The sequence below is a fragment of the Strigops habroptila genome, chromosome 3 (genome assembly GCF_004027225.2).
Source record: "Strigops habroptila isolate Jane chromosome 3, bStrHab1.2.pri, whole genome shotgun sequence".
In the NCBI taxonomy this organism is placed as follows: domain Eukaryota; kingdom Metazoa; phylum Chordata; class Aves; order Psittaciformes; family Psittacidae; genus Strigops; species Strigops habroptila.
In genome coordinates this window covers 68,133,981-68,206,069 of record NC_044279.2, presented here as the reverse complement: position 1 = coordinate 68,206,069, position 72,089 = coordinate 68,133,981, and the positions used below count along the sequence as shown (strand labels likewise).

Sequence of the window (72,089 nt, the reverse complement as noted above, 5' to 3'; positions counted from 1 at the left end):
AAGCCCAAACATAAGAGAGCACAGTGTATTTCAAAACTGTTTAAAGGCAGCCTGCGTGGTGTCAGCTTCTTCTCTGTTGAGGCTCCAGAGTAATCTTAGCAAAGGTCTCTGTTTCATGCCAGAAATGTTAAGAAGCTTGTCCTGATGGCTCAGCTCTATAGGAGAGCAATCTTTGTTAGTGTAGCTCCCAGTGTTGTGCAGCTGCTTCCTGCTAGTCTGGCTATAAATGTCAGAGCACATAAAGACCTGAGAACAAAACAGCAGCAGACAGGTTTTCTCTCATCTGACTTTTCAATAAAGGCATTATTACATTTTAATATTTCCATTCATACTACCTGCACTCTCAGTAGACAGTGTACAATTTTACCCCAAAACACATCCTCTCTGTCATGTTTTCTACCACAGTAAACTGAAGGATGCACAATATGCTTTACATTTTATACCTGAACTAGGATTTTCTATTGTCTTCCACAACTCAGTCTAAGAACTTTCAAAGGTTCATCCAAACAAGATGATTTTATTTTTCTTTGCCTTCCACCTTTATCTCCCTTCACCATTTCTCTCCTTTCTAAATCAAAAATATAAATAAACCAAATGCTTTCACAGTCAAAAGAGTCTGAATGTTAAATAAGTTCCTTGGAGTTTAGCTGCCTTCTTTCTGAAGGGCTTCTGATGGTTAAATAAGCTTTGGTTTGATTCCTTTCACGATTCCTTTCAGTACATAAAGATAAAATTATGCTGAAAATTATTTTACTTTCTTTTCAATTTTGTAGGTTTTTCAAAGATAATCAGCCAGACTGATTAATTCACATATTTCCCCCAGCTGGTTGGAAGAACACCTAGTAGGTATCATTTCATTTATATTTCCCCTATTTCCCCATATATTCTGCACTTCCATGTTAGAATCTTTGTTCTTATCTGTGGACTCAACATAAAATTAAATGGTTTAGACCCAGATAAGGACAATGAACAATGTGTCAGAAACACAGAAGATTGCAAATATGTCGGAAGAAGAGTTGACTATTTTTATTTTTTTTTTTTTGCATACTGTAGGAAATTGTACAGAATAAAAGACTACAGTGAAGACTTTTAGTTGACAGGCTTGGTTTGTTTGGTTTGGCTTGGTTTTTTTCCTCTGTTGTTTTCTATTCCCATCTAACCAGTCAGAGGTTAGTATACAAAACAGAAGCTGGTAGTGATTTTCCAAATTGTGAATGGCTAAGCTCATCCCATTGAAAAGGAAAAAACAAACTGCATATTACAAAGTTCTTTTCTCTGGAACATTTTGTTCAGGCAGCTTTTACCAACAAACAGCTAGACTTACCAAGCTACTAGTCAAAGCATTCATATACTCACAACCCCTAACAAGAAGTCCTATGAGTGTTTGGAGGCCAGGCATGGTCAAGGAGGAGGCAAGGTCACTGTGTTGTGGAAGAGGCTGACCCTCAGTATTGCTATTTTGGTGTATTATTACTCCCTGTTTTCTTCTTTTAGGGTTTTATGCACCAAGTCTCCATGTTGGCGTTTTTCCTCATGGATCCTCAAGCTGCTATGCGTTTACAGTTTTAGCTTCTTTATCTTGCAAGACTCTGTGCATTTGCTCACATCTCTTTCTCAAAATAAGACAATTTGTTCTGCCACTTCTCCCCAGGTTTTGGAGATAAGCCTCATGCCACAGAGAGCTCCGTCCCTCTGCAGAAAAATACAGGAAGATTACAGTTAACAATACAGTTAACGATGTATTGGTATTGTCTACCTTTATATACATCTAAACAGAGGTGAGCACAGTGGTTGATTCCACTTTGAGCTATGGTTTCAAGGCATCCAGACAGTTCATATGTGGTTAAAATTACCAGCCAGCTTGACTCCTGCTTCCTCATTGGATTCAATTTTGTCTGTACCTTTGGAGCACATGAGTTTTCCATTCAAACAGTAGGAGTACAAGTGATAACTGTATGCACATTCTCATTTTCCTTTTGTTGGCTCAGGGGTTTAGCTTTCTGCCCTACAGGGAATTTTGGATAACTCATTGTCTAGAAAGCTCTCAGCAGGATCAAGGCCTTGCATGAAAAACTATGTTTGCCACAATGAATGCTTTAAAACAAAGCACAAACCCACCAGACAGTAGGTGGTAGTTCAGGATAATATCTGATGTCAAAACATTTCCACAGAAAAAGAAACTGGACCACAATTCCTCTGTTCTGTGGACATCATTAGGTTTTTTTGTTTCACAATGGTTGGTTCTCTTCATCTCTTTTTAATTATATTGAAACTGTTGATGTGAATTAAAAGGCAAAAAAAAAACCAAACCCAACACCCTACAAAAAAACCTCAAACAGCAAAACTAAAAAAATTAGGAGTAAGGAATGCTGTGTGGAAGAAAACATCCCAGTGTCTTCTAAACAGATAAAAGGCTTTGAAGGTGCTGAATAGAGCAAAAAGGACCCCTATGTCATAAACTATGTTGGCCAACGATTTGGAACAGAGAGCATGCTTAATCCTGTGAGAGTGCAATACCTTGTATGATGTACAAGTGCCTCACAGACAGAAATTATTATCACCATTTATAATATAAAAGACCATATCTGTGTAACAGGGTTCATTGTTAGATAATACTTTATCTGGACTGAAAAATTGAATTGTACAACATTAGCAGCACAATAGTTCCCTTGACAATAGAGCTACACAGCTGTTAAACTGAAACCAGTCTCTGCAAGGACATTTAGAGCCCTCCAAAATGCAACGCATCTTGTGCTCCTGCATTAAACCATGGCACTTGCAAACCTGCTGGTCTGTAGAATTCACTGTTTATTATCTGTGTAAGTGAGAAATTAATTTTTGTCATTCAAATTGTTGCTTTTCCTACAAGCAGTTCCACTAGAAATCCACTTTGCTTCAAAAATCCTGGGCTTTTTGAGTAATACAGCTGCTAGAGGATTCATAAACACTCTTAGGGGGATGATGAACTAATATTGGATTTACCTATTAAAGACAAGAGCGTCTGAGAAGCCACTATCTGTGATCACTTCAGACTCTCCTGAGAGCACCTTGAGGAAGCTTTGTTAAGCTGTGCCGACTCTTTCTCACTCTAAGCCCATAAGCCATATTCTATTGGCTGAAGCTTTTCCAATTTGTGAATGTCTTTGGCTGTATTAAAAGGAATTTGAGAAGAGCTTATGGAGAATTAGAAATCCTTATTCAGAACCCAGTAGCTTAGCTGCTGGTTATTATTCTGTGCTGCTGGTTTTTCTTATGTTGATTTTGATTATTTTCATTTCAGAAAAATCATCTTAAAAACACACTGTGAGCTAGAATAATATATGGAACTGTTTGGAGGCTTCTCGCTCAATAAATATAATTTCTATCCAGCCCATCTATTCTGCTAGAATTTCTTTTAAAAATATTAACTTTTTTTTTTCTTTTTCCCCAGAAAGAAAGAAAATTAGATAAAGGTGAATATCATTTTGTACTGAAGAGAAGCCTTATTTTCCTCTACCAGATTTAAGAATTCTTGCTACTTAGTATTTTCTGAGATTGAAAATCTACGATGACACCACTATTGGTATTCTAAGTATGGCTAAATTTTATTTAGGAACTGGAGGATGACAACTATCGAGCCTCTAATACGCCAGTAAGTTCATCTGAGATCGCTCTTTAGTCCATAACCCTCTTCTTTTCACCACACTGGGTGCTAGGATTTGCACCTCTCCAAAGATAGATGTATCTGGGATATTTATTCAGTGAGCTATTTTAAAACAAATGTTATGCAAAAGAAGTTATTAAAATAAAATTCTATACCAGAGACATATTTTAAAATAACCTAATTTTCCAATACTATGTCCCAAATTCCTTCTGGTTAAATTAATGCATGGAATTCATCGGCCGTGTGACTTTAAATTCCTCCTCTATAGCCAATGTGAAGAGAGAGGTACCTGCAAAACATTGCTACAATCCACTGAGGCCCTAAAGTTCTGCACAGCTTTGAAGGGAACTTTTACTGAGCAGAATCTCTGCTTCAATGTCTAAAATTACATGAGGCTAAACCAATCCTTTGTCCTTTCTAACACCATGCAAACAGATTTTCTAGTTTCAAGGTCACTGAAAATTGGCTAAGGAGAGGTGAGCTTAGCTTCACCAAAACCGTAGCCAGTGCAGCACAGACATAGCAGAAAGAGTTGTCAGAGTAGTGCTACTGGTACCCAGCTGCCAGTTGAACTTTGAACCTCTGACTATTAGCCTTTCAGACCAACAATCCAGCAATTTTCCATTTACCTTATACTCCATCCATCCAAAACATATCTGTTCAATTTATTGACATGGAATACCATGCTGAGAATTTTGCTGGAGTCAAGGTAAACATCTTCTGCTCTGTTTCCTCATTCATAGAACAAATTATCTCCTCATGGAAAACAAATCAAGTTTACCAGTTGTGCTTACTATTGCTAAATCTGTCCTGCCTGTTCCCAGCCACATTCTTGCCCTTCACATGCCTGCAAATTGTTTCCACCAGGATTTACTCCAATGTCTTCCCAAAACCTGAGGTTAGATTCACCAGCCTGTTCCCTAGATTCTCCTTCTTGCTTTTCCTCTTGCATGTTTTCCTCCCTCCGATTGAGGAGAGATACCTCATTCAACTACACCCTTTTTCTTTCCAGCCCCTTAGAGTTGAATAAGACTCACTCTTCATTCAGCAGACCTGTAACTTATGGTGAGAAAAATGTTTATTCATGTGGACCTGTGTTCATAGCAGTGGGTCTGTGGCGTCCTGGTGACAGAGAAGGCTAAAGTGATAAATAACAGAGGGCTGATTTGTGATTTGGCCTCAGCTTGTGTGTAATAATTCTAGTGAACCCTATTGCAGGTACCAAGATACACTAAGATCCACCCTTTCTCACATGCTTATGAGAAAACTACCTTAAATTTCCATAGGTGTCTTTATACAAAATTAATTCAATGGTACCCTCTGAGTTTCAAACCATTAGGCATTTCAGTGAGCACAGTTGGTCCTATTAAAGATGTTTACACACACAGGTGATAGTTTCATTCTGTGAAATATCTTGTTACATAAGAGATCAATTAAGTAGACTGTGTCTGCTGGAAACTCAATTAGGACTAATCAGTTTTATCCTACTAATCTCAGAAAGGAATTTACTTGTACTGCCAATGGGAGGACCTGGACATACCATTTAATTCTCTTATTAAGAAGAGGTTGAATCTTCCTATTTCCTTAGGAATACCTGGCATATTCTGTTTTGTCACATCCCAGCTGGTAGTTTGCAAGATAAACAGTCATTCAGTTAGGGATTCAAAGATTAATTCCTTTTCATGTAAACCCTCCTACTTTCTAGCAACTTGCTCTGCAGCAAAGGAAACAACAACAATGCAAGGTATCTTCAGATGTGTGAAGATATCACTTCTAAAAGTGATAGTTCAGATCATCTTTCAAAACTTCCAAAACTAGGCTTTTATTAGCTGCCCTTCCATGCCATATTTGACAGTCTTCATCCAGTTAGTTCAGACAGCTCTTTGAGAAGCAGATGTTCTCTTGTAGTTCCTATGAAGAATATTTGATGCTCAAACAGGAGCTTTAGCAGTTTTCTGATTCTCAGGCTGCTTCTATGGAAATTGCTGCTGCACTAGCTGCAGCTGCTCATGATTCCCTCCTGTGTGCTGAACCTGCCAGAGTAGCAGCTACTGCTTCTTTTCCACCTGTATGCAGAGGATAGCCCATCAGGTAGCTACTATGTCTTCCCTTTCTGCTGTGGGCAGTCTGGTGTCCAAATGTGGCATCAATAGCTGGTCCGAGTCCTCCCAAAACCTCCATCAGGCAGAACTCCTTGTCCTCAGTATTTAGTGAGTGAAAAAATGCCTTTCATCTCTGTGAGCAAGGAGTAAAATGGTGCAGAGAATACCAAGCTTTATCAAGAAAGTATCCCAATACAACGTCCCCTTTCTTCTTATAAAGGATCTCATCCCCTGTAGGTCACTGTGGTGTGATGGGGAAGAAGGTCTCCTGTGTTTGTATTCCAGCCCACCTGCGCAGATGGGTTCCTGAAGATAGTCTCTCAGGTGCAGTCAATGTTTATATAGCTTCCAGCTGATTAGTGGGATTCTTTAAAATGTAACAGGTGAAATGAGAGCACAGGAGCAAAAGTAAAGCCAAAAGAAAACAAATAAAAGAAAACATCTTTAAGAGTTATAAAAATGGCAGTATAATTTGTATTAATCACTTTCTAAGTAATGACAAAGCACATGAAAAAGCCCTACACTGTTACTGTAAAGAAATTTCTCTGAAGGAAAGTACAGGTGTTTTCTATCTAATGTCAGTGCAAGTTATTGAAAATACATTGATGCTTCATTTACATTTTGAGACCATAAAATGTCAGAATCCTCTTTGTCTATATGATTCACCTTTGTAAAGAAGGGAAGGAAGAGAGAAATGTTACATATCTGGCATTTTTACAGCTCAAATTATACTTTTCTGGAATGAAAAATCCAAACTACAAATTATATTCGACCAGATATTAATTCCTCTGACTTAGTGAGACCATGCAGCAAAAAGGAAGACCTCTCACAAATCAGGTCTATGTAAAATGTCCTAGTCAAAACAATAGTCTATCATTCCTCTTGTAAAAGGCACTTGTGCAAAAAATTTGACACAATTACATGCCTTCATTATGAGAAATAAATGATGTCTCCACCTACCTACTCCTCCAGAACTACAGAGTGGATCCTCTAGTGGCAGTGTGCAACCAGACAAATGAGGTGAAAGAAAATTCACACTTGCAATGTAATGTGTGATGATATGAGGAGATTGAAGAACCCATTCCTAAGTGCTGTTCCTCCTGAAAAAGCTGCTGCATCATCAACTGGGACAGGAATTTTTTTTGGAAAAAACACAGCAGCATATTCATGAAGACTTGGCAGCCGGAAATACTGCCTCTGTGCTTTAATAATATGAGTTTTGCTTGCTTTGGGGCTACATTTTGGGGGGTATTATTATTACTCTTACTATTATTATTACATTTTTTAGCTGTTATAACTTGCCCATAAAGATCTGCTTTGTTTATAAACAAAGGTGAAAAAGTTTGTCTGGCATCCCAAGTGTCCTGAATCCTAAAATCAAATTTAACTTTAGATATAATGTAAATCATACAGTTCATGGTGTCAAGACAGTTTTCTTCCACTAAGGAAGTCCTTCAAAGAAAAAAAGATGGCAATGGAGAAAATAATTCACAAAAGTTCAGAAATTTAAGCCTGGATTCACCCTGCTTAAGTAGGTTAATTGAAGTATCTAAATTTAGAGCTTAAGTTCTCTGTGATCCTTGTAAAATCAGTGGAATGATAGAGACATTTCCAGAGAATCCATTAGGTCTGGACTGATACTGAAAACTGTTGAGAGAACTTAACATTATTAAGTTCCCAACATAAGTTTCTCAGGTAAATGTAATTAAGGCAGAGGAATTTGGCCTAATTATAATTATACTTGTAGGAGTAAAACTGTAAGGAATTGATATACATTGCCTCTCACACAAATGAGTTCATATAACAGAAAGAATTTATGGGGTGCTGTATACAACATCGTACATTTGTCACCTCTAGAATAAAATACACTGGGCTGTATATCATCAGCTGGGAAGACAAACTGTAATGTACAGTTCTGTCTAAATCCCTATTCTGGAAAGGACTGCAAGGTATTTGCAGTGGAGAGAACTTTAGTATTAAATATCCATAGAAAACAGCCATTTACAATTTAAATGAATGAAGAACAATTTCTTAAGAGTATGAAGATATAAGTTGTCTTGTCATATAGATCAACTGTTTTAAATATGAAGAATAGATACGTAAATAGCTCGTTCTCCAGACATCATCTGTATAGTACGTATGTAGCTTTCTTCTTTGCAACTGCTAAACTGCTTTGGAAAAAGTGAAATTAAAAAAACCCCAGCACTAATTTGCTTTCCTAATAATAGTTGCTCACAAGAATGATACATCCATAGTTATGTTAAATTACTCCAAATGAAAATGCAACTTTTGCTATTAGAAACATAAGAGAGATGAAAAAGAAGCAGTCTATGGTATAGTAGCAGGCATACTGTGGGAAAGTATGACAGATTCCATGTCTCAGTGTCACTGTTAGGATCACTCACACATGTAAATATGATAAATTTGGCCTGAATTTCTTTTGAATTATAAAGTGAAAAAATGTTAATAGTGTCTGATTTGCTGAAACCTGGCTGTCTCGTATTTCAAGCTCAGAGTAGCTGAAAAATGCATGGAAATGTCCCTGATGCAATTCTAATGGAGTTATTTCTAGAGCTGCTTCGAATTAGACTGATATTGTTATTGCTGTCTCTTCCCATTCTAGAAACATGCAAATTAATCCAAAACTATTGTGTCCTATGCAAATTTACATGTCCTGTTAAGTCACAGTTTAAATAAAGAGTTTCAGTGATGCTTATGAGATTCTATGTGTTGTTCTAATTGTAACAGCCCCTAAAAGAATCCGGGTTCATACAAACATCTGGATTCAAAGAGTAAATTATGTAAATATCCTGGACACTACATTAGCCCTGATTATTCCTTCAGATGAAAATACAAATATATTAAAACTTTGCCCAAATTTGAAAGAGCTCCATTTACTGATCGCTGTAAGAGCAGAGTTTAGCCCTCCGTTCATGTCTTTAGCTGTGCAGTAGTATCATCCAGTCATATCAGTGCTCTGTTTCAGAAACACAAGGGAAAGGAAGTCCTTTGCTCCAAAGAACTTAGAATGTATTTGTGTGATGTAATATGTGGATGGCATAGCAGCTAGGAAGAAAAAAAAAAAGTGATTATAATAATGGGGTTTTTATGTAGTTCACATTATTTTTATATGATATACTGTCTCTGCTGGTGAGCTATGACATAGCTGTAAGCTTTTCTGGATTTAAACATATAAATTTCATTAAAGTCCTCATTCACAAATATGAGGTAAGAGGAGAAGTAGCTTATGTTTCCATGTCAGCCTGCCACACTTGCTGAGGCTGCCATGGGGCATAAGAGCAGAATGTATTTATGGGGATAGTGATGAAGCTTTTAGCTTTGATTGTTAAACAGCCAGGACTTCATTACTGATTGTAGTCCTTCATTTAGGGACAGACCATGCAAAGACCATGAAATAGAACACCAGCAGAAAACTCTGCAAGGAGAAGTATATCCCTGAAGCTAAGGTTTTATCACCATATAACAACAGAAATAGTTCCACATAAAGAATTATATTAGTATATATCTTCAGCCAGTTCCTCACATAGATTCTGTCCATCCTTGGACTGTTCCACAAGGGAAAAAGTGAGCATGTGTGACAAGCAAACAGGTCAGAGATCTGGGTTAAGAACAGAGCCAAGAACCTCTCCCAGTGTACTTCCTGCAACCAACTATCTCCCATTTAAATTATAATTAATTAAACACAATTGTGTTTTCTAATGTTCATGAAGATAATAAAATCCCTTAGTTTTGGTTGCTGCTTTTATAGCACCACAGAATCACTGCCTTGGAAACAAAAGCAGCTTTAGGCTTAAACATCAACATTCAGAAGTAAGATTCAGGTCAAAATCTGATCCCTGTGTAGTTTAGGAAAGAAGAATGTCCCCGGTGGAGGGACGATTATTTTGAAACCAGGCAAAGGTTTCAAAAGCACAGTGCAAGTTTGTGAGCTATGCAGTTGTGGAGAGCAATCAGAGAGAAAGTGCTGCATCCTTCATGTTTCTCCTGCCTCTCTCAGTTCTGCTGGCCTTTAAGATCAGGGCTACATGTTCTTGCTGTGCTTTGGGATTCACCATCGTCCACTATGTGGGTTTAACATCTTTAGTTTAATCTAGTTGGTATCAGTAGTACCAGAGAAAAGATTATGGGCACTACATTTTGTATGATTTATGAAAAATACTTCTCTCATGCAATTATTATTTATTCTTTGGAATGTTAGCATTCACTTTTACCATTAGAGGGCTGTATTGTTTGTTACTTTTTCATCCGTTGCCTATTGTATACTTTTTTGTTTATGACAAAAGCTGCCTGTAATAACATAAACATGACAAAGGCAAGTCTCTTGCCTTTCACCCAACAAGTGCTATGTATCTTGTTTGCTATCAATATCAGGACTACAGTATTACAGGCAAAATTACAGTCAAAGCAGTAAGTATTCCATAGAATTCCTTGGTTAACTTTAGAGGTTATTTCTGCTACCGATGATGACTCAAGAGGTGGTTGGCTTACTATCTCAAGGGGAAACAAATAGAGCAGACTCTTAAAGTGCAATCCGAGAGGGAAGTCTCAGGGAGAAACTGTGTCCTCACTGAAGGCAGGGAGGAAATATGCCACTGAATTGGGATCAGGATTTCTTTTGTTTCTAGGCTAATTCATTAAAAGTCAAGGAAAACTCCTACCACTAACTGAGGAGGATAAGTCGAAACTACATTAACCACATCTATCTGTAACTTCCCAACTGAAGGTGTATTACAGCTTCCTCTGACACATTTGGGGTACTGACCTTCAGTGTCAGATACATCCATGGTTTGAATAGGGAGAGGGAGGAAAGAGGGGGATTGCAACAGCTCATACTTTCTATCAATTAAGAACAAATCATACTTTCTGCTTAGGAGCTTTTCAGTCCAAAGAGGCCTGCAATGAATTAATGAAGAAAGATGGATTTTTTTTATAAATTAGATTTTTTTAAATGCAAACCAGAAGTGGTCTGGCTAAGTAATTCCATCATTTTTTTTATGGTAGTGACTGTACTGTATTTTCTGACCATTAGGAAGTACAAATGCTTAAACATTGTGAACGAGTTATCACTGTCTGATAGCAGAAAACTTTTTGCACAGTGGAGTTAGCAGAATTGCTCATTAGTTAGAAACTTCATAAATACATATACAAATTAGGATGAAGCAGATGGCACTTTCCAAAGTTATCCAACTCTGTACAACACCTGGTAGTATCAAAAGACAAAATTATTTGATATTTGCCATTATAGCGAGCTCACTAGGCTTTGTTAACTGACTTATCTCATGCATCCAGATTAGAAAATGTCAAACCATTGACTGACTGTTCTTCTGAGCAGTCAGCATCAAAACAGCACTCCACTGCATTGCTGGGCTCAAGGGGACATTTTCAAAGACACAAATGACACACAGACACTGACTTCCATTATCGGGACTAGAAATGGTTTCAGAGGTTAGGGACATTAGGGGCTCTGACACTATATATCAGGAGAAAATTCTATCAAAATACCTTGTTAACCAGGGTACACACATGAAAGATTATCATAACTTTTCATGAATAAAGTTATGTTCTCAATTCAGCAAATCTTTTAAAGATGTGATTATGTCCCTTGATGTTCAATAAGGCATTTTAGGAGAACACACTAGCCACCTAGGGACACACAAATGTTGGAAAAACTAGCAACTCAAACCTTGAAATTCCACATCAAAATAAAAAATAAAATTAAATAAAATTAAATTAAATTAAAATTAAATATAAAATAAAATAATAAATTTTAAACCCAGTTGCTTAAAACACCAGCATGTTTTGTATAACCAGTAGGACAGATTGGTTCTTAAATGTGCTGTTCTGCTGGTTTTACATTCTACTTAGGGTTTCTAACACATCTCTGAACCTGACATTTGGACAGAAAAAGTAACTGTGTCTAGAAATGACGTAGTAGGCATATGGATCTTCACTGAAGGCTTTGAGAAAATGGCAGAAGAAAGGACACCAAGCTGTCTATTATCCTGTCTGCTTCCTAATATTGGACTATGCAATAAGAAAAAACAGCTTTGAGAAAAAGAGGCACAAGTTTAATTTGCCTTCCTGATGTGTAAACCACAACATGACTACCATAAGCCATGGTATTTATTTTTATGCACAGCAGCTACACAAAGTCATTGGGGACGACAACAGCAACAGCAAGGAAATAATCAATGAATGACCCTTTTATTTTTTGCCTAAAGACAAATTTATGTTTTAGTTTGTTTTTGACTGGAAGCATATCAACATATGGATTAACTCCTTCTTGTCATTAATGACAGGAATGTTAATGTGTCCTTTTAACACTTGTTGTGTCACTGTATTACAGACTGTTCTAGAGAAATTGTTCATGAATTGCTGATGGAAAAATTCTGCCAAAATGCACACAATTTAATGTTGATTAGTTTGTTGTGACAAAACCCCCAATACTAACATTTCTAAGCTAGTAGGAAGAAGACAGACAAGATTGTTTTTTCTGAAAAATCATGAACACCCTCATTGTCAGGAAAATTGAAAAAAAAAAAAAACAAACACAAAAAAACCCCTAAACAAAAAGCCCCCACAAACAGCTGAGTAAAATATTGGTAAAATTCTTCTATTCTTTTCTTTTATTTGTTTGCATTATCCTACTGCCTTTGTCTCTGAATTTTAGTCACAGTTCAATATCCCAGTGTGTCAAGTGCTGTAGGTAGTGGTGCTGTGGACATAGAAAACTTTTTTCTGCTCAGAGAGACAAGAATTAAGCAATTAAACTGTATGACAAAACAGATGGACAGAGACAGATGGGGGGAGTAAAGGAAAATAATGAGGCAACATTCGTAGGTGTGTTTGGCTTCTGATCTCGGTACACCAAAAGCCCACCAATCCCCACTTTTGTAAGTACCAGAGCAAAGAAGAATGGTGGCTTAAGCAGAGGTATGGAGGGGAATAACAGAGTTCTATGGAAGATTGTAGGTGTCACTCAATGCCTGAATGCATGAAGTTCAGAATTTAACATGAGTGTGATGAAATTTGGCCACAAAGACCACCTGGAGGAGGGAAATGACAACTGAAGAGCTTGGAAAGTTAAAAAAGTACTTTCTTTGATGCAACTTAGAAAGGAAGAGCAATTGCAGAGTGTGAAAGTCAAAGTGATGGATTGGGAAAATGACCTTAGCAGCAGCCTTCTGCATGCACAGTGGCAGAACAAAACTGCCTTTGACAGGAACAGACAACATGATGCAACAACAACTGAATTGTGAGATGGCAAGGCTTTAAGAATTTAAATGGACAAGAAAACTGTATCTTTGCCATGCTCTTCAAACTCCCACCACCACTGAAAAAGAATCTGCCACATTTAAAAATAGGTTTTATATGTCAATGTTAAAAAGCACTCTAAATTAAAGATTAAGCCTAGATTACAAACCTAAAAGATAGATGACTTGCATCTGCAATAATGCAGAAAAGGGATGTCTCAGAGGTAAAAGACAAAGATGCATTTGTGAGAAAAAACATGCCAGGAAGCACTTCTCTGTAGTGAAAGCAGTAAAAAAGGAAGATAAAAAGACAGGCTACGCAGTGAGGTCATTGGAACAGGTACAGGAGTTAGGGAAAAGGAATTCAATAAACATCTGTTTTTAACAGGTAAATTTAATAGCTTAAGAAGAGGAACACAAAAGCAATGCAAAGGCACTCTGCTCAGGTTCCTCTTGGAAAGCTGAGAAGACTATTTGTGGAACAAGTAAAATACTGGCCGAGATGGGGGCACTCTTGAAGATAGTGACAAGGTGATTGATGGTAGGGGTGAGAAACTGCACTAAATGGGAGAAGAGTTGCTAACTGGGAAACAAAGACAGAAAACATGTAGTAAATGTTTTGTAGCATGTCTTCTATAATGCTCTGAGCGTAGAAAGAAAACACAGAGGAAAAGGCAATGGGGACAAATCAGGGCTTGAGTCTAGCATAGACTACAATAGGGCAGAAAAAAAAAATAAAAGATTTAACTATGAAAGAAAACAAAATCCTGACAATTGTGTTAACAGAGGAAGGAGAATAGAAGGAAAATCAAGAAGATGACCAACCTATACAAGACTAAACTTTAAAGAGTGAGAGGAAAGATGAATGATGGCAGGAGATCGGTAGGTACCTACATGACCTTAGATGAGCTGCTTGCTGAAGAAGATTTTTAGTTAAAAGTACCTAAAAAAAGAAATATACACAGTGATCGCCAGTACTAAATGTTGACATGAGGTCACTGAACAGAAGATAGACACCTTCTAAACTACAGTCCTTATGAGCAAGACTCTTTCTGACAGGACAGTAGGCAAATATTACACAGTACATTTTGGCCTACAGGACAAGAGGGGGATTCAGTATGATATGAAAGCCACAAGTCCAGAACTGCTGCAAAGGTCAAAAGTTAAGTTGAGAAAAACAATGAAAAATTCATCAGGAGGCCAGTATTAAGGGAAACGTGCACTGGGGAATGGAATAAAAGATACTTTAGAAAAATGGAATGCTGTTCTGTTCTATTGCAGTCCACATATAACACACAGGAAAGGAATATTTTAAGATTAGATATCCAAGACTAATCTAGGCTGCACTAGCAAGTGTTTGTCATCTTATTATTTCTGGATCTCACAGTCATTGCTCAGGATTTTATATTTGGAATGAAATGTGACTCAGAATGAATTATGGCATCTGAGGTAGGTATAAAAGTGACTCAGAAGGGAGAAGGGAGGGAAAACAGTGGTGCTTCGGGTGAGAATGTGTCTCCCCATGTGTAATGGCAGACTTCCACCTGTTGTATGTGGATGAGGTAGCAATCTGCATTTTCAAGAGTGAGCTCTATATCTTGGCAACCCCCCCCAAATTTTGCCACTATTCTTCACTTCCTGGATGTTTTCAGAACCAATAGTTATCCGTGGTTGTTTCAAATTCTTCTAATGTTTTCCATTGTTACTTGCCTGCACTCAGGGTCACCTGCCATTATTGTCTCATATCGCTTCCTCTTTTTTAGTCCTGCATAACTTATTTCACATAATTTTCTTGAAGCATCATATGGAATTTGTGTAGAGGTCACAAATACTGGAAGTGAGAAGAAAACAGACATGAAAGTAGGGTTAAAAGATCTCAGACTGACTGAAAATACTTCACAAACAGACATTTTCTTACAAGATTCTTTAGACCACAGTCATAATGCCTAAATCAGTATTTTCCGAGCATTTCCAAAGACAATGAGCAAGAGAAGCTGATGAAATAATTTCTTCAGATGTTTGCTTAAAATTCCAGTGGCATCTGTTTCTCTGAGCTAGTATTACAGCACTTGAAAAATCTCATTCTCAATACCAATAGCAATTCTGCAGCTACAGTTCACAACCTGTCACCTAGGAAGATCTGTTACCTTGCACAGTTAAATGTTCAAACTTTAAGCTGGTTTTCTAGACTCCTTCCATAATTTCTCGAAATAGAAAGCTATCTTCCACCCCCTTCTGTGGCATAGAAATTGTACCCAGGGACTTCCAGAACACTAATCTATTCTTACGTGTTTAGCTTGGTTAAAAGAATATCAAAAAGCTTTGCTCTGGGACTTCTGCCATGTGTAGATAATGCAAGAATAGTGAGCAATATACCACAAAGAGAGTAAAGATAGGTTTGGGTTTATTTTTCATTGTAATAACCGAAGGCATTTTATGAAAGCATGCAATCACTATTAACTACATTTTAGATGTATCTCAATGAAACAAATAATAATTTAAAATAACCTGAAAATTTTGTGTTGCATTCTTCTTAGTGTTTTTTTTTTGTTTTTTTTTTTTAAGTACAGAGATTGATCTGAAAGTCACTGTATAAACACTCACAGAAGTTCTTACAAAAGAACTTTGGTTTGGTCTTTCTGTCAGTTCTGTAGGAAGTATTTTGGTCTCTCATTTCTTATCATGAAATATATGTGACAATAGTTCTCATCTCTCAGAGTTACTGTATGAAGAAATTAATGAGTATTTATGAGTCATTTGTATTCTAAAATCCTAAGGACTTCAGAAAAGTAAATACATTTTCATGTAGGTAATGGAATATTTTCAGTGTAACCAGCTGTGCAAAAATTGGAAAAAATAGATGAAAGAGGAATTTGGATATCTTTCAATTCAAATCTCCATGCCCCAGTGTCCTGGGTTCATCTGTAGCAGCTATTTTTCTCCTTCGTTGTAGCTGGTACAGAACTGTGTTTTTGACTTTCAGCCTGGGAACAATGCTGATAACACACCGATGTTTTCAGTTGTTGCTAAGTAATGTTTACTCCAATCAAGGACTTTTCAGTCTCTCATGCTCTGTCAGGGAGGAGGGGCACAAGAAGCCAGGAGGAAGCACAGACAGGACACCTGACCCAAACTAGCCAAAGGGGTGTTCCATACCACAGCATGTCATGCCCAGTATATAAACTGGGGGCAGTTATCCGGAAGGCCCAGATCGCTGCTTGGGTCGATCTGGGTACCCGTCGATGGATGGTGAGCACCTGTATTCTCTCCCCTTGTTATTTCCCATATCACTATTATCATTGGTGGTAGTAGTATTAGTTTTGTTTCATACCTTAGTTACTGGACTGTTCTTATCTCAATGCGTGGGAGTTACATTCTTTTGATTCTCCTCCCTATCTGTCGTAGTTTAAGCCCAGCCAGTAACTCAGAACCATGCAGCTGCTCGCTCACTCCCCTCCTTCTTCCTCCTCCCGCTCCCGGAGGGATGGGGAGGAGAATCAAAAGAATGTAACTCCCATGGGTTGAGATAAGAACAGTCCAGTAACTAAGGTATAAACCAAAAAACCACTACTACTACCACCACCAATAATAATAATAATGATAAGGGAAATAACAAGGGGAGAGGATACAATTGCTCACCACCCGCCGACCGATACCCAGCCTGACCCGAGCAGCAATCTGGGCCTTTTGGGTAACTCCCCCCAGTTTATATACTGGGCATGATGTGCCATGGTATGGAATACCCTCTTGGCTAGTTTGGGCCAGGTGTCCTGTCTCTGCTTCTTCCCGGCTTCCTGTCCTCCCTGGCAGAGCATGAGACTGAGAAAGTCCTTGGTCAGAGTAAACATTACTTAGCAACAACTAAAAACATCGGTGTGTTATCAGCGTTGTTCCCAGGCTGAAAGTCAAAACCACAGCACTGCACCAGTTACTAAGATGGAGGAAAGATGACTGCTACAGCTGAACCCAGGACACCATCCCTCCAGGTGTGGGGGAATGAAGAAGGTGGGGAGTGAGCCAGCGGCTGCACAGTTTGGAATTACCTGCTGGGCTTAAACCATGACACCCAGAAAATAAAAGTTAATTAATAAATGATTAGTTTATAATAAAAACTAGCTTATAATAAAAGATGTGTTCCCCCTAGGCTTGTGAACTTTAACTGAAGTTTTGCTTTACATACAAATGGTATAGAGAATCCCTCTCAATTTACTGTCTAGTAGTGACTGATAACAACTGAATCAACTCAGATTTGTGTCTGAAGGGACCTTTAAAGCAGTATTGGAAGCATAATATGGCCATTTGGTACTGCCATTTGTTACTGCTTTCTTCAGTAACGTTTCCCCTCTTAAACAAACAAGAAACACTCCATCACTAGAAGGAGAAAGAAATATCAATGTGTACTGATCTAGCAATCACAAGTCAGAAAACATAGAATATGAACAACAGTGAGGATCCTAAGTCACCCAACATTCTGCAAGTTTTACCTGCGGGACTAGAGTTTAAAAACTGTAAATGCAAAGATAGATAGGTTTTTGCAGTCTGTAGTCACACGCCTGCCTGATTTTCCAAAGGAACTGGAACCCAGCAGCTGCTGATGAGATGCATGCCTACAAAAGCAATGTTTGTGCATTTGTTATGCAGACATCCCCTGTCCCAGAGCCAACTTCTTGGCTATATTGGGAAAGACTTTGAAGCCCACAGTAGTGGTAGACATCCAGAAAATTGTTAGTCAGATTAATACTTAAACATAATCTTCACAGGTTCCAATGTGTGTTGTGCAGCAGCACAGACAGGGAAAATGCTCAGTGCTGAAGGAAAATTCATAGCCTGGAGTGACTCTAACTATAGACCCGCTGTGCCAGACTGTGCAGTCCCCATGGCTGGAGCCACAAATCCTGGGGAGGAAGAAAAGTGGAGATGTGACTAGGGAATAACTGCAAAAAAATGTTAGAAGAAAGGAAGTTTTGGGGAAGTAAACCCTAAAGAATGAAAATGTGATATTAGTACATATTAAATACCTAATTAGGTTCTCTTCAAGAACGTAGGTAACTATAGCTCAAAGAGAAAGAGCATAAGGCCTTCGTCAAGTGTCAGAGGGAATTTATTAACTGAAGGAGACTTTGCCGAAATGTTACATGTCTAGACTCAGATTCCCAAGGAAAACAGGAGAGACAGATACTGTAAAAAAATATATTTTTCATTCTTTAAAAAAAAAAAATAAAGAAAATCAAATTAATACAAAGATCTTGGAGGACGGAGGAAAAAAAGGTATATTATAAAACTCCTCTGAAATTTGAGACTGAAGAGCACAAATCCATGACATTAACTAGGGAAAAACCTAGTTAGTTTTTTCCTAGTTAGCCTAGTAAGGGAGAGAATGGAGAAAACAGTCAGTACCAGAACACTCTGTTATATATGCAAACCTGATGTTTAATACACAGATTTAAGCAATAATAAAGCGTTTTAAGAGAAAGATTATAAATAGGATTTTTACGATGCAAGGTAATCTTTTGCCGCTTAGCACTAACTTAATTTATAGTTAAGTAAAGATTTTCATAAGTATCTAACAAACGATTGACCTACATAGATACAGATTTCGAGGTTCAAGCCATACTTTGAAAATAGCAAATTTATAACTAGTAAGGATATTCTTATTTACAGCGTGGAAGAAAAAGCTTCTCATTTAAATTCTAAAGTTTCATTTATAGTCTGTGCAAGCTTTGTAAATGGCCTTTTAAATACTTTCAATTAAAAACTCAACAGCAAAACATTTTTATTTTTTTTTTAACGTAACAATTGTTTTAAAATTCAGACAGTTCTAATTAGAGATGTAGTATAGTCTTCTATGTATTATATGAAACCTAAATTAAAGGTTAAATTTACACTTGTGGATCAAGCAAGCTGGATAGATTGGCTGGTAGACCTTTGCAAAGTGGTAGTAGACAAAGTGTTAACAGGAAAGTTCTTTTTTACTTGCAGAAGAGACAGAGGGCAACCACTTATGATCTTTTGAGAGCATTTATATATTTATTTCAATGTCTTAGAACACAGCAACTATTCAAGGAATGCAAAAGGTCAATTCCATATTGATTATGTTGTATGATGGGGACAATCTAAATGTAATGCTTTCTGGTGTGCTATGTTGAAAGCATTGGTTCTGGGAAGATAAATGCCCACTGTACTCATTTCATGCTGCTTTCCTGTTTTCTGCTTCAAGCAGTTTCTGGCTGCAGATGTGACATAGATCTCTATCTATTACTAACTTGAAAATCCAATCTAAAGCTCTGAGAACCTGGAGGCAGTGCTCACTAGATTGGTATTAAAATCCATATGAGGAATTACAAAATCCTTTAAAGAACGTTTCATTTGCCAGTGACCTTTTCAGCATTGGAACCAGTTATTTGTTTGGCAATGATTTTTGCTAGAATAATCTTCAATACTTGCATGTAGCCTTTATTTAGCAAGAACCTTGGGTGTTTTTTCTACACTCCTGTCATACTATGCTATGCTATACCAGGTTGATGGCTTTAATACAACCAATATGGCTAAGACATATTGGATATATTGTTAGTCAACTATGGAAAATTGTCTGTAGGGGAAGCTAATGATACAGTAGCAGCAGTGTGCACTGGCAGTAAAATTATTTACTTATGAAACACTTCCAGAAGCAATCTATTGGGCAGCAGCTTCAAACCCTTAAAACTACAGAATTTCATTGATAATAAACCTGGCTAAAAATAGATCCAACACATGATGTCTGGGTGAGTATGTGAAACATTGGCTTGTGCCAAGATGTTTTCAATGCTTTGCATGTGGTTCTACAGGTTTTTTTCTGCTAGCCATGTCAAGTAAGCAGTCAGAGGAAGTTAAGCCTGCCCTAGGCTGAGCAGAAATACTGAGATATGTGACATCTTAATCTCATCCTCCATTGCTGGTTCCTTACCTCTGTCACCAAAAGAGTAAAAAGCTTATTAAAATAATTGCTGGCCTTTTTTTACCTGAGGTGTTACAACAACAGCAAAGAATACTCTCTACCTTCTGAAATTGTCTAAAGGTCTCTGGCTGTGGGACTGTCCTTGCCAGAGCTGTCAGAATGAATCAAAACTCCAACTACACTCAGAGTTCAGATCAAGACCTTTCTTTTTACAGGAACCTTTCAGTGATAACAGAAGATAAAGCAGAAAGAGGGAAAAATGGATGCTAGCTATAGCTTAACTTTTTTTTCTTTTCAGCCTTGAGATCTTTACAACTGAAATTAGTGACACACTGTAGTGCATTTACATAGTGAGAAAGACCCAGTGATGGAGTTTTTCAGAGGTTGTTATGAAGATCAGCAGATATTTTGCAGTTATACTAACAAAGCTAGTCTCTCCAAATATATAATAATTATTGCTATGCATGTTTCTACTAGTCAAAAAAGAGAACTTGTCTAGTCATTCTGTCAGCCATGCTATGAGAACCTTTGAAAAAGGGACACGGACACCCAATATCGACACCTGTGAATAAATCTGTAAAAACACATTCCATGTGTGGAAGTGCAATATATTTTGCTAAGGTCTTTTTCTAGGTAATTTTTTCAAGATGTTGTCCTCAGCAGAGTGTTAGGGGATGAAATTATTTTTTATGGCTGTTTTTGCTCTAATATGAAGCTGGAGATTGAAATGGAAGCTCCTCAGCCTTACAGTCAAAGGAATACTTAATACAATGCTTTCAGTTTCAAAAAGGCTTTGCTGACATTATCTTACTAATATTTTCAGTACTTTTTCTTGGAAAGCCAAAGAAGAAAAATCTACTTGGGAAGATGACGTGTACTGTGAAGGAGGACAAGAGGTGAACCAGGAGAAGGCACTTTTGAAATACTGTTTGAGCGGCTCCCAGCCTAGTCTTCTCCATCAGCCTTTCATTTAGATGAAAATCAATTAAATTGGTAACACCTACTCTATAGGTAGTGTGTATAGCTTTAAGTCAATTGATTTCACTAGGGCTGTAATTGCAACGTACATGTTGCAATCAAATCTCTATTGCTCAAGTATTTGCCAAGTCCCTCACCATAGACTTCACCTCAGTTCTAACAAAAAATAATGTACTTGCAGTGTTTAAATAAGAACCAATAAACTATGAAGATGAGCTTAAAAATTGATACTGTTACTAGACTGTAAAATTCCATTATCAGAACTGAATTTAATTTTTCTGAATTAATTTTGTAATATTCAATATTTTTTTAAGATTTTTGGATTTTGCCTGTATATTGCAACCCATGTTTTGTTCTCACTTGAGTATTTGATTGGGATTCACTTTGGAAAAATCACTTTTTCCCTATCAAGGGATAAATCTGTATTAGTGTATCATTTCCATGTCAAAATTTTACTGTCTAATTCCAATGGTTTAAAATAGACGGCAAAGTGTAACTGGTTTCTGTAAAAATGCCTAAATATACCTGAAGAAAGTATACCAGTCAGGTGAAATAATGTCTTGACAGATGGCAGCTGTTACTGGTGGGTGCTGGGATGTCATTTGCACAAGCCCCATACTTGGAAGCTCTTTCTGTGGAAAAACCACAGCCAGTGTCCATTACCTCTGGCAGTAAGTACATTTTTAGGATTTTTTTTTGAGAAGGGTCACGGAAAGGATTATATACCTTGTCATCTTCTCTATTTTAAGAGGAAAAGTCAAGATTAAGCCCCTTCTAATACTTTCCTCAATGTCTTAAACCCTGCTGGCTATTTCTGATAGGATTTATTTTGCATAGAGGGAATAGGTGGTTTGTATTAGTAGGGACTACAAAAAAATCATGTAACTTGACACATTTCAATAGCAGGACGAGACAGAAAGGCAGTTTCTGAAGCATGACAACTACTGGATGCCCTGGATTGAGTGTACCCTGCCATCTTCTCTTTTCCAATCTCTTTCCTCCCACAAGCAGAGAAGTTCTTCCAACTCCGCTAGTCTCCTGTTCTGCGTATCTTAAAACCTGACAAGGACCACTAACTGGGGCAAAAACTCTTCCAATTTTTCACACCATCCAGTTTAAGGAAGGAGCTGTCTCTCCAGTATCTAGACAAACACAGCAGGGAGGACCACAGTGAGAGGGAATTGCCAGGGCCTGGGCAATGCCAGGAGGAGGTACCTGGTGGAATAGGAGGCCATGGCATTATTGCAGCCCCAAACCCTCAGAGGGCAAGCCAGTGAAAGATTGCTAAATACTGTGCTTGGTATTAGACAGTTTACTGGGATAAAGATGTCTTGTTCTTTTCGTGTAGCAATACCACGAATTTGTATTATTATTTGTATCATTTGAAAATGATACTGCAAACAGGAGATTGAAGGTTCAGAATAATGTCAGAACAGGATTTGATCTTTTTTTTTATTATATTTTACATTAAATAATCAAGGTGGTGAAGGCTGGTAAGAAAAAAAACCAAACAAGCTAGCAACAATATTTTAGCAGTGCAGTAACTGAACTGGAAAATACATGAAGTAGTAAAGCTCATTTTCTTAGCAGAAGAACAAAAAGCAGGAAAAATTAAAGGAAGTGAATCCCTTCTCATACAAAAAAATTCCATTTGACTGTAACTGATCTATATTTCCATGTGGCAATAAAACCTCTGCTGTAACAATAGCCTGAATAAAAGAGAACATTGGAGACAAGTAAGTCATTTAGAAAATTAGTCCTCACCCATTCTAAAGTGTTTTGCATTCTGTTTGAATCATTATGTGCAATGTCATATATTACTGCATACTGCTTCACAAGCTAAAAAACATTTATTTCCATGTTTATGAAATGTTATTTTAATTTATTCTGCTGCTTTTTTACCAGCTTTTAATTTTCTTGTGCCTGCAACATTTCTTGTTCTTACTGATCTCTTTCTGCTATCTATTTCACTCAGTATTCTTTCCATCCAGTTAAACAGAGCAATAAGATTTACCAGGAAACAGAAGTGAAGTAGTCTTGGGGTTATAATTCCATGTATCTCTAACTGGAACTACAGGGGACAAGACAAAATGTTTTCGGTCAGTATCTGATGATTTCCTTAGTTGGTCTCATTCAGTTCTGACTTCAGGACTTGATCGCGAAATAAGGTAGGTCAACATATCTGGAAACCAGGTTGTCTTAATACCTGCTGTGTACCAGCATAGTACACAGAGATGGAAAAAACCTGTTAGCACCACTTATTCACCTCAGACTTGAACAATGTATTCTACCTGCAACCGTAATATCTGTTTTCTCCCTTTTTATAGTTCAGTGGCTTCACAGCTGTTTTCTCATCAGTCTTTACTGTAGTCATTCAATCAGTCATTTTCATCTACATTTTCTTCTGACAATTTCCAATGCGAGTCTATGAATCTCCAGGTGCAGGTTTGTCCTAACATTTAAATCAGTAAACTGGAGATTTGGTGAAAGATGTATCAGAAGAAAAGGTGATAAGACTATCCCACTAGGCTAAACAAATCTGATACTCTGTGAATTATATTAGACTTATTTTAAGTTCAATAATTACCTTCAATTCTCAAATAACACGTAATCAGAACTGTACTGAATTAATCTCCAAGACACTGTGTTGATTCTATTTATGCAAATATACCTTCTTCATTCAATTCTTTCATACATTTAGATAAAAAGCTTATGATAAATTAATCTCTGTTTAAATGATAGCATTTCTTACTGCCGGCCCTGTAAGCCTGATCTGGGGTGAGAAAGGCAAGTGAGTTCTTACCAAGACAGGCATGGCCACTCTCAGAAGACAAGACTGTGATTCGAACTCACTTCATGTTGCTGCTTATACCATGGTCAAGTACTGCTCACTCCCTTGGGGGTAGTATGGCTCAGCAGGACTAAGCACAAGTAAATAATTCTTTTAGGCTTTTAGGAATTAAGAGCATAGTCACTATGTTCTGTCACAAATTCCTCTCTTTCTGGTTGCTTTGCTAAGGTGCCCTCACTTCAAAGAACCATTTGTCCAACACCATGTATATGCATTGCTTCCGTGTGTCTTTGGCACGTGTGCTCAAACGTGGGCTCTGGCTGCAACACCAAGCTGTTCATGACATCTTTTCAATGCAGCTTGTAGAAGGTAGAATTTCTGAGTTAACCTGCCTCTTTGTAGGCACAAATATTCATACTACGGCAACTCTTTGGCTTGCTCTGGACTAAAGCCAAATTGAGCTGATACGTATTATGGCCAAAACAAGATTTTCAGCTTGAATGAAAGTTTAGACTTACAAGTCAGCTATTACTACAGATGAAGGCAGGAGTGGTAAATTCATACCACTTACACAGACAGACAAGTTTCATAAGCAACTGCATTTACTTCATGGTGAGCAGCTTAGAAAAATTGTTTGAGACATCTGACTTGTGTAACATGGTGGTTTAAATTCTGACACATTTAAACACATAATGCAACTGTGTAGAAACTTTAGAGGGAACATGTGCAAATATTGATAAGCCAATTTAGTGAAATTTGTTTTGAAACACAGGTTCTCCTAGTAATCAGTGCTTTCATTTTCTCTTGTTCAAGATTAAATGTTTTGATGCAGAAAAATCCTGAGCATGATACAATTGGTTCCTGTTCTTGACCAAAACTTTATGCAGTTTTATTAGCAACATATCCCCTTAGAAAGGCAGATATCATCAAAGGCATCTCAAGTAACGCTGGTAACTCTCTCTGCAGCCTTACAGTTACTTCTGCTATTAGGTAAACTTTGCTCAGGTTGATCTGATCTGTTTTTCAGTGTTAAGTACTTCACAATCAGTTTCTGAGAGATGTTCTTGGAATCAAAGAAGAAACATGAGATGCAACTGCAGCAGACATTTGGGACAAACAGAGTCTGGGATTTCTTGTATATATTTTGTGGTTTATATACATGTATTTTATATATATAAGTGAATATATATGTATTTAAAATCATAGTCTGACACCATGTGGTGGAAAACAGTGGGCTAATCAATCATGCAGTACACGAAAGACAGACTAATTCATGATTTTGAAACTCATTACTAATACATGCCTTGGTCAAGCTGCTGTAAGGTTTTGTGGGCTTTACTGTTCCTGCTTGTGCTATATGAGATTCCCCTGGACTGTGCTGCTAAACTTCCAAGGTCAGATTCCCATTACAGAGCAAAGTGACACCATAGTCACAATTCTTGAGCATTTGCCACTTCATCAGACCACTAGATGGTCTGGACAGGACAACTATTACATTCTGTATTAATTACCATTTCTAAATGTCAGTCTTTTTTAGAGTGTGATGATCCATAAGCTATTAAACAGGGGAGAGAAATCAGAAAGAAACAATCATAGAATCAGGGAATAGTTCGGATTGGAAGGGACCTTAAAGATCACTTAGTTGCAAACCAGCTGTCAAGGCCAGGGACACCTTCCACTAGATCAGGTTGCCCAGTGCCCCATCCAACCTGGCCTTGAACACTGCTGGGGAGGGGGCAGCCACAGCTCCTCTGGGCAACCTATTCCAGTGTCTCATGACCTTCTCAGTAGAGAATTTCTTCCTAATATCTAATGTAAACATACCCTCTTACATTTTTGAGCTGTTCCGTCCCCCGCCTCCTGTCCCTACATGTCCTTGTAAAAAGCCCCAAGCAAACATTTGTGAAACAGGATATGGCTGATTTGTTTCAGCCATGTAAAAGTTAAATGGCAATGCCAGCTCAGAAAATAGTGGAATGGTGTTTAAATGATGAGGTGCTTTTTCAAGAGGAAGAGGTAAGGATAAGCATAGAGATTATTCTTTTCCTTTTTTTTTTTCTTTTTTTGGCATGAACTCTTTCTTCTCATGTGCCTTTGAGTTTCTTAAGGTTTTATCACATTAAAATAGGTCCTACTGTTCGTAACTACAATAGTAAATTTGCAAATTTGTTTACTGACTGAATGTAAACAACAACAGGAGAACTTTGAGGAGATTTACTGACAAGTTATCGGTTATGGTAATGTTTATAAAGGTGAGGAATTTGTTAACTAGACTGTTGGTAGAAAACAGCATTTTAAAGAGATGATCCAACCAAACAGTGAACAAGACCAAAGCTGTATTAAACAGGGCTTAAGAAGAAGTCTGCAAACATGGCTAGGTTTTCATAGTTTCGAAGTTGGAGTTATTTTTTTATTCATATACTTACTAACACTGACTTTTCAGTGTTATAGCTCAAGAGGGGAAAAACATCAAACTATTCAGAAGTATTGTCCTTACAGTAAAAACTAAATGTCAAGATCTGGCTGTGATCAAAGTAAATGAATTTCTATTGTATTCTTGTTCTTCATGCCTTGCTAAGTGAATTTAGTGCTTATAAAATGTAACAGATTGACTGCCCTGTGAACAGAGGTTTTCTATTGATCTTCTGAGCAAATGTGACAGCGTGAGATGACAGATGTTGTCTCTCTAATGTACCACTTTTCTGACCAGAGGGAGCACCTTGAGGGATTGAACAAAAGTTCAGTTGCAGTCCCTAGTTTATCTGTCCAGGCACTCAGGTTGCTGACCTGCCCCAGGACCTGAACCACTTAACCGAAATGGAAAATATATGCATATGGATATATTTGTATGTGTATGTATATAGGCTAATTATTTAATGCCTAGGTATTCATTTTCCCTCAGACCCACTTTTAAGAGTGAAGAATGATGCAACTATAAAATAACCACCATAACAAAATAAACACCACGTTTTCAGGTTAAAATGAATCTGTGAAGACTCTAAGTTACCATAAAAGTAACTTGTAGATAAAAATTCTAACGTGAACGTGCGGAGAGTAAACATGGTTGAATTTACAACAGATTTCCCTGATTTGTTTCAATTTTATTGTACATATATTTTCTTAGCGAATGTTGTAGAGTTTGTGTTTTACCTTTGTATTAAAGCTGCAAAAAGATCACCTTTTTTTCAGTTGTAAATGGAAGATAAGTTCTCAGCAGTAACTTGTCATTCTCCTTGAAGCTTGTTAGGGCCCTTCACCATTCAAACTACTAAGAATGAGACAATCTTTATAAGTATTATTTTCTTTACTCCACTGAAAGCTACCAAAGCAAAACCCAGGATCATTTGTCAAAGCAAGAATTAATCTCACTTCTCACATCACCTATGGGGGGGGTAAGTCACTTAGGCTGAGAAATGCACTCAAAAAGAAAGATGTTTCACTAGGGAATTGATAGCATTTCTCAATTTTAGAAAAAAAAATCAGTTTACCAGTGTTGTGACCAAAACATCTTTGTGTGTTGTACAAAGAGAGCCAAAATTGAGTTTGTAATGAAGCTTCATTGAAAATGTTGCATCTTCTAAATTAATTTTCTTGATCAATAATCTTAAAACATCAAGATGAGGAAAAGTGCTCAGTTTATGCACATTGCTGCAAGGACACTCACAAATTAGTCTTCTGCAAACTGCTGTTCCTTGAAAGCCTGTCCTACTCTTACCAGGCACCTCTGTTCCTATCACTGCATCCTTCCCAAGGAGTCCTGCAATTGCAGAATGAAATTACAGGCTAAAACAATATTGACATTAGTTGTTATGCACAAGGTTCATTTTACTAAATACTTGTGAGCTGTTTCTCCCCTTCCTTTAGCAGAAAGTTACTTTTAAAAGAGAAAGAGTGACTTTCACCAAACCATAGTATACACAGGACAGCTTGATGCTGAATGTCAATATAGCATGAGAGTAATTAATAAACAAAAATGTAAGACCCTTGTAGTATGACAAAAGACATAGATCTGTATTGTTTTTCTCCTTGATTTAGCATTTACCTGCAAGCTATTGTTACATCAAAGTAAAAATCCCTAGGACCTGATTAGCTGTGATGAATTAACATTAGACACTAATGGTTTCTACCTGTCTGGATGGCTTCAAAAACGCCAATCCCTGAGCTTATCAGAAGTGCTGCCTGCAAGGTTCTGGCCTTCCTGGTATTTTCATGGTGCTAATTGCTGTCATTAGCAAGTTGCTTCCTCACCAGAGACCCTTGTAAAGGACAAGGTTGTAGGATTGGTTTTTGGGTGATAAGTGTGCCATCTGCTTTCCTTTTACAACCGCTAGTCAGATAGATTCATCAGTGCTTCTTTAAAAGTGCTGGAGGGGGAAAAAAAAAGGGTTCTTTACCAGATGTTACCCAATATTTTGTGATAGATGAAAAGCCAGATAAAGTGATGATGATTAGAAAACTGTTGCATTCTCACTATTCTTATGGATACATTTCAAAAGAAGTCTTCAGTATTAACTACAGGCACCAAAAAGAGGCTCTCAGGCTAATTGTGTCAGCCTCATGTTACAGCAAGGACAGATGTGTGCATTTGTCAGCCATTTCAGCTTGAGGTGGTTAGGAGTCTGCTTACCTGTGTGGTGTCGCTGTGCTGGGAAGGGCTTAGCAGAGTGTCTGAACACATCAGAGGAATAGCTGTGACTCAGCTGTGCTTCTCCTTTCAGTCTCATTTCCTTTATGCTGTCGTAATTTCTTTTCTCTGCACTTCCCCAGCTACTCTGAGCCACAGGGACAATGATTTCAGAGAGTTTCCCGGTTCTCATTATCTCCCTTCTCGGGTGGCTGCAGGGGAGAGTGACAGATAAACAGACATTCATCATCTTGGCTGTGGTCTGAGTGTGGATGAGGAGGGGAAAGGAGGGGAAAATGTTGCTTCTAAGCACTCTCAAGTAGCCCAGAGTATTGTTTGAGTTAGCACCAGTCAAACAGAACCTCAAATCACAAAGCAGACAGTTTAAATCTGAAATTCTGCACAGGACTCAGGGTTATCTGGAACAAAATGTCAGGCCACTGTGAAATCTGTGACTCCCTGCAGGTACCAAAACCCCAGTGTGGGGATTGAGTTTCACTCCTGTAAGAAAGTAATGTTAACCTCTTTGCACACAAAATCTTCAGGAGGATAAGGGAAGGACGGTGTGAACCTCTTCTCAGTTTTGTGGCGAAGTGCTCTGCTTATCGCGAGAGACTGTCCATGGCAGTTCAAGTCAGTCTTTTAAAAGGAGGCGCTGAACCTTAAGAACACCAAGGGGAAAGTTCAGGGTTGTAAGTGTATTAGTTGAATATTAGCGACAAAATTGAGGTGAAGAGGAGAAAAAAATCATTAGTGGGAGGGTTTTCTCACCCTTAACTTCCAATCTTTGCTGAGCAGTGAGGCAAGTAAAGAGTATTGTCTATAAAAGTGTAAATTAGGCAGCAAGTATGGATTCAGACTCAAGTTTCACAACTGTTGAATTGTCATTTAACTGAATATATGTAGAGTGAAATTTCCCATGTTATGAAGTTCACATCTGAGGTGCGCAGGTTAGATCTGAATTCAGATTTTTCTGACTTTGAAAGCTGCTTCAAGTGCCCAGCTCAGTCATAGACCTGAGGGCTCCCCCCGCCATGCCCATGGCCCAGGACCCCATTTCAGCTCCCAGGCCTATCAGCCCCTGCTCCATTGATGCCACAGCAGAGACAGTCTCAAGCTTCTCACACCCCTGTCCTACCTGGCCACGACCCCCAAGGTATCCTTTTCTCTACAGTCCTACCCAACCATCTCATAGCCATGTCTGACAGACGGTGCCTCCTGTACATGGTGCAGGGTAACACATGCATATTCCTGGTAATAAACCTGATCGCTTCTTACCAAGTATGGTGGAAAACAGTTTTCCTTCATGCAGTTTTCTGTTAGAGCAGAATGTTGTAAGGACATGAAAACACTCACTAATTTGAGAGATCTGAATTGATGTAGCGCCGTTGAAATTCTATAATATTGAGTGTGTCTTTGTGGAGACTACACTGGGTATAAGTCACATAAATATATGTGGATATGGCAAGAAGAGTAATTATTCTTTCTTGTTTAAAAAAAAAAACCAACACAAAGGAAAAAAAGGGTCTTTCTGATGTGTTATAAATGGTAGTATGACTCCTTCCCACAGAAAGTTCACACCTTTTGGAAGTGTTGTGTGTAATCTTTAACTCTGTATTAAAGGTGAATTAGTAAGGAACTAATTATTATTAGATGGTTGCCCTAGCAACACAAAAAGGGTTACCATAGTAGCCTCCTCTATGCAAATTAAAACATAGCCAGTCTAAAGCTTCGTAGAACTGGGTATTTTAAAATCAAAGAAGAAAACAAACTTTTTTCTTCATGTAATGAGCCTCTAAAATACATAAATACAATACGTAAAATCTAAGCTAGCTCAGACCCTTAGATTCCTGGCGTTGTCTTATTCCAGCTGTAATAAATCTTGTTTGCTTTTACGTTTCACTGAAAGTTTGAGGAAGGAAATTAAAAAAGGTAAAACTGCATGGTATCCATGTAATTCATAGAATCAACTAGGTTAGAAAAGACCTTTAAGATCATCAAGTCCAACCGTTACCCCAGGACTGCCAAGCCCACCACTAAATCATGTCACTAATGGCCTCATCTGCATGGTTTTTGAACACTTCCAGGGATGGTGATTCCACCACTTCCCTGGGCAGCCATTCTGTTACATTTGCTCTATGACAGATATAGGAGGATTCAGGTATCTGGGAAGTAAGAAAGAGAGCCCAGTAAATGCTTTTTTCATGGTGCAATATGGAAATCATACATCCCTGAATTAACCATCACCCTGAGGCCAGAACATTCCCTTATTTCTTTTCCTTCTAATAGGACCTTATAATCAGTAAATTAGTTAGTTAGAGTTTGACAGCATTTATATGGAGCTCCAGAAGCCTCTCTGAATTAAGAAAGCGTGGAGTATTTTTTACAGTATCACTGTGAGGTCAGTAAGTAATTTTGTCACTGGCAAGAGAGGAGTAAAACATTAGGAAAAAATAGTGGCCCAGTGGTCTGGGTCACAAATCCCTGTTGGGTCTGAGTGTTGCTGTTTCTGTCACTGTATTTTATTCATGTCTTTCTCTGTTTTTCTTCCACTGGAGCCAGTAATAGTGCATGAACAATTGTGCCACTGGTCATGTTGTAAAGATTACAAAACACAGCTAAACCATTTCCTAATCTCATGATAATGCCACTGTTGTCAGATCAGATTATAAAACAATTCTTCAACATTTAATGTTTTCCATAAAGCCACAGTATCCCAACTCAAAGGCCTATGCAAGAATAAGTGTTTATTTGAAAAGATGAAATGGGTTTCTAGTTGGTTGTAGAAAAAGTCTTAAAAAACCCTTACAAAGCCTAGTGAGTGCTACATGTTCACCCCCTTCTCTCTCACCCCATGCCCCCTCAAGAACACTAATTTAATCCCAAATGCAATTGAAATAGCACCACTAAGCCCCAGGAAACTTCATGTCTCCCTGAAGACAATGTCATGCTTCCAGAAAGCCTGTATCATTTTGTAAGAGTTAATATGGAAAAGCTGGAATTCTTATTTTCACTTCAATACTGCAAAGTTAGCATTGCAATATTAACTTCAAAATGAATACCCATTTTCATGTAAAATTTCACATAAAAGTCACTTCTGAACAATAGCTATTTTATTGGCTTACTTCTAGCAAAATACTAAAATTAGCCATGGAGTACCAAGCTTTATGACTCTTATCACCAAGGTTTCACTTAAAGTGATGTTTTTCAGAGCCTGCACCCATGCATCCATCCTCTCCCTCTGTAATTGTCCTGCATAGCTGCTAGGAAGCTGCCATGGAAGCTGGTGAAACGTCCACAGCCAGGAGGGGAAGGCAGCTTCCTCCCTGTGAAACTCCCATTCCAGGTCCTCAGGCTGCCCTGACTGCTGCCCAGGCAGAGGGGTTTGTGCTCCCGCAGTGTCTTACCTGACTGCTTAATGTCTTCAGGGCAGCTGAGCTGCTGCTGTGACACAAGTGAACCTGTCAGTTCCTAGGAGCAACTCTATGTGGTCAGACAATATTCACACCTGCAAGCACCTGCTGAACTCTTCTTCAAGGGTGCTGCTTTCCTTGGTCAAAACTAGAGTCTTCTTATGATGGATTCCCATGAGAAATGCACTTCTATCGGGACAGTCGTGAAGAGAATTTCTTCTTTATGCAGTCATGCTATGGTAAGAAAGCTAAAATGACACTAAATAGCACCACTATTTAGTGCAGGAGGTACTACCCATTTAAATCTGCTATAATTAGAAACTAAGCAGAAAAGTACCTAATCATAATTAACAGAAAGATTTGCCCTTAATATTTTATATTACATTTTAAGATGACTGAACAATTCAGAATGAAGCAATTTTAACTCATGTACCTTTTGTTACCTAAAAAAGAGCAGGAACTTCCTTTAAACCTTGTGTTTTCAAAGGAAGACTTAGATATATCCACACAATCAGTTCTTGGAAGATATGCAGAAGTTGTGTAGATGATTTTTGCCCAAGAAATGCTAGTCAACTAATGACTCTAGTTTACATTATAAGGAACTACTATGAATTAGGACTGAAGCTGAGCATTAAACATTTATGCCACTTAGGTATTTCAAAGAGAACTTGATTTACTGTATATGATGTAAAGTGAATTGATGCCTTGAGGGACCTGTAAATCTCCTCAATGTGAAGCTAGGATATGGAGATATGGTAGAAAGATGAGATTACAAACACATTGCTGCCAACAACCAACATTTCAGTTGATTTTCTTTTTTTTTTTCCCCTTTTTTTTTTTTCTTTTTTAAGACAATTGGTTTTGGTTTTGGTTTTGGTTTTGTTGTTTTCTTTTTTTTTAACAGTAGCATGTGTTTATGAAGATGTCAGAAGTCAGAAAAACCCCCACTGGAGAAAAAAACAACCCCAGGCTGCTCTGCTGCTCTTATAGGCTTTTAATCTCTTCAACAGCTGCATATATATAGCAAAGTCTATGTCCTCTGGGGAAACAAAGATTAAATTCTTGTCCACACATAAGCAGAATGAGTGTGTAATTCTAAGACATATCTTTGAAATTCCTCAGTGCTCAGAGGTGGAGCAGTGAAGATAATTTTCAGTCACTTCTGTGTACTGACGCTTCTGGGTTGCTCTGGTAGCTAGAGAGTTTCCATCTCTTTTTTTCCCTCTTTACCCAGACTCTCAGGCCTGCCTGACTTTACTGCCATATCCATGAGCTCACCACAACACCCTTTAATAGGTGACAGTGTCGTAGACTAAGGTTTTGCCCCAATGCACACCTCCTACTCTGGCACAACAGCTAGAGCAGAGCTTGAGAGGCATTCCTGTGAGCTTATCTCCCACACTGTCTGTGCTACAGAGCTGACAGTCCTGAATAAATAATGGTGGGGTCTTTTTTTGAAGCCTCTGCGTGCTGTTTTAGCCTTTTAATGCATGCTAATAGGGCCAGGATGCAGCTGAGGGCCTTACTCAATAAATCAGCCTGGAAGATTGACACCATTTCTAAAGAGTGTAGCATGCACTTGAAATTGTTCATATACTCATACACCAGCCACTCAGACATGCTGATATGTATCTGAAACAAAGCTAAATTGACCAGAATCTCCCTTCTGTCTGTGAGTCTGACCTACAAATTCATATGAAAAGTGAAGGTGCTGTCAGAGACATGGTCAGGCATTAGATTTTAAATAAAAACTGAGAAGAGTTCTACACAGCAGAAATCTTTTCTCTGGGTTTTTGGAGGAATATGACAACTGTTCTTGCAGAGTGCCGGGGTACATGTACTGCCACTGACGACTGCTCTCCACTTTGCTGCAACTCAGGGTCAACTGCAAACGTTCAAACCATCAGTCAAATATTCAGTTACAAGCAGTGATTTCTAGATCTAAGATTGAAAAGACAATGCAGTCAACATTATTTCTCTTTTTATTCTGATTGTGGACACTTTATAATTCATGTATTCAAGCTTTTGTCTGTAGCCAAGAGAAATAAAAACAAATTTTAAGACAAGAAACCCAGTTATTTTGTGCAAAACCTGAGGTTCATTTTTAAACCGAATATGGGTAAATTTGAGGAAAACTCTCTAGATATTTACTCTGATAGCAAACATGAAAATTAAAGGGCTTTTTAACAGTTCCATTTACCAACAGAACTTTCAAATGAATTGGAAATAATTATAAAATCTCTCTGAATTTGGAAGGCATTTCAGATGACCTATAAAAAGAGTTCTTTTAATTTGTCTAAGAACTATGAAAGAATTTGCTTGAAATATTAATTTAAATATTAATTTTCAATCTTTTAAAATTTTTTGTTTGTTTGTTTAGAAAATGCTTGGCTAATGCATGAAACACTGGCTTCTTGAAATATCACTTTTCTTGTGAAGGAAAAGCATTTTAAAACACTTATTGATAAGTAAAAACATTTCAGCTGCATCAAACTGTTCTGGGTTGACCTAATTTTTTTTCTCTTGTTTCTTTACAATTTTTAAATCATAAACTTTCAACTCAAGGTATTCTTATGTTTCAACCACTGAACTGAATGTTCACTGTTTGTCAATTCTGCCTGTGTTTAACTTGAAAGAGTAGATAATACTGCATTTCTCCATAAAGACCATTATCACAGATATTTTTCCAATATTTCCACTCTGATTCATCTGGAAAAGCAAAATTACATGGTTTCTGGCAGCCCTCGTTCAGGACAATATATAAACATAAAAGCACCTGAAAAATAGCATAACAAAGGAGGATTTCTTTGTAGTCCTCAAAGAAATATCATTTCGGAGTTGGTTCACGTTAAACAGCTGGTTGTCCTTGCAGTACTGATAAACATTGATGAATGCACAGTGCTAGAAGGTATGACTTAAAATACTGAGTTGCTGCTGTTGAAGACCAGATTATGATTTCAATTATACACTCAGTTATTCAATAGTGGTATTCACCATGACATAACTGAGATAAAAATCTGGACCAGCTCATTCACTAAATGATCACTTTGACTTATTTGATTCACTGCAAAAAAAACCCAATTCCTTCATATAGCTCATTCCTCTAAAGGCCTTACAAACACATGAGTTAATTAGCTTCAGGTATGATAAATTAAAAGGAATAATATGTGCATGAATTAATTATGAAATTTTGTGAAATTTTATAACTTAATAACTTAAATAACTAAGGAATTAATAGTCTCTAAGTTCAGAAGAGATTACATAAATTAATGACCTTGGTGAATTCTTAAAAGAGGAAATTGTTTGCCTAAATCAAGATCCCTTTAGATTGAAGAAAGTTTTAGATGATTTTTTAGTTTTTAATACTTTGCTTTCTCAGAAATATTTGTGGCATGCTTTTTGCAAGTGTGTTTGCCATCATGTTGTAATGTTTTTATATCACTTATACTGAAATTTCTGTCTTTAAAATGCATGTAAAATCCAACATAAATGTAAACTTCAAAGCAACTGTTAGGAAGGTAGGATGAAAATGCATTAAATTCCATCTAGAATTAAGTTCTATCAATGCTTAATTTGTTTGGTTTCTGCCAGTCCTGAGGAATTTCCCTGAGGCAGGGTGATTAAAAACTGTTTATTTTTTGGTCACAGACAAGGTGAAAAAATAACTTAGGGACAGGGAAAATATTTAGTTCTGGATCTTAATTTTCTTAAAGATATTAAATATTTTAGAATAAAGCTGAAGGAAGGAAAACTGCAAGTCATAGTCATTTCTATGTAGAGAATAATTTGGAAACAACAAAATGAATTTTGGATTAATTTGTTTATTTCAAACCAAAAAATTTTTTGAAATGGAAATGATCTCTTGGTTCATGAAACTGTCTTCGCTCTGGTAAATTAATGCCTGTGCTTTTTAATGTTTCTAGGCAACATTTACCATTTCAGAATATGTGGGCAAATATCCACATCCATGTCCATTTCCATATTCAATCCATACCCATATCCACATTCATTTTTTTTCTCTTAAAACATTTAATGTGAAAATGTCAGCCGGTTCTATTAAGGATATCTTTTTCCCCCAGAAGAACTTCAAGAAATTCTGCTTAATATTATACTCTTAAAAATGCATAAAATAATCCAAACTATAAAAATGCATAAAATCCTCATTTTCCACCGTGATTTGACTACCATCTCTTCTCATGTAGACTTGGCCTAGGATGCATTAGTTTAAACACAGCTTTCACTTTGGTCTTTTAGAGGATGACAGAGAGCTACACCTCCCTCCTGAACCTGTTTACTTTTATTCAAAAGAAAATGTCAGCCTGTCCTGATGGGATGTTCATGTCCAACTATCAGGCATACAGACAGATGCTGGGGATCCACCACCCTGAGGATTAGGTGAAGCCACAACTAGGCTGTGTGTTTGCCATTGCCTTCTGTGTCCTGTGCAGTCTTCAGACTTCCCAGTGGGTTTATTCTAGTTTGTTTGGTTTGTTGGGGTTTTTTAAGGTATGTTTTCTTAATACCTCTGGCAAGCAATATCATTATTCCTACCTCTGAAGTCCATAACCACATTGGGTTTCTTTCTTCTCTTCATTGCTAAGGCACATGAAATACAACGAGGTGGTTGATGACAGCCAACACGGCTTCACTAAGGGGAAATCCTGCCTGACCAATTTGGTGGCCTTCTATGATGGGGCCACAGAACTGATGGACAGGGGCAGAGCAGTTGACGTCATCTACCTGGACTTGTGCAAAGCGTTCGACACTGTCCCGCACGACATCCTCGTCTCTAAATTGGAAAGACATCAATTTGATAGATGGACCACTGAGTGGATAAAGAACTGGTTGGATGGCCGCATGCAAAGAGTTGTGGTCAACGGCTCAATGTCCAGTTGGAAAACAGTAACGAGTGGTGTCCCTCAGGGATCGGTGTTGGGACCTGTCTTGTTCAACATCTTTGTCGGCGACATGGACAGTGGGATTGAGTATGCCCTCAGCAAGTTTACCGACGACACCAAGCTGTGTGGTTCGGTTGATACGCTGGAGGGAAGCAATGCCATCCAGAGGGACCTGGACACGCTTGTGAGGTGGGCCAATGCCAACCTTAGGAAGTTTAACCAAGCCAAGTGTAAGGTCCTACACCTGGGTCGGGGCAATCCCAGGCACTGCTACAGGTTGGGCAGAGAAGAGATTCAGAGCAGCCCTGCGGAGAAGGACTTGGGGGTGTTGGTTGATGAGAAGCTTAACATGAGACAGCAGCGTGCAGTCGCAGCCCAGAAAGCCAACCGTATGCTGGGCTGCATCAAAAGAAGCATGACCAGCAGGTCAAAGGAGGTGATCCTGCCCCTCTACTCTGCTCTTGTGAGACCTCACTTGGAGTATTGTGTGCAGTTCTGGTGTCCTCAACATAAGAAGGACATGGAGCTGTTGGAGCAAGTCCAGAGGAGGGCCACGAGGACGATAAGAGGGCTGGAGCACCTCCCGATTGAAGACAGGCTGAGAGAGTTGGGGCTGTTCAGCCTGGAGAAGAGAAGGCTGCATGGAGACCTCATAGCAGCCTTCCAGTATCTGAAGGGGGCCTATGAAGATGCTGGGGAGGGACTCTTCCTTAGGGACTGTAGTGTTAGGACAAGGGGTAATGGCTTCAAACTTCAACAGGGGAAGTTTAGATTAGACATAAGGAAGAAGTTCTTTACAGTGAGGGTGGTGAAGCACTGGAATGGGTTGCCCAAGGAAGTTGTGGATGCTCCATCCCTGGCGGTGTTCAAGGCCAGGTTGGACAGAGCCTTGGGCCACATGGTTTAGTGCGAGGTGTCCCTGCCCATGGCAGGGGGGTTGGAACTAGATGATCTCAAAGTCCCTTCCAACACTTAGTATTCTATGATTTTATGATTCTTCATCTGTCAGGATATAGGTCACGTATGATTTATTGGGCATAACCAAACATTTTATTCCAGGCCACAAAGCATGTAAATCAGCACAGAGTGAGAGCAAGTGTTTTCCTCTTGGCCCTGCAAGCAGCATTAACATGGAAAAACAAGTCACAGCTTCACAACTTCGTCATTTCTGTCTGTTCTTCAAAGCAGTCAATGTCCTTGGGTGGCTGCATCCATTCTGCTACCACACAAGATAGTAAAGACAGTATGGCCTGGAAGCTGCAGTAGCTTTTTCTTCCTTAAGAAAGACATTCAGGATAGTGATGCTTGCCCTCTACGGCTATATCAAGGAATGTTCATGCTGTGGAAGACAGACACAAGACAATCACCCAGCCTAGATCTGCACACCAAAGGCCATTGATGCTCTAGGTCCTTCTGCCTATGCTTCGCCTTTCTCACCACTACATACCCTGGTGTCCTTCAACATCACAGATTTTTGCATGGTCTCTGTATACAACTGCTTTTTTTTATCAATAGTGGCATAACTTTCAGGGAAGTCAGGTCAGCATGACTATGTACTATTCTACAATGATATAAGGCAGTTACTCCAGAAAGCTGCTTTCAACACCAAAGCCCCCTATGGTCCTATTTCACATTTAAGTAGGGATTCTTTGTAAGTATGTCAGGCAAGGTCCTCTAATTCACATTAGCATCCACTATATTGTCTATGTTGCAATTTAGTGTAGGGCACATATCTCTCTGGGGCTCTTTCACAGCCCTCATCAGGGTCCTGCAGGCTCACCTAGACACCCCCATCCCCAACTTTGGCCTCAGGGAACTCATGTTTTAAAAACCCAGCTTTCACTCCAGTCTTTCAGAGGATGAGAGAGACAGTCTTCTCAGCCCCTCCCTGAGCTGCCATGGAATGGTGGTCTCCATCCTCTTCTCCTAGGTCCTCCCTTGCTTGTGTGTGAGGCTGTTGATGGACCTCTTGGTGAGGGTAGGCTGGTCTTGCTTCACCTGCTGCTAGGGCATCTCCACATGCTGCTCCCTGGTATCTCCCATTCCTCGACTTTTTTTAGAGGTAAACAAAAGACTTGACAAGGACATAACCTTGATCAGTTTTAGCTAGCTTTTTTTGCTAGCTTGAGTTTAATTGCTCACCCAGATGTTTCAAAGCAGTCAAACCAGACCTCCTGAGGACTGCTCAGAAAGCCTGTTATTATCTCTCTGCTGTTTACCAATTCTACTTTCTTGATGTTGGTGACAACTGAAATTAGTTAGGCAGAAATGATAGAAATGTATTCTAAGAGACAATGCAAAAAGCTGGTTAAAGATAATACCTGAATGTTACTCCAGAAAGAAAAGTCAGTTATAGACACACCTGAGGAATACATGTAACCTTCCTTTTTTTTTCCTATTTTGCATATACAGTCTTTGTTTCAGGTTTCAGATTTTTCCCCAGAAGTAAATTATAGTTTTGATAGTAAATTCAAAGGATTTCTATCTGAAGTCTTAGTACTTTATAATATTGGGGAGGTAGTTTGCATAGCATTAAGGTCTTATCTAAAGATCACTGAAGGTTGTGAAAAATTCAGATGATTTGACGTCTTTTGGATTACTTCCTCTATGTAAAGTGCTCCCAGAGATGACAGTGCAGATTAGACAGTCCAGTTTATAATTTTCTTGTTTCTTTTCTTTTTTTTTTTTTTGTGGGTTTTTTGTTTGTTTTTTTTTTTTTTATTTAACAAAGGACTGGTCAAAAAAAGCAGCAATATTTATTTTCAACTTTATTCTTCTTTACACATTTTATACATAATTATGCATGTTAGTAATTTCTCTGTATTTTACATTTTATCTATCTCATTCTTCCAAGGGATTTCACTCAAAGTCATTGCAATTGTAATTTCACTATAGTTCAGTAAAAACATAATCTGGCAATTCAAAGATCAAAACTCATTAGACTGGGTCAAGTGATCGTACTTTCTGGTGTAGAATATCTTTGTGCTCCATCTTCCCACTAACCAACAGTCCTTTCCCAAAAGTAAGATATGAAATTGGAAATGCCCTTTTTATTTGGCCTGCTTTTTAACAAGATATATTTGTTTCACATGTAATGGAGCTGCATAGTGCAGGAACGACTCTTAGCTTTCTTTTGTAGAAGTAATCGTGTGACTAACCCAACAAAATACTTCTGGTTTCTTCTGAATGTCTGTATGTGGTCTGACCAAATCAGATATAGAAGCAGGTAAGTAAATGGCACTCTGATAGGTAAACAACATTCAAATTTAGTTTGAGAGACCCTAAAAATTACTTAATTATTGCAATGGGTGACCAATTTTTAAATTTTTCTTCCAAATCAAAATTAAATAAACACAATTTAGAGTCTAGATTAACAAAGTAAAGCTATCTAAAAACAGGCTTAGATGCTCAGACAGCATCAGGAAACACTCTTTAGTGTTTAGACAGTAGACTTTATCATGCAGATTCTAGCTCCAGAAACCAAGCACTAAGATTTCTGCTCTTTCTGAAGAAATTGCAGCATAACAGATACTGGAAGGTAGTTATGGGCAGTGTCTGTAAAATCAGCAGTGTCTTACACGAAAGCAGCTTTGCACAATGGGATGCTGATCTTTATGGGCACCAACAGGTAGTTGTGGACTCCTTATCAACTATAAAACTCAGTCTGTCAGAGGGCTAACCTAGAGAAAAACAAAGGAATGTTATGTAGCACAAATAGTAGGGACACTCCCAATCAACATATCCTGCAATTGGTCATGCTAAGACAAGTAAATAGCAGGTTTTGCTCATTGTAAACCTATGAGCTAAATAATTAGCTGTGAGGTGTGTGGATGTCAAGAATAAATAACTGACAATGAACTTTTTACTTGCTCCATACAGGCTGTGGGGTGCCTTTGGCATTGCGTGAGTGTGGAAAAGGGGCTGAAGGTAGCTCCTCCTTTCCAAAATCAGCACTCCAGTAGTGGTGCTTTGGTGATATCTGGGCATGGTAACTTGCAGTGTGCTATTACCGCATTTCATGAAACAGGAGTGTTTAAGACCAGACAACACCAGTACACCAACTTGCCACTTCTGTTTGTCATCTTGGTGATCCTATATGTAATCAAATGAATAGTCAACTTTATCTTAAAATAGAGTATAAAGTGATATATAGACTTCATCATCTTATCTAGTGACATATAAAGACTAAAAGCCTACCAGAACTAAAAATTTCCTTTTCTCATTACCTGAGTTGCTTCCACAAGAAGTAGAATGTTATTGATCAAACAAGATCTCCAGAATATTACTCTGTTACTCACGGACCCAATTTTGTTTCATTTCATGTTTGTATTGTTTAAAAGATTTTTATCCGTCTCTCCTCAGAAAAATGACATTTTTATCTCTGGGAATCTGAAAAGGAGTACAAGCAGATCTAATAAACTGAAGTAAACAGCACCTGTTTTGAAACATGGGTGCATATGTAATGTTTAGTTGTAGTTGTAATGCAGTGTCTTTTTTTTCTCAAATGTATCATTTTGTGCCCAGATGCAGTGAAGGGTCATCCAGGAACTCTTTTTCTCAGCTCAAATGCTGAAAGGTTGCAAATGCACATAGTAACCCAACTGAAAAGAACTTATGTATTTAGAAGACATTTTCCCTCAAACATATTTTGTCTATGAGCTGTTCTGTGAAGCAATTGTTAACAAGAAGAAAATTGTAGTGACAGTAGTTGTAGGTATATGAGCAGATGTGTAATACAAGGAAGGCTCCAACTGAAGTTCAAACCATATTACACATGCACATGGCATCTGCTGGAGATTGCTGTTCAGCTAGGAGGGCAAAGAACTGACTGAGAAATTGGAAGCACTGGGGGAGAAACAGAAGCAGAATTCACATATTTTCTCCCTGCTTTCAGCATCATGGTTACTGAAACAGTACAAGAATAGTCACAAAAAAGGTTGGACTTAACTCTGGAGTCATAAAAGTGTAATTTTAAAATTGCCTCTGTCCCTCTAATGAGCTCTCACTAAACATCAGACTATAGAGTTGGCCATGACATAGGCTAGTACTCAGACTAGATAGTACCCAGTTTTCAGGAGGATCAATAAAGACAGGACTCATTAAAGAAAGGCAAACCCAGAAAATAATAGGCAGCACTACCACTTTATTTTACTTTGAAGTAGATGGAGAGGGGAAGAAGAGAAGGAAATGCAATTCATTTGTCTATAAGTGAGTAGGTGATTATTAAAAGATTGTTTATATTGTTTGATCTAAATTGCTTCAACATTTTGGCATCTTTATTGTCCACGGAAGACGGGAAATTTCAGACTTAAAATCATTGTACATTTCTGTCATTTTTACAATGACCAGGAGGACAGATCAAAAGAGTAATTGCATTTATATTAGATGAGCAAAGAGTGGTTTGTTTGTTAGACTTCTTTTATTAGGATAAAAAATAATAGTGAAAACTCAGTTGAAATTAAAAAAACAGAGGAAGACCCAAAAGAAGCATAAAGAGATCCCTCAAGGATATAGGCTGTCACAATGCTAAAGAACTGATTCCAGTTAACAGCAGATGTAATCTAAAACAGAAAATTCAAAAGTGTGTACACACTAATCTTTTACTGTTAGTCAAGTTCTTCTGCAAATGGTGTAAATTTGCTGATCACCATGAAAGTTGAGATTTTCTTGCTATTGCTTAATGAATCCTATTGTTATAAAATAGGTGAAATGCTAAAGCTCTGCCAAGATCTACTAGAGCTAAAATATGTCTCACTTACCACACCACAATTTTTCTGTCACATTTTCATTACAACGATGGTGAATTTTAAGGTAAAAAAAAGCACTTAATACATTAACTGTTATGGGCTGAAGCCAATTCTGCAGTGCAGAGGATGATACAAACACAAGGTGAGAATGAGTGATAAAAGATTTTACATCAGCAGGGAAACGTCTGCAAATCTTTTGACTGTTTCATTTCATAGTTTGTAATTCATGCAGTATTAAAAGCTTTAGACTTTCAGGATAATACTGTTTTATGACTGGATCCCCCTAAAGCAGGTTTTTTGCTTACTTTTTTTTCATTTTTTTTTTTAATTAAAGTAAATTTTTAGATTCTTTACTGAACTGGTAATTTTCTCTCTCTTATTTTTTTATCTTTTGCCAGGCATTTAAATGGGACTGGCATAAATAACCCATAGTAATTTCAGCCCTGGAGTAGCTGGGAGCATGTTTTACAGTGCCCTGTCACCTACAGTAGGCTCCAAATCCTTGCACTGCATTAAGCAGCAGCAACAGCAGCAACAGCATCATCATCATCAGCTAGCCGGTGAGTGCAACTAGGGCAGAGTACTCCATAGACTTTGCTACACTCACTCTAAGGAAAGCAAGAGTTACAGTACTACAGGCTGCTCCCAATTTACTCACCAGCAGGTGATAAGGATGGCATATTGAGTCTGCTTAATTTAGACACCTAATTCCAGTTTCTCTCTGGAATGCCTCAACTTCAGACTCTCTGAATTACCATCCAGGGGATTTCAAATTACATTCATGCCCCTTGCCCCAGGGCAGCCTGAGGACACTAAACTCCTTACTCAGGTACCCAATTCGAATGGTTAAAATTAAGCAATGTGAATATTGCCTTATAACTACTAGAAGGACTAGACTTGTAATCTTTAACTGGCACCAGAAAGCTGTTAACCACAATTAAAATGTTTTCCCAAAATTGAATCTTTTGTCCACTAGAAGCTGCTGTAATTCCTCCAGTTAATTTCTTTGTATGCTGATGGTACATCTCCAGTTTTAAGCATGTATGACTGCAAATCTTTATCTGCTCAGGAAATTCTCTCATTCAAATAAAATAGATCAGACCACTGTATGCTTTGCTTTCACACAGAAGAAAAATCTCCACTACTAAAAGAATTTGAGGGAAAAAAAAAAAAAAAATTTAGTTATTTCAACCAATTTATAAACAGTTAAAAGGGGCTACTGCAAACTTCATTAGATTATATCCTTTAGAAAACAGATCATCCATTGCTAACACCACCTTCCCATTGCAAACCACTTAGAAGAATGAGGAAAGACAAACAAAAAACACTTTCTCAGGAATTACATACCTCTGAGCCCAGCAAAAGGGGCAGCTCCCATTTCAAACTGGCTGGCAAGCTAGAGCAGAGAGAGAACACTGGATTTCAGAATCAGTGATTGCAGTGAACTAGACAAACACAAACAGTGTGTTGGTCATAATCTGACTATTAGTGTCTTTGTTTTCAAAATACAAAATAAAAAATACCTAGAACATTATTATTCTGTGGCAAGATTGTTGGTAAAAGAGAAATGTTTCTCACATCTTGAGTGGAAACCCATTTTCTGCATTGGTTTGGCAGTAGCACAACTCTAAATCTTCTAGAAGTCCTGCCACAGGGGAGTGGTTCTTTACCCTTGGTTTTACGTCAGCTTATCTTTTTTGTCTCTTCCTGGTGTGTGCCTGATGCAGGGAAGATTTCTAAGAAGTCTGGCAATGACAGATTGTGTTCTGTGAAACACCTGAATATATTTTTAGACGACTGGCCTGTTCTGCCTCTCCTTAACCTGTTTTTGTAAGTGTGAAATCTCAGGGCATTTTTAATCAGTTATTTTTAGATGTCATTAAAGAAAGTCAAATACATCTCTTTGCTAACAAGGGAGAAAGAGATAGAGACATGTTAATAAAACATCCCCATCACAATTTGACATCTTGTTCCTTGCAACAAGAAGCTATTTTATCTTAAACTTGCTGATCTTATTTATAACAACATATTTTACATATATTCTTTAGCCACATGGACATAGTAAGAGAGTTACTGGTTGAGAAAAGCTGGATGAGATCCAGCATGAGAAAGAAATTTGGAGTGAATTTTTATTGTCTCACAATTATAAAACAGAGCAGTGGCTCATCATGTCACCATCTCCTTCCTGAAACATCACATCCTTATTGACTTTGGTTCACTTACACTGGTATACTGAATCAGGAAGGGAAAAAGTCTGCTTTCTCTAGCCTAAGAGAAGAACATCAAATCAACGGATGGTGTATCCACAGGAAGGCTGCATATGGGCTGTAGGAAGAAGAGTCTCTAAACTTAGATTAACTAATTTGTTGTGCCTCTAAATGGAACCCGTATCTCATGTGACACATTAAGGTAAGATATTTCCCACAACAAGGAAAGGTACTACCCCCATACACCTTTAACTAGAGTGCTCTGAATGACAATGCTATCACAGCAGAGGTAAGATTATAAGAGTGCAACCAAGGGAAGGTTTTGGAGCCAAACCATTGAGTGCTCCAGGGCTGAATAGAAGATCCTTCAGCTCTGGAACACTCTTACTACAGTGAAAAAATAGACCAATTAAAACCAGCTCTGAATATTTTCTAAATTATACTGAATTGCTAAAAAGCCTTCATTTTAGCCAACTGCAGCACTAAGCAGATTTATTTGGCTACATTTTCCTTACATTAAAGAAAAGTACTCTCATGTCATGGCATGGGTAAGTCTTTTCCTTTATGTATCAATAGAACATTTAGCTTTTGCAGCTCCAGCAGAAGTCCTTTCTTTTTCTGTTTGTCACTTTGGTCCGTCTTCAGGTGGGTGGGAGTGGGAGAACACAGGAACAGGTCTGGGCTCAAATCCTTGTGCATCAAAACGTGTGGGAAAGAATTTCTGTAGCAAGATATTTATTAGGTACATAGCTAAAATCATGTAACAAGAAGTAGCCCTCTTTCCACCAAGTAGGGAGAAATAGTGGTACTGACAGCAAAATTTACTATTCAGAATCTGTTTGATTGATGAAAATAATCCTGACTTTCTTAAAGATGGACAGACAGACATGTCTACCCTTTTGCAGCAGCACAATTCTTTATTCATCCTTTAGAGAGAAGAATTCCAGGCTCATTAGCTTGTTAGCTTTCCTCTGACCTCCCAGTGACTGTAGAAGTCTCTAACCATAGTCACTTCTTATTCACTGGCCAGTTTCCAAATTAGAGTGTATTCCCCTCCCTGCTTGTATTTGGCATCTATATCCTTGGAATTATACAGAGGAGGAAAAATATGGCTACAGATAGTAGCAAAATTCTGATTTTATTCTACATAAGACTTTGGAAAAACCTGAACTTTACTACATTATTGTATTCCATAGACCTTCTGTTTCAGTGACAGTAAGCTAATGAAACACATTCAGTATTGTTAACGTTTAACTGATACACCTGCGGTCAATACAGAGTGTTTATAATTTATACCCAGTGCTCTCATCACATCCTGCATCAGACTACTCCTACTTTTATTAACGGGTTCCTTGCTTCTCTCAACACCCTGATTTTACAAAAAAACCCTCATTAACTCTATTAAAGTGGAAGGATTTTTGTTGTTGTGAAACTGGTTTGCATGAAAACAGAATAAGCCATCCTGTTTCCACGTGAGGGCTTTATCCTTACAGACAATACAATAGAGAACCTCAGGTTACTTTTTCTGCGTTGTTATGGCTCCTCAGCATAGACCTTATATACAAATTTTTCTTCCTGGTCTATCCCATATATTCTGTCTCTCTGGCCTGTCACACCTTAAATTAACTCACTGCTAAGGCTTTTGTCTACTCTGAAATCTTTCTTCCTTTGCTCTCTGTCTGCTTACATGTCCATTCTTCCTTCAGCTATAAGTTATTCAGAACAGAGACCATCCTTCTGAAGTGGTTTAGGATGTACTAAAGCCCACTGTCTGGTAGGCAGGCATAATTACCACTTTAGTTTTTCCAGGCACACCAAAATTTTTTGTATGCTTGTTAACTACTTTAATAATGAAGCACTTTAGAAGTTCTCCTCAAATTCAAATTGTTAAAAAATAAAGATTTTTAAATTTGTAATTTATTATTTATTTCCCAACAGTCTTGAACTGCCATGTGATGTTCTCCATGATACAATAAATCACAGTTTGTTCAAAGCTAGGAGTGCTTTGGGGAAACTCCAAGTGGGAGAGAACAAATACTATACTGGCATAAAAATTTAAAGTGAATGAGCAACAGTCCCATCTCAACATCATGCATATACTAACTGGCCTATCTGTAGTCACTCTATTAGGAATATAACCACTATATCTGGGAAACATCAGTCCATTTAATCTGCTTCAGAAACTTTTGAAAATGTGCCAGTCACTGAGATTTGTAAAAGAGCAAATATCATGGTGTGGAGACAACAGATAGCAAAACACTGTTGGGCGAGTTGGTAACATTGTCCGAATATCTGCTGCCAGGCTACCAGAAAAGTGAAATGTCATCTGATAACTGCTTGCACGATGATCAGTTTCAGGAGTATAACGATTCAACTCGAATCTTAAGATGTCCAGCTGGTAGTGGACAGGAAGGAGCCCAGGGGAAGTTTGCTTTTCTACTCCAGGACTCTCCTGTATGTGCTGAAGCCTCTGACCTGCTTTATGCCCCAGACTGTACCTTCTCCTGTCCCACTCTGGAAGACTCTTGAACTTCCCACTCTGGACCCCTCTTTTCCATATATGAAGATGGACCAAAAATTTTGGCAAAGCATTTTACAGAACTCTTTCATGAAAGCTACACACTTGTGTTTACTATTAAGCATAGAACCTCAAAACATGGCAGAATGTGATTTTTCAGTTGCCAGTACTATCTTTCACTTTTTTGCTGGGTGAGAGGAGGACTAATAGTCTTTTCACATCTTGTTTATGCAGGTCATATTAACCTGAGCTATGTCCCACTTTGTACACTGCCTCTAGACTGAAAATAAAATGAGACGTAGACTGACTATATTCCTAGTCCTTGAAGATTTTTCTATTGGTTTTTTGAAAGCAAAATCTTTTGATATCAGGCTACTCTTTTGGAAATCTAACATGTAAAAGTTTTGTTTGCTGTATGCAGATATCGGTGCTCTGGTTTTCTTTAGCAAAAGAACATATCACCAGCAATGACAGAAGGTATCACACACAGCATCTGTGGGCATTTTTAGGAACAACTGTAGCAAGTTTTTTATAATTTGCACAAATTACAGGATAGTCTGTTCAAAAGAAATGCTTTTTGGGGATAATTTCCCTTGGGAAAATTGTAATTTAAGTAAAATTGTAGGAAATGCTTGCTGTGATATCTGATGTGTAGTTCACTGCATATGCAGCTTCTTCTAGAGCACTTTGCTGAGCAGCTGTCTAGTAAAAACAGGTATTGCATAGGTTAAAATAATAAAAAAAAATCATACAAAATAAGACTAAAAGAGAAGATGTACTGTATATCAACTGTGCGACATCTGTTCTCTTGTATGCTTATGTAGTCTGACAGTCTGCTGGCGATGGAGACTCCACAACCTTCCTGGGCAGTCTAATCCACTGCATCACTGTTTAAACCGAACTTTTCCTGATGTCTGAACTCCTTCAAATTTCTCTTTTTATTTTGAAAGAGTCTGAATATGAAGGCTCATCTTTATTCAACTTGTTTCTTGTAGCTGAGTTTATGAAATAGTTTAGTTTGAACAGGTTTTGCCTTTGATATCTAGACACTGGGAGTCTACCAGAGCTCAGCTTGGCAGTCAAGTGCTGTATATATTTTTTTATCTTTTATTTCCAGTTACTGATGCTCCTCTATATCACATGAAAACTGTTAGAACTTTGGTCTCAAAATTGAAGTGAGGCACGTACATCTTTACCTTGTTTTTTGGTTATTTGTGAAAGCTAATAATGATGTTACAGATGCATAGTTAAGTTCAGATCATTACAAGGTATCATTCCACACTGATGCTTCTCAACAAGTTGTCTGGAAAACCTCAGAAGGTAGTCTACTAAGCACTGAACATCTATGCCCACCATAGATGGCAGTGTTTGCATTTTCTTGATCATCAGCTAAAATCTCATTTCCTTTACAGTGTTGGACAAAGAGTAGTAAGCTGCCTGCAGTAGTTTTGAGCAACATTTAGGACTATCAGGAACAGGGAGGGAGCCAGAGAAGAGCTCAGGAAGTTTTAGATACCCATACTGATGGTCATGCGATGTGCAGGGATCTCTTTGTGGATTATACCTTCATGGTCCCATTTCCACTTTCCATATTCATGCAAGGTGTTCACTGATTAGACAAATTGTGTTAAAGCCACTATCACAACATTCCTAGCCAAGCTCTCCTTCTTTCCCTATCACTCCCCTTTCAGTGAAAAGTATCCCCTAAAATTAACTTGGAGGTATTTTACTGAGAAGGTGAGATGGTTTTTCAGTTGAGAAAGGTTGAGGAATGGTGTTCTGAGATGGTTTTGAGCAACCTACTGGATATAATTTTAGTGCTTACAAAAATCTATTTTACTACTGGCATGCAGATGTCTAAAAGAAGTCTACTGGATATGCAGATATTTCCATTACTTAGCAAAATTAAGCCTACTGTTAATGCTTTTTTCTTTTTTTTTTTCATTGCCTTATGTAACTGAGTAATAGTGTATTGCAAGAATTTGGAAATATTTCATAACAATCATCATCATCATCATCATCTTATTTTTCCTGTGGAAAACTGGGATTTAGGTTGGGCCCCAAGCTTCTGAGTCACAAAAGCTTAAAATAAATTAAAACAAAGCATAAGAACTCCTGTAGACCAAGTAGAGGGCTCTAATAAGATCAATTCAGCAGAGAAAACTGTATTGAAGCAGAATAAAAATATTATAATAAGAAAACCTTTTGTCTTGAATGAAGATGGTTTTGATAGAATTAGGAGGGGTTTGAATGCATTTCATGCACGAATGAGAGAGTAGTTGTAGCTTAGATGGATTTTTCCCCATCACTTTCTCTTTCTTTGTTTTGAAGGCAAAATGGGGTAGTACCAATGATGCCATTCTCTCAGAGTTTGTGCTGTGGAATATAAGGCAGCAAGCCGTAGGCAAAAGGACAAATTATACCTTTTTTTCATCACAGATAATAAGTATGCTCTTCACAAAAACATGGTTCATTCTATGATAAGGCCATGACTTCTAGAGATCTGTTCTGCATAATGGTAGAATGTTTTGTGAAGGAACAGTATAATAACAGGATAATTGCTTTTAACATTTAAGAGAAGACATACAAAGGAGTTATTATACAATTTCCCACAGGTATCAGTGGGGCTGCTCTCTCATGAAGACTGGCTGAAATGGAACAATAATAGAAATAAACCGTAAAATATTTCCTTACATGAAAAATCAGAGCTTCCCATTTCACACTGCTCTGTTCTTCTGGACAAGAGGCTGGCACTGAAATGCTTAATGGAAAGGCAGTAATACTTACATTCTGTCAGACATCTCCTGTTGCCCCTTCTCCTTTCTTTTCACAAAATAAAAGCAGAATGATCCTTAACAGAAAGGGGACAGACTACAATTCAGTGCATGATTAAACTGTTTTTTTCTTTTTCAACTTTTGGGTGTCTAACCCTTGCTACCTTAAAAAAGGCTTCAATTTAAGCATGCAGCATATGCTAATGTGTTCAGGATCAGGGAGGGACTGGTTGGAAATGAGACACTCCGGGGCAGCCTTGGCTGTAGCGATCACGGGATGGTCAGGTTCGAGATCCTCAGGACAGTAAGAAGAGCATGCATCAAGCTCACTGCCCTGGACTTCAAAAGAGCAGACTTTGGCCTCTTCAGAAACCTGCTTAGTAAGGTTCCATGCGATATCGTCCTAGAGGGCAGGGCAGCCCAAGACTGCTGGTAGATATTCAAGGGTCACCTGCTACATGCACAGGAGTGTTGGATTCTGACTAGAAGGAAGTGCGGCAGGAGGGGCAGGAGTCCTCCATGGATGGACAAGGAGCTGCTGAGGAACCCTAGAGGGAAAAAAGAAGCTTATAGAAGGTGGAAGTGAGGAGGGGAGGCCTGGGAAGAATACAGGAACATTGTCCGGGAAGCTAGGGATCAGGTTAGGAAAGCTAAGGCCCAGTTAGAATTAAATCTGGCAAAGGATGTCAAAGATAACAGGAAAGGATTCTATAGGTACGTAGCAAATAAAAGACAGACTAGGGACAACATGGGCCCTCTCTGGAAGCTAGCAGGAGAACTGGCTACCATGGATTTGGAGAAGGCTGAGGTTCTTAACGACTTCTTTGCCTTAGTCTTCACTAGCAAATGCTCTGACCACACCACCCGAGTCTTGGAAGGCAGATGCAGGGACTGTGAGAATGAAGACCTTAGGCCCACTGTAAGAGAGGAGCAGGTTCAAGACCATCAAGAACCTGAACATGCACAAGTCCCTGGGACCTGATGAAATCCATCCACGGGTCCTGAAGGAGCTGGCAAATGAAGTTGCTAAGCCACTGTCCATCATATTTGAAAAATCATGGCAGTCAGGTGAAGTTCCCGATGACTGGAAGAAGGGCAATAGAACTCCCATTTTCAAGAAGGGGAAGGCGGAAGACCCAGGGAACTACAGACCAGTCAGCCTCACCTCTGTGCGTGGCAAAATCTTGGAGCAGATTCTCCTGGAAAGCATGCTAAGGCACATGAAAAACAACGAGGTGGTTGATGACAGCCAACACGGCTTCACTAAGGGGAAATCCTGCCTGACCAATTTGGTGGCCTTCTATGATGGGGCCACAGAACTGATGGACAGGGGCAGAGCAGTTGACGTCATCTACCTGGACTTGTGCAAAGCGTTCGACACTGTCCCGCACGACATCCTCGTCTCTAAATTGGAAAGACATCAATTTGATAGATGGACCACTGAGTGGATAAAGAACTGGTTGGATGGCCGCATGCAAAGAGTTGTGGTCAACGGCTCAATGTCCAGTTGGAAAACAGTAACGAGTGGTGTCCCTCAGGGATCGGTGTTGGGACCTGTCTTGTTCAACATCTTTGTCGGCGACATGGACAGTGGGATTGAGTATGCCCTCAGCAAGTTTACCGACGACACCAAGCTGTGTGGTTCGGTTGATACGCTGGAGGGAAGCGATGCCATCCAGAGGGACCTGGACACGCTTGTGAGGTGGGCCGATGCCAACCTTAGGAAGTTTAACCAAGCCAAGTGTAAGGTCCTACACCTGGGTCGGGGCAATCCCAGGCACTGCTACAGGTTGGGCAGAGAAGAGATTCAGAGCAGCCCTGCGGAGAAGGACTTGGGGGTGTTGGTTGATGAGAAGCTTAACATGAGACAGCAGCGTGCAGTCGCAGCCCAGAAAGCCAACCGTATGCTGGGCTGCATCAAAAGAAGCATGACCAGCAGGTCAAAGGAGGTGATCCTGCCCCTCTACTCTGCTCTTGTGAGACCTCACTTGGAGTATTGTGTGCAGTTCTGGTGTCCTCAACATAAGAAGGACATGGAGCTGTTGGAGCAAGTCCAGAGGAGGGCCACGAGGATGATAAGAGGGCTGGAGCACCTCCCGATTGAAGACAGGCTGAGAGAGTTGGGGCTGTTCAGCCTGGAGAAGAGAAGGCTGCGTGGAGACCTCATAGCAGCCTTCCAGTATCTGAAGGGGGTCTATGAAGATGCTGGGGAGGGACTCTTCCTTAGGGACTGTAGTGTTAGGACAAGGGGTAATGGCTTCAAACTTCAACAGAGGAAGTTTAGATTAGACATAAGGAAGAAGTTCTTTACAGTGAGGGTGGTGAAGCACTGGAATGGGTTGCCCAAGGAAGTTGTGGATGCTCCATCCCTGGCGGTGTTCAAGGCCAGGTTGGACAGAGCCTTGGGCCACATGGTTTAGTGCGAGATATCCCTGCCCATGTCAGGGGATTGGAACTAGATGGTCTTAAGGTCCTTTCCAACCCTAACTATTCCATTCCGTTCCATTCCATTCCATTCCATTCCATTCCATCCCAGTCTAGTCTAGTCTAGTCCTATTTTATTCTAGTATAGTCTACTATGCTTTCTGAAAGTCAGAAATCTCTACATTAAACCCCTGACTCACAACCAATATAAACTGACATAACTTCAAAGACTTTGATATATTTATGGCTCTGTGGAAGAATGAAATAAGAATTCACTATCATGCAATATAGATTGGAAGAATTCTTCTTACCGCACTCATGTAACTGAAGGTCTAGTGCAAATGGTGTGTACCATTTGAGGGAGTAAAGACTTCTGGTACTGAAATTCAGCTACAATAAGCTCTGAGAAGTAAGAAAAAGTTATGCAGAATTTTTTTTTTCCATCTATTACATGATTCAGATAATGAACTGCTTTAACTGATCATCTTGTTTGATTGCCATGCATTAAAACATTTTCAGTTCTTTTTTGACTAGACCATCAGTTACTATGGTGTTGATGAATATTAATTCAAAGTTCATTAAGTGAATGGGTTTTTAGTCTGGCTGTTAAAAATTCTGTGAAGTCGCAAAGATAATCATAAAACAATGAGAACAGCATTGTATTTTGTTCTTCACAACCTTATTATACCTAGAACCAGTGCCAACTTTTATTTGCTAAAACTCTGCATGTAAAACCAACCTGGATTTGCACTGATCAAGCTAAATTCTTGTGTCATAGAATCACAGTCTAATTTGTATTAGAAGGCAACTTGAAGATCATCTAGTTCCAACCCCTGCCATAGGCAGGGACACCTTCCACTTAACCAGGTTTCTTAAAGGCCCATCCAGCCTGGCCTCAAACACTTCAAAGGGATGAGGAAGCCACAGCTTCTCTGGGCAACCTGTTCCACTGTCTCGCCACCCTCTCATTAAAGAACTTCTTCCTATGAGATGAGGAAGTCCAAAATGATAAATAAAAAAAATTCAGTTTTAAGTAACATTACGCTTGCTGGCTTTGTACGTAACAACAAAACTTTCCAAACCTAAAAAGCCCAACCAAAAGAACATAATAAGGATCCTTGTATAAGATAAATTGTTGTAGCTGACATAGTTTTAGAACCTTATGACCTTCGTTTAAAATTTATTGTAAGCAAAATAAGGGCTGTAGATAAAGAGTGTCTGAAAGTAGCAGATGTTCAGGATGTGCCGTAGCTAAGTTAACTGATAAGTAGAAGGATGAGAAGAAATCACTCACTTATGTCAGCAGTGTTACCAAACTAATTAAACTGACGCAAGCACTTATCTACTGCGCAGACCTCAAAGACTACCAGAACAAGAATTCAAGGAAAAGATAAGCTGATGAAGAGGAGGACGATGAAGAAATGACCACTAAAGATCTCAAAGACCACTACCATAGTAAAGTGCGCATGCGGGAAGAATGTTCTAGGAATGTGATGTCATGTGTAAACAACTTCATGAATATGTATACAATATAATGAATATGTATGACTAACGACAATATAATCATGGTTTGATTGATGCTCGGACAGAACACGCTAGGAGGAGCTATCCCCCGTGTTCTCCGGTGCCACAATAAAGAATACCTGCTTGTCAACTTAAAACTTTGTTGACAAGTTCCTGACTGTCCTGGGTTCAGCTATAGCAGTCATTTTTCTCCTACTTAGTAGCTGGTGCAGTGCTGTGTTTTTTAACTTTCAGCCTGGGAACAACGCTGATAACACCGATGTTTTTAGTTGTTGCTAAGTAATGTTTATTCCAACCAAGGACTTTCTCAGTCTCATGCTTTGCCAGGGAGGAGGGGAAGCCGGGAGGAAGCAGAGACAGGACACCTGACCCAAACTAGCCAAAGGGGTATTCCATACCACAGCACGTCATGCCCAGTATATAAACCGGGGGGAGTTACCCGGAAGGCCCAGATCACTGCTCGGGTCGGGCTGGGTATCGGTCGGCGGGTGGTGAGCAATTGTATCCTCTCCCCTTGTTATTTCACTAATCGTTATTATCATTGGTGGTAGCAGTAGTGGTTTTGTGTTATACCTTAGTTGCGGGACTGCTCTTATCTCAACCCGTGGGAGTTACATTCTTCCCATTCTCCTCCCCATCCCTCCGGGAGCGGGGGGAGGAAGAAAGGGGGAGGGGGGGAGTGAGCGAGCGGCTGTGTGGTTCTGAGTTACCGGCTGGGCTCAAACCACGACAGTTCTTTTTGGCGCCCAACGTGGGGCTCGAAAGGTTGAGATAACGACAGATCTGACCAGAGTGTGTTTAATCATATTTGTGATAAGCATTCATTGTTACTACTCGTCACAATGGTGATTATTTGGCTCTCAGACGTGTTGCGCTTGATCTCAGAGTTTCAGCATGTTGTACCTTACTTACAGCCACTATTTGCTGTTTTAGTGTTTATCGGCTGGGGGGCCTGGGCTAAGGTTCTTGTTTCACTGTACTTCATGGTAATGACTTGTAATACAATAGACTCATTGATCATGAAACTGGTCTGGTTTGTGCTTCCAGCGTGGCCATCACCACTATACATTGGGAGGTATATAATGAAATATTTTAGCAATTGCATATCTTTTTTTTTCTCCTCGGGGGGTAAACTTACGAAGGAAGCATTCTCTTTCACCCCCCGTTCCCCCACCAGCCTATTTGCAACAGCAATTGAGAGTTCTGAAGGTTTTAGATGGCCTTTGAGTACCCTTGAAACCTGCCTGCTGATTGTGCTGGGGATCAGCATGTTGGCAAACATACGGAGTGTGTTTTACCCACGGCCATCCCGTCGTAGGAACATCCTATTTCGTTTAATGTCAAAAATTCAGCAGTATCAGGTTCGAATCTGGTCTAGGGTTAGACGACGATATAGGAGGACCACCAGGAGATTTTCCCTGAGGCTGGACAGTTATGAGTGGCAGGGTGTGTGGGATAGTATGGGCAAGTACCTAGGCCAGTGGGCCCCTCCAGTGCTTTGGAACTTCACCACTGAACAAGTGCAACATCCGGAAAAACTAGTAAAACACTTAAACGAGGTGTGCTGTCGTCCTGGTTATACCAGAGAGGGACGAATTTTGGCAACGTGCTGGGGCTTGGCCTATGCCTACAGAGCCCTGCTCAACACTATCCAGCACCTTCAAAGGGAAAAAAATGTCTCTGGATCTGATGGCAAAGCAACAGACAACGCAGCTATGCCAACTACAAGCACAGCAGCTACTCAGACCCTGACCACAACAGTCAACACAGCTACTCCAAGTACAGCAGCTACATCAACCCCAGTGACAAGCACAACAGCTACTCAAACCCTGACCACAACAGACAACGCAACTACTCCAACTTCAAATACAGCAGTTACACCAACCCCAGTGACAAGCACAACAGCTACTCAAACCCCGACAGCAACAGACAATGTGGCTACTCCAAGCACCGCAGCCACACCAACCCCAGTGACAAGCACAGTAGCTACTCAAACCCCGACAGCAACAGACAATATAGCTACTCCAAGCACCACAGCTACACCAACCCCAGTGACATGCACAGTAGCTATTCAAACCCCGACAGCAACAGACAATATGGCTACTCCAAGCACTGCAGCTACACCAACCCCAGTGACAAGCACAGTAGCTACTCAAACCCCGACAGCAACAGATAATGCAGCTGTTGGTGTTACTCAACTCCCAAGCACAACAGCTGCACCAACCCCAGCAATAGACATTGCAACCACTCCAATCCTAGTGGCAGACACTGCAGCCACTCCAACCACAGTGACAAACACTACAGCTAAACCAAATGTCCAGTTTGTGACAATGTCTGTTGCCCCTGTAAGCAAAAGCAGACGAAAGGCACAAAGAGCAACCCGCGAAGCGAAGAAAGATGAAGACCCAGTGCCATTACTATATGCAACAGCACCTGAACAAGAGTTACTACTACGTGGGTCAGAGGAAGAGGAAGAAGAAGAAGAGGTCACTTCTCGACCCCGGACCTCAACCGAACTACGGAATATGCGAAAAGATTTCACCCGTCTTCCAGGGGAGCACATTGTCACCTGGTTGCTCCGGTGCTGGGACAATGGGGCCGACAGTCATGAACTAGAAGGTAGGGAAGCCAAGCAGCTGGGATCACTTGCTAAGGAAGGAGGAATTGACAACGCGATTGCAAGAGAGAAGCAAGCCCTCAGTCTTTGGAGGCGGCTCCTGGCAGCTGTGAAGGAAAGGTTTCCCTACAAAGACGATATTACGAATCGCTCAGCCAACTGGACCACGATAGAGAAAGGCATCCAGTCCCTGAGGGAATCAGCCATTACAGAGATGATCTATCGTAGGCCGGATTCCAGGAACACATCCGTAGACCCAGATGAAGTCGAATGTACACGACCCATGTGGCGGAAACTTACACGGAGTGCGCCATCATCATATGCCCACACATTGGCATCAATGACCTGGAATGACGGAGTATCACCAACAGTGGATTTCCTGATTCGTCAACTCCGAGAGTTCGAAGACAATCTCACCCCTTCCATCATTTCAGCTGTGGAAAAACTGTCCCAGGAGTTCAAACAATTGAGAGACGATTTATCCGGTCTATCCAGCTCTCCACGTGTACCAACCCATGTCTCGGCTATTAACAGAAGGCGCCCTACTGCTCGAGAAAGAAAATATACGAGGTACACGCCACGGGCCACCCTATGGTTTTACCTGCGGGATCATGGAGAAGACATGAGAAAGTGGGATGGAAAACCTACTTCAGCTCTGGAGCAACGGGTGCGTGAACTGAAGAGGAGAACAATGGTCAAGGATGATCCTCCCAGGAAAGCTGCTGCTCCAGTCTCTGGCAAGCAGTTTCCCAGATGGAGCGAAAGAGCTGATTTTACTCCAGCTCCTGTGATAAGGAATACTAATCCCTTTCTACAAGACAGAAGTGGAGAATTTTGTGATCACTATTAGAGGGGCCCTGCCTCCAGCCAGGTGGAGGAGAGGGATAATCAGGTTTACTGGACTGTGTGGATCAGATGGCCTGGCACATCAGTCCCACAGAAGTATAAGGCTCTAGTAGATACCGGTGCACAGTGTACTCTGATGCCATCAAGGTATCAAGGGGTGAAACCCATTTCTATTTCTGGAGTGACAGGAGGATCCCAAGCGTTAACTATGCTGGAAGCTGAAATCAGCCTGACTGGGAGGAAGTGGGAAAAGCACCCCATTGTAACTGGTCCAGGGGCTCCATGCATCCTTGGCATAGACTATCTCAGGAGAGGGTATTTCAAAGACCCAAAAGGGTATAGATGGGCTTTTGGTATCGCTGCCTTGGAGACAGAGGAAATTAAGCAGCTGTCCACCTTACCCGGTCTCTCAGAGGATCCTTCTGTTGTGGGGTTGCTGAAGGTCGAAGAACAACAAGTGCCAATTGCGACCACAACAGTGCACCGGCGGCAATATCGCACCAACCGAGACTCCTTGATTCCCATCCATAAGCTGATCCGCAGACTGGAGAGCCAAGGAGTGATCAGCAGGACCCGCTCACCCTTTAATAGCCCCATATGGCCAGTGCAAAAGTCTAATGGAGAGTGGAGATTAACAGTAGACTATCGTGGCCTGAACGAAGTCACACCACCATTGAGTGCTGCCGTACCGGACATGTTAGAACTTCAGTATGAACTGGAGTCAAAGGCAGCCAAGTGGTATGCCACAATTGACATTGCCAATGCATTTTTCTCAATCCCTTTGGCAGCAGAATGCAGGCCACAGTTTGCTTTCACTTGGAGGGGCGTCCAGTACACTTGGAACCGACTGCCCCAGGGGTGGAAACACAGCCCTACCATCTGCCATGGATTGATCCAGACTGCACTGGAACAGGGGCAAGCTCCAGAACACCTGCAATACATTGATGACATCATCGTGTGGGGTGATACAGCGGAAGAAGTTTTTGAGAAAGGGAGGAAAATAATCCAAATCCTGCTGAAGGCCGGTTTTGCCATAAAACGGAATAAGGTCAAGGGACCTGCACAGGAGATTCAATTTTTGGGAATAAAATGGCAAGATGGACGCCGCCAGATCCCCACAGACGTGATCAACAAGATAACAGCAATGTCTCCACCAACTAACAAGAAAGAAACACAAGCTTTCTTAGGTGTTGTGGGGTTCTGGAGAATGCACATCCCAAATTACAGTCTGATTGTAAGCCCTCTCTACCACGTGACCCGGAAGAAGAATGATTTCAAATGGGGCCCTGAGCAACAACAAGCCTTTGAACAAATTAAACGAGAAATAGTTCATGCAGTAGCCCTTGGACCAGTCCGGGCCGGGCCAGATGTGAAAAATGTGCTCTATACCGCAGCTGGGGAGAATGGTCCTACCTGGAGCCTCTGGCAGAAAGCTCCAGGGGAGACTCGAGGTCGACCCCTTGGCTTTTGGAGTTGGGGATATAAAGGATCCGAGGCCAGCTACACTCCCACTGAAAAAGAGATACTGGCAGCCTATGAAGGGGTTCGAGCTGCCTCAGAAGTGATCGGAACTGAAGCGCAGCTCCTCCTGGCACCCCGGTTGCCTGTGCTGGGCTGGATGTTCAAAGGCAGGGTCTCCTCTACACATCATGCAACTGATGCTACATGGAGTAAGTGGGCCGCACTAATTACACAATGAGCTCGAATAGGAAATCCCAGTCGTCCAGGAATTCTAGAAGTCATCATGGACTGGCCAGAGGGCAAAGATTTTGGGATGTCACCAGAAGAGGAGGTGACGCGTGCTGAAGAGGCCCCACCATATAATGAACTGTCAGAGAGTGAAAAGCAATATGCCTTGTTTACTGATGGGTCCTGCCGTATTGTGGGAAAGCATCGGAGATGGAAGGCAGCTGTGTGGAGTCCCCTGCAACAAGTTGCAGAAACTGCTGAGGGAGAGGGTGAATCGAGTCAATTTGCAGAGGTGAAAGCCATCCAGCTGGCCTTGGACATTGCTGAACGAGAAAAATGGCCAGTACTTTATCTCTATACTGACTCATGGATGGTGGCAAATGCCCTGTGGGGGTGGTTGCAGCAATGGAAGCAGAGCAACTGGCAACGCAGAAGTAAACCCATCTGGGCTGCTGCATTGTGGCAAGATATCGCTGCTCGGGTGCAGAACCTGGTGGTGAAGGTACGCCACGTAGATGCTCATGTACCCAAGAGTCGGGCCACTGAGGAACACCAGAATAACCAGCAAGTGGATAAAGCTGCTAAGATTAAAGTGGCTCAGATGGACTTGGATTGGCAACATAAGGGTGAATTATTTTTAGCCCGGTGGGCCCATGACACCTCAGGCCATCAAGGCAGAGATGCAACATATAGATGGGCTCGTGATCGAGGGGTGGACTTAACGATGGACACTATTGCCCAGGTTATTCACGAATGTGAAACATGTGCTGCAATTAAGCAAGCCAAGCGGTTAAAGCCTCTCTGGTATGGAGGACGATGGCTGAAGTACAAATATGGGGAGGCCTGGCAGATTGACTATATCACACTCCCACCAACCCGCCAGGGCAAGCGCTATGTGCTTACCATGGTGGAAGCAACCACCGGCTGGCTGGAAACATACGCTGTGTCCCATGCCACTGCCCGGAACACTATCCTGGGCCTTGAGAAACAAGTCTTGTGGTGACACGGCACCCCAGAGAGAATTGAGTCAGACAATGGGACTCATTTCCGGAACAACCTCATAGACACTTGGGCCAAAGAGCATGGCATTGAGTGGGTATACCACATCCCCTACCATGCACCAGCCTCTGGGAAAATCGAACGGTACAATGGGCTGTTAAAAACTACACTGAGAGCAATGGGTGGTGGGACTTTCAAACACTGGGATACACATTTACCAAAAGCCACCTGGTTGGTCAACAGTAGGGGATCTGCCAACAGGGCTGGCCCAGCCCAATCAGAACTTTTACATACTGTAGAGGGGGATAAAGTTCCTGTGGTGCACATAAAGAATTTGTTGGGGAAGACAGTCTGGGTTATTCCTGCTTCAGGTAAAGGCAAGCCCACTCGTGGGGTTGCTTTTGCTCAGGGACCTGGATATACTTGGTGGGTAATGCGGGAAGATGGGGAAGTCCGATGTGTACCTCAAGGGGATTTGATTTTGGGGGAAAACAGCCAATGAACTCAATTGTACGCTGTTGCCTGCTCTATAACACTTTTATAGCCCACCAGCTAGATATCTTCAGGTCACCAGCCATTGACCCTGACTTCCCTCCGATCATCACCTCAACAAAGAATGAATTTTGAGGAAACCAGACGAGCTCAGCAGTGACCAGACGAGTTTGGCGGTATCATCAGCAGGCAACAACCCAACACTATGTACCGTCCCTCCTGCCCTGAAAGACTATTACAAGAGATGGAGCCTGACATCATGGACTGGATGAGTTCAGCAATTTTACAGGGATTGGTCCATGGACTAGGGAATGATATCTTTCTCTGTGTGTGGGTGTGGGTGTATATATATGTGTATATATGGGACAGGGGTGATGGTGTGCTGAGAGATGTGGGATCTGAGCATGACGTGAATGGTATGGAATAAGGGGTGGATACTGTCCTGGGTTCAGCTATAGCAGTCATTTTTCTCCTACTTAGTAGCTGGTGCAGTGCTGTGTTTTTTAACTTTCAGCCTGGGAACAACGCTGATAACACCGATGTTTTTAGTTGTTGCTAAGTAATGTTTATTCCAACCAAGGACTTTCTCAGTCTCATGCTTTGCCAGGGAGGAGGGGAAGCCGGGAGGAAGCAGAGACAGGACACCTGACCCAAACTAGCCAAAGGGGTATTCCATACCACAGCACGTCATGCCCAGTATATAAACCGGGGGGAGTTACCCGGAAGGCCCAGATCACTGCTCGGGTCGGGCTGGGTATCGGTCGGCGGGTGGTGAGCAATTGTATCCTCTCCCCTTGTTATTTCACTAATCGTTATTATCATTGGTGGTAGCAGTAGTGGTTTTGTGTTGTACCTTAGTTGCGGGACTGCTCTTATCTCAACCCGTGGGAGTTACATTCTTCCCATTCTCCTCCCCATCCCTCCGGGAGCGGGGGGAGGAAGAAAGGAGGGGGGGGGAGTGAGCGAGCGGCTGTGTGGTTCTGAGTTACCGGCTGGGCTCAAACCACGACACTGACGAGTTCTACGGATCATCCTAATATCCAATCTAAATCTACCCTTTTTCAGTTTAAAGCCATTACCACCTGTCCCATCACTATATGTACTTGTAAAAAGTCCCTCTCCAGATTTCTTGTAGGCCCCTTTAGGTACTGAAAGCTGCTCTAAGTTCTCCCCGAAGCCTTCTCTTCTACAGGCTGAACAAGCCCAACTCTCTCAGTCTGTCTCCATGGAAAAGGTGATCCAGCCCCTTGAGCATTTTCATGGCCTTCTCTGGACTCACTCAAGCAGGTCCACGTCCCTCTTATGTTGGGGGCCCTAGAGCTGAATGCAGTACTGCAGGTGGGGTCTCATGAGAGCAGAATAGAGGGTGAGACTCACCTCCCTTGACCTGCTGCTACATTCCTCTTGATGCAGCCCAGCATACGGTTGGCTTTACGGGCTGAAAGTTCACACTGCTGGGTCATGTTGAGCTTCTTGTCAACCAACACCCCCAAGTCCTCCTCAGGGCTGCTCTCAATCCATTCTCCGCCCAGCCTGTAGCTGTGCCTGGGATTGCTCCAACCCAGGTGTAGGACCTTGTACTCGGTCTTGTTGAACTTCATGAGGTTTGCATTGGCCCACTTCTCACGCACTTCAGGGTCCCTCTGGATGGCATCCCTTCCCTCCAGAGTGTCAACTGCACCACACAGTGTCATTGGCAAACTTGCTGAGGGTATACTCAATCCCACTGTCCATGTCACCAATAAAAATGTTAAGCAAAGGTCCCAATACAGACCCATGAGGAATGCTGCTCATCACTGGTCTCTACCTGGACATGGAGCTGTTGACCACAAGGCTTCGGGTGCAACCACCCAGATTAATTTCTTATCCACTTAGTGGCCCATCCATCAAATCCATGCCATCTCTGTTTGGAGATACAGTTTTTCCCAGTGTTCTTATAATATTATCAGCCAACTACTAACTTGTATTTTAACATTTGTAATTTTATATAAAAGGCTATATAACAAAGTACAAATTAAAAAAAAAAAAGTCTTCAAGGGCTTTATTTTCATTATATGACATCACTAGAACATACTATGCATTTATTCATCATCAAAAATAACCCTACAAGAACCTTCTCACAACTTACACCTATCAACTGCATAATATGGTTAAAACCATAATTTTTTGAGGTACCTACTTCCCACACAAGACTACAACAACAAATGAAACCACATTTCAGAGCACCAAATAGATGTTGGTCTACACCTATTCATAAATATACTTTCTGCCTACCGAACATTCACACCGAGAGTTTATAGAACTCTGATGTAATTGCTTTTACTCTGTGACTGTTAATATTTTTATGGGCCTTCTCCACATATTTAATAAACAGTGTTTAAAGTCAAAATTATTCTGATAAAAGCTGAATGCAGTTGCTGAACCCAATAAATCTATATGTGAATTTTGGATAGCGGATGTCTGAAAATTAATGTTTATAAAAATAGTTGCTCATTTTACATTTCCAGGCCTTCTGATTTTGGCCTGATTAAAGTAAACATTTTCTCATCTCAGCTTTCTGTCTACTCACCATAATTCTGTAGGCTTTATCACCATATAGGTGATTATATGTTTCTTGATCCATTTGTACTGAAGGAGTTTGTATTGCCAAGAGGTAAGGTGGAGAAGTGTCTTTTGTGTTTGCTCAGACATGCACAAAGTCTGTGCCTCTTTACATCTCTATAAGGACAAAAGGTTAATTCTCCTGTCTTAGACCTGCTTTTTTTCCTGGGAAATTCAACAGTGCCATCATAGGAAAGGACAGGAGCTGCTATGGGAGGTCATACTCAGATAGGGTGATCTGTTTACTGATGTATTTGGAACAAAGTTCTGGAGAACCTTGAAGATTAAGATCAAACCCTTGAACTTGATTTAGCAGTTTACAATAATCCAGTGTAGAAAATAGAACCATTTTATACATTTTTTCACCTGTATTTTTGTGGTAAAAGGGTTTTTTCCACATTTTTGTGTTCTCGATTTTTTTTCTTCCAGTCCCTGCAAGCAAGGAAAACTCATGGAATAGTGCACCACCACTTTCCTTCCTTCAAGAATTCATTTTTTGACTGTACAAGTGGCACATCTGAGCTCTGAAGTAAGTCGTTACCCTGAGCCAGCACCACCAAGCCAGTCCACCTACCTTCACAGTGCAATACTATGAGCATGGGCAGAAGCCCTCCGCTTAAAGCAGCATTGTTGCACTTGCAAACTGAAACTCCTAACTGGTTTGAGAACAGGCTTCATAAGTAGGAGCTGTTGATCCCAGCAGTCATTTTGCTGCATGGGACAGATCTGCTCTAAATTATCCATACTTCGGTAATTACACAACACAGATATGTGCGGCATTCTATTTATGTTCTAAAAGCTAATGAGAGAGCTGTCAAGCCATGGTCTAATTCTCCTGATCTCTCAAATTATCAAAAATTCATCAGACCAGGGAAAAGTACAGTCAACCCCTCTATTCACATGATATCTTTGTGTTAGATACTTATTTTTGAATGCTGATGTATTTGTCTTTCTAGAAAGAACTATTTTTAAGAATTGTTTGTGCTAATGTCCTGTATAAGCCATAAATTTGAATACTTTATTCTTCCATTTCATCCTTTAGGAACCTTCAATTTATCCTATTTTTGTAGCTGAGTAAAAATTATGTGGCTGCTTTTTACATTCATCAGGATTATTTAATAGGTATGTGCATTCACAGTGAATTGGAGATCTGTTATCCTTTCTTGTTCTTCCTCCTCATGATCAAAAAATCACAGGTTTGGTTTTTTTTTAAATTGTCATTTATTAAAAAATCTGTCGATTTTGTGTATTTAGGAAGTGGTTTTAATTTTATGACATATAATAATCAGTAAGCCTTAAGTATTACAGAATACTTCAGAGTGTGTGTTTACATTGACTCTTCTATTTGCTGGCAGATACCTCCAAAAGCAACATACAAGGATACTCAATCTATTCAATGCAGTAAAGATGAAAGGGAAAGCACGTTAAATGAGTTGAGATGTTTATCCTTGCAAAGCAAACATAATTATCATTGATGTCACAGGATACATCTTGAAGTTGGAATTTAATTTTATATTCTCATATATAAGCAAACCTTTCTGATTCTTTAAGCAGATTCATGCTTTGGTTCATCGCACCACATTCAATATCATCACCCTGTGTTATTTTTAAGGCATTTCACATGGCCTCCTCTCTGTAGAATATAGTCTCCATGGGTGTTATCTTTACATTGTTTCAAAGAAGACATCAAACCCTACAAAATCAAAAGTGTCAAATGATTAAGCAGGAATAAAAGCAGGGAGACATGAAACCCGGTAGCTGGGAGAAGCAGAAGTGTTTAACTTGGAATCATAGAATCATGGAAAGGTTTGGGTTGGAAGGGACCTTAAAGATCACCTAGCTCCAACCCTCCTGCTGTGGGCAAAGACACTTTCCACTAGACCAGGTTTCTTAAAGCCCCCTCCAACCTGGCCTCAAACACTTCAAAGGATGTGGCAGCCATAATTTCTCTGGGCAACCTGTTCCAGTGTCTCACCACCCTCACAGTAAAGAATTTATTCCTAATGTTTGACAATAATTTGGTTCTCTCCCAGAGTTTTAAAAATTTGTCATTATATTGTATGAAGAAATCATTGGGGGGTTTGTTACAGTAGAGTCACAAGTTTTTGAATTTAAGGAGGAAGGAAGATGTGTATATAGAATTGGGGTGTGGGAAAGTGAAGCTGATAAGTACAGACACATACATACCTGTACAAAGAAGAATAGGGAAAGATGCAACGTGATAATGGTCTTATTAAAGCAAGCGATTAACAAAGACTATAGGATTAAAGTGAACACTGCATGTGGGCATAGACAAAGTCTGAGATGTGGGTAGAGACACTTCTGGCAATCTCATACAGCTCCCTGGCAATGATAATCTCCTGAAATGTGTTTTCTGAAGTTCTGCCTCTTCTGATTTCGCATACAAAAAGCAAGAGAGCTCTACTGTGAATTTTGAGAGGTACCAGACCCTAATGGAAGTCATTGTATTTTACACATGTAGTTATATTAAAACACACTCAATCTGAGAGATGACTCAAATGTACAAGTCACACACTGCTTAAGTATCTTCATGAATTAGAGCCTTAATCCATTCCAATACATCAGTAAGTCTGAACCTTTGACTAATTTTTACTTTGCCTTTTTCAGAAGTCTCCATTGTGGAAGTATCTACACTAACGAGAAACTGACATTCTGTGCCCAGTGCCATGACAGTGACATGGAGAACTATTATTTCCTGCCCTTTGGTGGGAGGGCCCCAGTCATGCATCTAAGAATCAGATTATTCCCGTTATCTGCTGCTACTGAAGCAGAGCAAAGTCTTGGTTAACCTGGAGTTGGAGGTCCGCTACATGGGGAGGACCATCCAGGTTCTTCTCAGCTCTATTGTGTATGGCAGGCTCACAGCAACATGCTTGTCTCGGCTGGTGATTTATTATTCTTATTGTTAGTAGTAGTAGTAGTAGTTGTGTAAACAAGGAGATTCCAGAGCCCCCCTCCCAAACTCCGTTTTTTGGAGTATCTCAGATTTTATCTTCACTTTCCCAGTTTCTTTCATGGCATTAGATGTGATCAATAGGATATTGTTTAATTTGACGTGGTATTATGACTTTCAGAACTGTGGTGCCAAAAGTTTTAACTCCTCTTTAGTGTACCCAAGTGAAATTAGCCAAAGGGTAAACCACAGCCATGAAAGCCGTTTCCTTTCCTGGATGTTAAATCAGTCCCTGTTTATGTCACAAACTATGCTCATAATAAAATCAAGTTATGGAAAAGCAAGAAAGGTTGTCTTAACAAACAACTTGTTAGATAAAGATGTCATAACTGTATCTATGACTTAATTAGGCTTAAATAGCACAGAAATTCCTTTTCTTTCAATAAACCTAGAACGATGGAAACTCGTATTCAGGTTTCCTTCTTAATAACACTGTTATCTTTCCTTTCACGCACTCCACAAGTACTTAACATTTCAGGACAACGATTTTTCCTTTGTACTTACGTGTTTCTTAGCATTTTTCAGTATCAATCAATGAATGCAACAAATTATTTTCATCTTTCCATATTTTAGACAGTTTGTCTTGATTCTAATTTTGTCCTGGACATCTTATAAAGTTTTCTCTCCTATTCCTCCGTGTGTGCATATTTTCTCTCTCAGCTCTCCAGACTAGAAATGGTAGTTGTCATGACAACGTAACACATTTAGTGCTCTTGTATTCCTATGATTTTTGCTTTCTTTTTTGATGACAGCAGCTGCCAGCCTTTTTTTAGAAGCACAGGCATATGAAGTTCTCTTCTTATATTTTTTTGCATGTAGTTGATTGAAAAAAGTATGTAGTTAACTAAGCTATAATTTGATCCCTTCCAAAACACATCCAGGGAGAAGTTTTCCCACAGACATCTAAAATGAACATTTTTGTATAGTACACAAAAAGAAAAAAAAAAGGCAATTCCATGTAGAAGTTTAAAGTTTACAGTAGATCGCTCAATGACACAACAGACACATGAAGCTGCAATTTTCTGGGAGCTAATACTTGCTCTGCAAATCCCATTTGCACATGAAAATGCATATTTTATACATGTAGTTGGAAAATTTGGTGAAAAATGTCCTGGAAGAAATATTCTTGGAAACCTCCTGTACAAGAATTATTGCAGCTGAATTGCCAAAAGTTCCATTCATTTCTAAACTTTTTTAGATTAAATTTTATTCCTCTCCAAGATCGTCTATTGTTCATCTTCTTTCATAGTCATATTTTACAAATATTTCTAGAGAAAATGAGTCTATAGACATCCTTGCTGCATTTTTCTTTGCGCAATTATTATTTTCAAGTAACAGTCCTGTTCATAATTATATCTGCATTACAAAATTTCTAGGTCTAATAATTCTTGAGAAATTTTTTTTTCCTGATGACTACATAGTTTTGGTAGCCGTAAGTCGAAAATGAGCAAAATTAAAAGAATGTAACTTGGTAAATTGTCTAATTCCTTTCAAATGTAATAAATATTGCTTGTGCTAGGAAAACAAAAATAAGAAAAATGCAGAAAAAATAATAATAATGATAAAAAAAATCCAAACCATACCAAACTATCAAAATAAACAAAAAAGGGTTTCAGGAAAGCCACAGTAGAAGGCTAGATGTATAATTCTCAGATAGCCACTAATTTAGCATTTCCAAACTTTTAAATCCCTGTAACTTGAATCTTCATTTAAAATACTGTTCTGTACGCAGCAAAGTCTATGCCAAGTATTTTTAGTGAAGGTGCATCTTCTGTTGGATTTTTTTTTTGTTGGGTTTTGTTTTGGGTTTTTTTCCTATTAATATTTTACCAAATGTATTTCTTTTTGCAAAAAAATCAGTAATGTAGTTGCACACAAATGTTGGAGAATATCTGTAGAAAGTAAAGATTAAAATTGCAATGACTATCAATAGATCATCAATATTTTAGGAATGCAAATTTGCCTGAGTAATGAAATACAGAATAACAGATAGTCATAATCAACTGATTGTGAATCAGGTGCAGAACAGGAATTATAAAGACACAATGCTAAGATTAGTACTCTTAGTTAGATAATGCACTAGAGAAAATTTCAATCTATTTAGGGATGATTCATAGAGAAGAAGAAGTGGTGAAATATCTCATATGAGTTATTCATTAAGAAGTATTGGCTGAGCCTCTCAGGGAGTGGATATTTCCTTTCCCTGTAAACTTTGCTTCATTTATATCCTGTTAATGTCTTGATTACTGCAATCATGCTCATTTGGTTCGATTGTTATGCCGAAGAAATGAAGTGGATATCTCCCAGCACAGCCTGGAGAGCAGGCACACACAAAGTCTCTAATTTTTTACACCCTTCCATGGAAGTACCAAAAATACAAAGCCATCATTGTACGTTTCCCAAAGGTTACTCTTTGCCTTCGGAGGCATGTATACTAAAGCAGTACAGCAGTGAGCTTCATAAGAAAGAGTGAGGGATTGTGACAAGGTGACTTTTTTCTTTTCTTTTAATGAATGTTCATTTTATCTCTTCCCACTCCCAGGCTGAGGGCCCCAGGGCAACTCTGAGCTCAGGTGTAGTGTGATTTACATGTTAATGTGGCACAAACTGGCAGTAGTCACAACTAGTTTTTTATTCTGCTGTAACTGAAATGGCATAAATATGCCTGTCTTTCACTTTTGAGGCTCACTGGTTGCTATTCAGGGAATAAAGAAACAACAACAAAAGCACCAAGACCAAACAGAGCAGGAAGTCTTCTTGTCAGCAAGTGTATCTGTGTCTCTATCAGCCCCATGGAGCATTCAGTGGAAGATGGCAGCAACATTTATTTATTTGCTTCTTTGCACAATACAGAGAAGAAGCACTTAACCAAATCATCGGGTTCCATGGCTACCATGTAAAAATACCACAGATGAAAACTAAACCACCAACTTTTTCTCACCTTTCTAACATGAAAAAAATAATGAAGTGTGGCTCAACCATCATTCACTCTCCTTGGCCACAGCACATCCTTATCCTTTATTATTTAACACAGTGAACTTCAGGAAAACACTTTCTTGACTATGTGTGAGCACAGCTTAATTGCCCATACTAAGAGGACAGTGCAGGAAGAAGCAACACATGGCAGACTTGGGTGGGTGCACAGCTAGCGTGATCGCAGTGGCTGAAAAATGAAAAATAGCACAAACACTTGCCTGACAAGCAGGTAATCTTCTAGGCGAGGTTAGAGTGGGCTCGTGCTCAGCCTCCTGCCTTCTGACCAGGGCAGCAGAGAGTGCAAGGAAGGGAACTAAGGAGTTGATGTTGCCATTGGCGGGGAGCAGGGCATTCTGTGAGCCCTGGGGCTCTGCATGAAACTGCATGAGATCGTAAAAGTCAGCACTATAATGGGGACATGCCACAGAACTTGATCCCCTGCATCTCAGCTATGGTTCCCATAGCTGAGGATAGCCAGTGGGGGTCTCATGTTGATGGCAGCTGGTTGGGAGCTTGTGACCTCCTGCCAGATGCACAGTCATGGAAGGAGAGTGGGAGCTGGCAGCAGGAGAGGAGGAACAATTTTTGATTGGAAAGACATCTGGGAGGCCGATCTGGCCAGAACAGAACTGCTGTTGTCCAAGGTTTGCTGCTTGCCTGGGATCTAGATCCAGGATCTTGCGGAGAAGTTGCTGAGGGCTTGTCCAGACCATGAACTCTCGATGATACTGGTGAAAGAAACCTTTAACAAATCATGACTGACTAAAGGGCTCTGCAGGGTAGAGGGAAGGGCAAGAGGGCCGAGGTTGCTCTCCAGAAGATTTTTAGAGTATGTTAAGGACAATTTGTGATGCAGGTAATGGATAAGGACAAGGCAGTCTTCGCTGGACCTGATGCTCTTAAATAAGGGAGAACTGATCTAAGCTGTGAAGGTTGGTGGTAGTCCTGGCTGCACTGACTGTAACATAGAGGAGAGATCAATTGACCAAATACCTGCCTTAGCATGAGCTGAATTGTGCTTTAGACTCCACTGACAATATTCACTACTTCCCTAATGACTTTGCAAAGAGAGAAGGCATCTAATTAGAAGAGATTCAGAGCAGCCCTGTGGAGAAGGACTTGGGGGTGTTGGTTGACGAGAAGCTTAACATGAGCCGGCAGTGTGCGCTTGCAGCCCAGAAAGCCAACCGTATCCTGGGCTGCATCAAAAGAAGTGTGACCAGCAGGTCGAAGGAGGTGATCCTGCCCCTCTACTCTGCTCTTGTGAGACCTCACTTGGAGTACTGTGTACAGTTCTGGTGTCCTCAACATAAAAAGGACATGGAGCTGTTGGAGCGAGCCCAGAGGAGGGCCACAAGGATGATAAGAGGGCTGGAGCACCTCCCGCATGAAGACAGGCTGAGAGAGTTGGGGCTGTTCAGCCTGGAGAAGAGAAGGCTGCGTGGAGACCTCATAGCAGCCTTCCAGTATCTGAAGGGGGTCTACAAGGATGCTGGGGAGGGACTCTTCCTTGGGGACTGTAGTGTTAGGACAAGGGATAATGGCTTCAAACTTCAACAGGGGAAGTTTAGATTAGATACAAGGAAGAAGTTCTTTACAGTGAGGGTGGTGAAGCACTGGAATGGGTTGCCCAGGGAGGTTGTGGATGCTCCATCCCTGGCGGTGTTCAAGGCCAGGTTGGACAGAGCCTTGGACCATGTGGTTTAGGGCAAGGTGTCCCTGCCCATGGCAGGGGGGTTGGAACTAGATGATCTTAAGGTCCTTTCCAACCCTTACGATTCTATGATTCTATGATTCTAATTTGTCAGCAGACACACCTAATTAAAGGGGTTTGACTCTGGAGCAGAATCCTATCCCATACTTCAGTAATTGTGGGACAACACAGCAATTTTGAAAGCAATTGTGAATTTTGAAATACCTACAGAAAAATCACATGCACATTTGTTAAAACTGGTCTTGTGTGTCATGAAATGATGTGCATTTCCTACATCTGCGACAGAGATCAGTTCTGAAGTCACTTACAGTTTGATTCAGCTGCTTACGTATTTGTGTTAAGTTCCATTTGAGCTGTGCAAGGATATGTGAGGCTGGTGGTATCTATGAGGGGTACACACCCACCTGGAGTAGTAACTGGAGGCAAGGCAGCATCTCACATAGCACTAAATGGCCACATTTGAAGAGCTGAACTGAGTATCTATCCCCTCAGATCAGGCTCTCTGTGTGAAATAAAGGTGATAATCTATGAGTTTCTGAGCTGTGTGATGTGAGGATAAACTAGTATTTGCCAGATAACTGCCTGAATAGGTAGCTGGTGGGCCAGCTAGGTGTCTTCAGGTCACCAGTGACTGACCCTGTCTTCCCTCTTATCATCACCCCAACAAAGAATGAACCTTGATGAAACCAGACCAGCTCAGCAGTGACCAGACGAGTTAGGCGGTGTCATCAGCAGGCAACAATCCAGCGCTAGACACTGTCTCTCCTGCCCTGAAAGACTGTTACAAGAGATGGAGCCTGACATCATGGATTGGATGAATTCAGCAACATTATAGAGATTGGTCCACGGACAAAGGAATGATATCTTTTCCTGGGTATATATATACATAATGTGTGTATATATATGTATATATATGCATGAGGCAAAAGCGATGATATATTGAAAAATGTGGGATCTGAGCATGATGTGAATGGTGTGGAATAAGGGATGCATACTGTCCTGGGTTCAGCTGTAACAGTTATTTTTCTCCTTCGCAGTAGCTGGTGCAGTGCTGTGTTTTCGACTTTAGTTTGAGAACAATGCTGGTAACACACCTATGTTTTTATTTGTTGCTAAGTAATGTTTACTCCAATCAAGGACTTTTCAGTCTCATGCTCTGCCAGTGAGGAGGGGCACAAGAAGCCAGGAGGAAGCACAGACAGGACACCTGACCCAAACTAGCCAAAGGGGTGTTCCATACCACAGCATGTCGTGCCCAGTATATAAACTGGGGGGAGTTACCCAGAAGGCCCAGATCACTGCTCAGGTCAATCTGGGTGTGGGTCAGCGG

The 72,089-nt window shown here is 40.0% G+C and overlaps 1 long non-coding RNA gene across 1 annotated transcript; it reads left to right on the top strand.

Annotated features, from left to right (window-relative positions):
- The first annotated feature begins 40,972 nt into the window (after positions 1-40,972).
- LOC115605346 lies at positions 40,973-65,049 on the top strand. The gene is made up of 3 exons (XR_003990571.1): positions 40,973-40,983; positions 42,048-42,056; positions 64,902-65,049. It is a non-coding gene; the product is annotated as an uncharacterized LOC115605346 (long non-coding RNA).
- The last annotated feature ends 7,040 nt before the right edge of the window (positions 65,050-72,089 follow it).